The sequence below is a fragment of the Littorina saxatilis genome, linkage group LG1 (genome assembly GCF_037325665.1).
Source record: "Littorina saxatilis isolate snail1 linkage group LG1, US_GU_Lsax_2.0, whole genome shotgun sequence".
Taxonomy (NCBI): Eukaryota; Metazoa; Mollusca; class Gastropoda; order Littorinimorpha; family Littorinidae; genus Littorina; species Littorina saxatilis.
Window position 1 is genome coordinate 84,527,265 of NC_090245.1, and position 72,089 is coordinate 84,599,353.

Below are 72,089 nucleotides of genomic sequence, written 5' to 3' on the forward strand. Positions count from 1 at the left end.
ATTCCCTGGTTTCACAGATTAACCGTAACATATATACATCTAACAGAACAACAACAAAAACACCTGATGATGAGCACGTGTTTTGAGGACACATAAAAGGAAACATATTGAATTGATCAGGCAGTGATGAGCTGTATCTTCGATTATCGATTAAAACAATTCTGTGTGTTTGTTTCCCCGAATTTCTTTGGTCACCAAAAGTTAAGACAAAGGATTGATGATTATAGAGTCCCAACGTTTTGTTTTAAAGGTACTCAGGGGCGGATCAGTTCATTTTATGGGGGGGCGTTTCCAAAAGTATATTGTGAAGTTATGGGTGTGAAGGCGCGAAGCGCCGAGCCGACAGCGCGAAGCGCCTAGCTTGCTAGGGGGTTCCGGGGGCACGCTCCCCCGGACATTTTTGAAAAAAAGGATGCAAAATGGTGCAAGCTGGTGCATTCTGAGGATGATCATTACCAGTTCCAGGCAGCAGATTTTGTCACTGATTAATACCCACAAAATTGAAACTCAACCCAAAAAAACACACAAAAATATTTTTATTTTTTGGCTGGGGGGGGGTTTCCGGAAACCCCAGAAAACCCCCCCTCGTCCGCCCCTGGTACTTAAACTACTGTCTATGATGTATTTCCCCTCAACAACTCAAACATTTTCAAAAACTATTGGGAGATCGTTCCCAGGAAACGACAAATTCGCCCGTCTTGCAAAAATGTGGGTACTCTGAGTGTCTTTCATGCTTTAAACAGCACTTCCAGCTAAGTTCCTGTGTCGCGGTTTTTTACTTACCTGGCTCGGTATCTTTGTGTTGTCCTGAAAGAGAGACTGCGCAACAGCAGCGGTAACAGGTGGAACATGACACGAACCTCACAGCAATTAGTGCACACAATGAGTGCGTTCAACACTTACGGGACTCTTTGCCAGCTTTCCCGAATAGGCTGACGTTGCTGTTGCCCAGAATGAGTGCGAAACGTTCGTAGTGTTTCACCTGCCAATTAATCGGCACCCAACTGGTTTGACCGATGAGTAAGATATACACGTCTTATACGACGACGACAAACGCAACAGAAAGTTACGAACGAGCTATCCTGTCTACAAACCAACATACAAAATATATACAATTAATTAAAAATGGAAACAATACATCAATCTGACATTCATCCTTTTTTGGGGCCAATTTCTTGAAATTGTAGACATGATACATGCATGTATTTCGAATTTTGTTTTCTTACGTACATTCTGAACTTTGCAAAGGGGATATTTCCCCAGCCTAGTTTGATGAACTCAGAACTATTCACAGGGCAACATCCAACGCAAAACTTAAAAGAAGAGTAGGTACAGACGGATGTTCCCGCTTCCAGCACACTGTTCGTGAACAGGGGCTAATTATTATTACGCGTGAAAAACACATTTTGCAAAGAACAAGGCAAAGAACAAGGCAAAGCGCCCACTTTCTTTCCAGTAACACAAAAGTTCAGCCAGAAACAGTCCTGTTAACCCGTGATTTGTAAAAATGTAAAAACATTTCACAAATCACGTCGAACCTAAAACCGCGATTTGTAAAAATGTAAAAATGTAAAAATATCGCATTCCACAAAGTAATGCATGCCTTTTATTATTATTAATTTTTCTTGTTTGGAGCCTCTACGCTGAGTGGTGGGGGTGGTTTTAGATCCACATCCGATTTTGGTGCAATCCCATTTTGCCGCCGTCCCATTTTTTGCCCCATCCCATTTTCGCGACATTTCACAAGCCAAGCGTCATTTTTCTAACATGTCATAACAATAGCGCGACATCCCATTTTGACACCATATCCCATTTGGCCGCCATGCCGTTTCACCGCCATTCCATTTCGCCCCCATCCCATTGTCGCGACATTTCACAAGCCAAGCGTCATTTTACTACCGTGTCATAACAATAGCGCGACATCCCATTTTGACATCATCCCATTGGCCGCCATCCCATTTTTACATTTAGTCAAGTTTTGACTAAATGTTTTAACATAGAGGGGGAATCGAGACTAGGGTCGTGGTGTATGTGTGTGTGTGTGTGTGTGTGTGTCTGTCGTCTGTCTGTCTGTCTGTGCGTGTGTGTGTGTGTGTAGAGCGATTCAGAGTAAACTACTGGACCGATCTTTATGAAATTTTATATGAGAGTTCCTGGGTATGATATCCCCAGATATTTTTTATTTTTTTCGATAATGTCTTTTATGACGTCATATCCGTATCATTTTTGTAAAAGTTGAGGCGTTTTCAATGATTTCTCTTGTTTACGTTTCAAGTGTAGACTTTTTTTTCCGTTAACGAGCCGTAGTGGTGTACTGTGGTACCATTTTGTTTTTAATGTAATCAGTTTTTAGTTATAGCTAGCAAATATTATACTTTTATCTTGCCGGATGAGAGCATGCGTCCTTCACTTTGGACGTAAATCGAAAGATCAACACCCCGACTGTCTTTCATATACGACATATACAAATTGTGATGTATTTAACTGAATACGTTCCTTAGCTGACATTACCGTATATCCGTCTGCAAAATTAATTCAGTAAAAACTTTCCGCTCTGTAGACAAAGCAGATCCGCTGTGTTGGTTTAAGCCTACATAGAGGGCCCCAAAGGGGGGGGGGGGGGGGGTAGCATCACGATCACGGGAAGGGAAACTTTAGCTTTCACGATCACAGTTACCTTGATTTTTGTTTTCACGATCACAAACACCTTGACGAATAGAGGATCATAGAGTGATACAGCTGTGAAAAATGTACGTTGAAAATAACATGCTTTGCAATAATGCCCATCACGATCACGAAAACAAATGACGATCACGATCACGAGACTTGATTTTTGTGTCATCACGGATCACGGGCAAAGTCCCATCACGATCACAGAAATGGAAATTTCGGCAATCACGGTCACAGAAAGGTCAAAAAACGCCAATCACGATCACGATTTTAAACCCTTTGGGGCCCTCTACATAATGAGTTGTGTGACTGACTGACTTTTATAGTTTTGGGACCAAGTAAGTGGCTTAAAAGCATTTGGACGACCATATTGATAATAAACTGAAGAGCGGATCTGATTATTTGACTCGAACAAGCAGAATTTGACTGTCTTTTAGACTCGCCTGCATTTGATTCGTCAAAGTATCGAGAAACGATGACGATGTTGAGATGACAAAAGATTATTTATTATTTGCTGTTGCTTTTCGGGTCCAGCGGACCATAATAGGCCAAATCAGGACCCCATGATGACAAAAGATGAGTGATGCATGCAGAGATATCTATAGACTAGTCTACATGCAGGCTCTGATGCGTGTGTGTGTTCATGTTTTCCAAGCCCTGCGACTTTCGCGGCCGTGAGCTCAAGTCAGTTCAGTCTGCGACGTGTGCATGTGTGCCCACTGGACGGTTTTCGGACACCGAAGAGAGTCTGCACAAAGGTTTACTCGGAGAAATTCAATCTCGTACCCGGGTTCGAATCCAAGCCGATCATGAGCGAGACCGGACTGGTTTTAAAGCTAATTACGTGCTACATATAGCCAGATAAGGAAGGTACCGTTAATTAAACCGTGGCAGTAAGTGTACGCGTATGGAGCGAACGGGCAGTTAATGGGCCGTGAAATCGGTTGGCATACGCTTCACGCTACACCTGTACTGAACCCTGAATACTGGTACAACTGACCACTCTCGACCCCCCCCCCCCCCCCCTATCACCGCACTACGGTTGTCGCTAACGCCATTTAGTCTGGATTTGGTCTATCCCTATGCATTATGTATTGGAAGAGGAGTACAGACGCCAAAGTTAGTGTTTTGCCGCTGTGTAGGCCTACTCGTCGGCATTATACTTGTCTCGTCTAAATATCGGCCCCTATTGCTACGCTGAAAACACAATAGCTGTTAATGTTCTTTAAATTTTGGACAATGTTACAAAAAGTGTTCAGTATCTTCCGGGCGTATATATATACTCCACACGTGCATTCTAAATTATCTTGTTGCTCTATGCGGAACTTCCGGGCAGACTGGGCTTATCATTCTGCGCGAGAAAGTGACCAACTAAGACAGTGAGAGCCAGCCGCGGATCGGCCCTCGGATGAAATCTCGTCACGATTTCATCTTTCGCCTGTGTACAGTATTTCCCCCTCGAAATATACTCAAGATTGAAATGTTGTTTCCTGGTAAAATTAAGAAGTGAAATTATTTATGGACGAAAAGCATGTCAGTTTCTTGCATGTGAAGAAAATTGGTGGTGAAATTTAATAGATTTCACCCCCAAAATCGATTTTTTCGAAAACGTGTACCGAGTAGTTACGTCCCTTGAGTAAGAAGGGAAACATTTGAGGATGAATCAAATTTCAAGTTAAATAAAACAAAATTGGTTGGACAAATTTGACCCCATGAATGTAACTGAGGTACACAAGGTCGCTTTTCAGTACTATTGAAGGGTGTTTTTTTGTTCAGTGTTGAGTTTATACTAGATCAACGAGGCCAAGAAGCGAAATATCAACACGGCGAAAGACGAAAACGTCACACCGGCAACCCCGCGGCTGACTCCCACCCGATTGGTAACTTTCTCGTGTACCTCAGACCTGATGTCGGTCAGTTTTGGAAGGTCAGAAGATGGTGTATGAAATGCGTGTAATCTTGAATACCTCGTGCAGGTTCAGGCCTGGGGAGATGTATCAAGTCCGGACTGAACTGGTTTTGTGTGTGTGTTTTTGAGAGAGAGAGAGAGAGAGAGAGGGAGAGAGAGAGAGAGGGTGGAGAGAGAGAGAGAGAGAGAGAGAGAGAGAGAGAGACTCAGAGAGAGAGAGAGAGAGCAGAGAGAGAGAGAGACTCAGAGAGAGAGAGAGAGAGAGAGAGAGAGAGAGACTAGACAGACAGACAGACATATCGACTCACGTTTTAGTCTCTTCTGATCTTGTTCGGGGCGTCTTCCCGTGCGCTCCCACCAACATGTTCGAATGACAATGTATGCTGAGACAGCAACAAAGTCTCTTGATGAACTAACACCCACCAGAATAATATATGCCCCCCCCCCCCCCCCCCCCTGACCTCGTACAGAAGCCGCCGTCTGAAGTCGAGGTGACCACTGACTATTACAGGTCACTGATAGACTGACATTTATGTGTGGACGTAAACCAAACTGTAATTGATTTATGACCTGTCTGGACATTAAGATTGGCGATGTCGAGTAAATTGGTCCAATTTTATCTGACGCGCGTTCATCTTGATCAGATAAGGTTCAAACATTGGCTCTCTGGGGTAGGGTCTCTGTTATGGTACATGTAATATAGGTCCCTGATGTAAATGACTCTTGAGTCTAACTAGATAAGATACAGAGAATACTACATGCCTTGCTATGTGATAACAGGTTTACACGAGTTTTATTTTACTTGTTGAGTTATACGAAAAGATTCTGCGTTACAATTAATGCTACCGCGCAGAAAGACTGTCTTCTATGAGTTGCCGTCCCTTCATTGTTTGTGTACGTGCAGCTGTTACTCGGCCGCTGACTCAAAGATGGCGCTAGCCTTCTTGCCGCAATTAAAACGACACCTATGGACTGCTTTTTGTTTCCAATATCGGGGAGAAGCCTTGAAGCGCATCCACCCACTTTGATTTAATTAACTACCATACTTGTGGTGCGTCGGTTTTTGAGCAAATCATGCGTGCCGTGTGCGTTTAGGTTAAGGTACATGCAGTGGATTCCTCACATTCTTCAGATTTGTCTAATTCAGCAGACCCCCTCCCCCCCCCCCCCTCCCTCCCTAAACGGTCAGACCAAAAGTATGCCTTTAATACTGAAGTGCGTGCGATTGGCCAATGCCATGCTGTTACTGGGGACGTTCAGTCAATCTGAATTCTATTCCACCCTCACTGATAAAATTAACAATGAATTACTAGATGGACCCCACACTGTCGGAACTTGAAGAAGAAACTTAACCTACATGTGGGCATATATTGTGAAAGAGAGGTCGCGCGATCCCTTTTGGCTGGATTGTATAATCCAAAGTCATAAATTTACAATTTTGGCAAACAGTTCGAGCCAGCGAAGAACATGCAACGAACACTGAATACGGCGTCAGCGTTTTCGCCCCTTACTTTCATGCAGTTCAAGTTATCTTCGAGATTTAAAGCATGTCTGGTTGCCAGATAAGATGATTCCAACAGACCGGCTCAGGTGCCTTTCTGTTCCAGAACTGTAGTCAGCGATCGATATAAACTTATCGGCAGAATGAGTGATTGCATTCGATATTGTAAAATTGTATAAGGATAAGGATAAGGATAAGGATAAGGTTTTATATAGTCCATGAGGGTAACCTCACAGAAATTCGGGCTGCTTTCTCCCTGGGGAAAGCGAGCTGCCATACAGTATACGGCGCTACCCATTTTTTTTCTGCATGCGTGTATTCATGTTTCTAAGCCCTGAGACTTAATGCCGTGTGAGATGGATATTTTTACACTTTATTCCAAGTCACACGGGTATTTGGTGGACATTTTTATCTATGCCTATAATGTGTTGTACTTTAATGTATAAGGGAAAATATTGAATTAAAGGTTATAACATTCTTGTTAATTCATGAGCAGTCGTTTTTGTATTCATGTATCCATATGCGCGTGTGCGTGCGTACGTGTGTGTGTGTGTGTATGTGTGTCCATGCCACTGTGCGCGTGTGTGAAAAACGTGAGTAGCCATTTTACCACTTTCTACGGCTTCAATGCTTCCATGACTTATGTTTTTGTTTTTTTTTAACACATGACGGGTAGGCTACAGGCCGCAGCATGCACACCACACCTGCCGTTCAGCACCACGCATTTTTATGGACGACAGGTGTGCACGCGGAATGGGAAAAAAATCGCAGAACCAGTAGTACAGAGGAATGCCGAGACTAAACGTTATCGGTGGGGGCTGGCCCGTATCGACCGTCACGCACGTGCATGAATTCTTAGTCCGTGATCTAGCGGGTCCAAATAGGCGAATTGGTAACGGTATGTCATATATAACCTTATACACTGTATAAATACCTTTATTGGGGAACTCGACAGGCGTCTGGTCGAGTCTTTGCCAGTGCCTTTTCTTTCAAGCTTGAAGACTGATGGAGATCAAGGTGTGCATCTTCACTGGAGCCGTTTTCGTGATGACGGGTTTGCCATCCTCCCTGATGCAGCTGATATACTGAGTCGCCTTCGACTCAGCTTCCATCCAGGCATTGTATGGACGGCAGTGTCCAGCGGAAGACAAACCAGTTACTTGGATGTGAGTTTGCGCATTACTGAGGTTTGCAACACTTGAAACTGACGTCTTCTCGAAGAACGCCAACAGTTATTTGCCACCACCCTCCTACCACTACCCTCCATCAGTCTTCAAGGGTCTTGCATGCGGAGTTCGGACTCGCATCCGCGCTATCTGCTCAGAGGGACAACATTCTCCGAAAGAACAATAGGGTATGTAAAGTACCTCACTATGTCAGGATGGAAATGGACAAAAGCGTTAGCAGGGGTCAAAGAAGGTGTGTGTGTGTGTGTGTGTGTGTGTGTTTCTCTCTCAATTGCAGTCACCCAAAATAACTAAGGAATACAGCTGCCTCTGATAGGTCATTAACTTTATTACTTTAACTTTATTATTTTACACATGACATACGAATACTATAATGAATCATGTATGCTTATCACAAGCAAACAACACACACACAGACACAGACACACACACAGACACACTCACACACACACACACACACACACTCGTGTACACACACACACACACACACACACACACACACACACACACACACACACACACACACACACACACACACACACACACACACACACAGCGTCATAAGCAACACTTCAAAATACAGTAGGTCTCTGAACTAAGATCGGGCAAAAGGTACAGCAAGGTCTCAGCAGACAGCACCGCCCAACTGCTGCTGGCGTTCCTCACAGAAAACATTCTTCTCTTTTCTATCCAGAAAGCTATCTTCCAAGAGGATCTCGCGCTGGTTTTGGTGTTGGGGGTTTGTAGGTCATGGCCAGGTAGCTCTCCAAGAGAAAGATGGTGCTGTCGAGCTGCTGCTGGCTTGCCTCAAGACTGAAAACAAACAACCAACAGTCAACACACACCTATAGCTGCACACTGCTACCTGCTTTAAAGGGTATAAATGTAACTCACTTCAAACTGCTACCTGCTTTAAGTGTATAAATGTAACTCACTTCAAACTGCTACCTGCTTTCAGTGTATAAATGTAACTCACTTCAAACTGCTACCTGCTTTAAAGTGTATAAATGTAACTCAGAAGAACGAAGCAGCTGCCATTTAACTAATGTGACAGATTCATAAACCGATCTGTGCACACCAAAGAAATATTGACTTCACATTGTCTTCTTTCTTTGCCGGTACGTGTGCATGTTTGACATTAAACGTTTTCTACTCCAACTATGTTGACCAAGTTTTTTTTAGCCGAGACCAGCTGTGCTGCAGCAGGTCTCTCAGAATTGTAGTAACTGTGTAGAAACTGTGTATCAACACGCTGGAATGCAGGCGTTAGATGGACGTTACAGAAAACGACTGAAGCTAAAAGTCTGATCGGATATATCCGTACCTGGTCAGCTAGAGCCATATGAGTGGGTAAGGATATATTCGTACCTGGGAGACAATGAGTTAAAGCATGCACAATTTCCTACATTTCACCTGCTACCACAAAGCTACACCATTTTCAAAATGATAAATAGTACAATGCTAGCTGTGTGCAAGCAATTGACAAAACCAAGACAATGAAATCAACACCTTTTTCATCACAGTGTCTGGAGCGGTGGGGAGAGGGGCAGAGGGGGGAGTTGGGGCAGGGGTGGGGCATGCGGAGACAGGGGGCAGAAGGTAGGGCAGAAAAAGAGAGATAGAAAGAAATAGGGCCGAGAGAGAGAGAGAGAGAGAGAGAGAGAGAGAGAGAGAGAGAGAGAGAGAGAGAGAGAGAGAGAGAGAGAGAGAGAGAGAGAGAGAGAGAGAGAGAGAGAGAGAGAGAGAGAGAGAGAGAGAGAGAGAGAGAGAGAGAGAGAGAGAGAGAGAGAGAGGCAAGAGAGACGGAAAGAAGAGAGAGAGAGAAAGAGAGCGAGAGAGAGAGAGAGAGAGAAAAGAGAGAGAGAGAGACAGACAGAAAGAGAGCGAGAGAGAGAAAGAGAGAGAGAGAAAGAGAGAGAGAGAGAGAGAGAGAGAGAGAGAGAAAGAAAGAGAGAAAGAGAGGGAGAGGGACAGAGAGAGAAAGAGAGAGAAAGAGAGGGACAGAGGGAGACTGGTTGCGATCAACAGAGAGAAAAAATAAGACAGAAAGAGAGAGTTGGGAGGACAGAGACCAAGAAACACTAAATGCCATCGACAGAGCGAGGAAGATAGAGACAGACTGGCAGAGCAAGGGAAACAGACAAGATGGACAGACTGAAAGAGAAAACACACAAGCAGAAAACATGACCTGGACTGATCTTTCGACTTACTGGTGTATGAATTTAGAAGCCTTCTCTAGCTGCTCATACTCGTGGTGAGTGATCATGGATTTGATGGCATCCACTTCCCGTTCCCATTCCTCCTTCATCTCATCCGTGATTCCCTCTCCATGCTCCGCTAAAAGGTCGGAATGCTGCTTCTGCAGGGAGGCAATCACCACGTTCTTCCTGTTCTCCTTGTCCCGCAGTCGTCTGCCCATGTCACAGCAGTGTGTTAGAGCTTGTCCAAGCGTGTATTAACTTTATGTTTATGGAAGTTTGAAAATGCTGTGAGATTGCTGAATGTTATTTATTTACACAAACACACATGTGCACAGGCTTGTGTCATATCTCACACTCACATGCACGCACGCACATACGCACACACACACACACACACACACACACACACACACACACACACACACAAAGGCGCAATTTATGGAACTGATTGATATAATCAGTATAAGTATTTTGATATACATATTATGTATCTTACTTCTTATTCTGTGTTTAGGGATGCAACTCCCACAAACATTCAAGAGTTTTTAGAGTTGTTGAATCATTCTCTCTTACAATTGTCTACTTACTTGTTCTCTGATACCACCAGCCGCTGCTTTATCACAACATTCTTCATGGCCTGTAAAAAAGGATGCCAAGTTTTTATTTGATTTATCCAAATAATACAATCTACCACAAGAGACGAGTCCATCTTTCAGAGAGAGAAAAAGACAAATCCCTCAACAGTTTGGAACAGGCAGACAAAGAACAAATGGCCAGGGAGACTTAATCTTTGCAATAAGCACACACACATTTCCTATCTTTCAAGAACACAAGAGAAAAGAAATTAACAAAGTACATCTAATAAAATTGCAACCCGTAACTCAAGATACAATCCAAAATTACCTGTATTCAAAAATTAAAATATCTTTTACCGTTTTGTTTCATTACAAGCAGATATGGAGGTATCACTCTTGTTCCATTATTTTTTCCTTTCATTTAAGAGAGTTAAGTCTAGTTTGATTACCAAAAAAAGTAAAATCAAATTAAGGAATAAATACATCAAAGCAGAATTGGTTGCCACTTCCTTTCTGACAGGAACATGAACTAAATGTTATCAATTACACTTACACAACAGAACCAAGAGAATGAAAGAGATTCTCTGCAGAAACTATCCCACTCATTAGCATAATCATGAAGACATGAGTTACTCTGTACCCTCTGCTGTGTGTGCCAGGAGAATGGTTCCGAGTACACTCTCATCCAAGGACCCTCTAGGTATGTTTAAGTCAACATAAAAATAGACAAAAGGGGGATCTTTCTTTCTTTCTTTCTTTGGTGTTTAACGTCGTTTTCAACCGTTCAAGGTTATATCGCGATGGAGAAAGGGGGGGGGGGGGGGGGGAGGGGGGGGGGGGGGGGATGGGATAGAGCCACTTGTTAATTGTTTCTTGTTCACAAAAGCACTAATCAAAAAATTGCTCCAGGGGTTTGCAACGTAGTACAATATATGACCTTACTGGGAGAATGCAAGTTTCCAGTACAAAGGACTTAACATTTCTTACATACTGCTTGACTAAAATCTGTACAAACATTGACTATATTCTATACAAGAAACACTTAACAAGGGTAAAAGGAGAAACAGAATCCATTAGTCGCCTCTTACGACATGCTGGGGAGCATCGGGTAAATTCTTTCTTGTCCCAACCAATATGGGACTCACCCTAACCCGCGGGGGGTACAAAAGGGGGATAGGTGTCCTCAACTGCGAAGTGTCTTCTCATCCGAGTGACTCCACATCACAGGTACCACTACCAGTGTACTTCAAAACAAGACTAACCCATTATTATCCTGAAAGCAGTGTTTTACCTTGTAGCTTCGATCCAGCACTACTCGTGCCACTTTCTGCAAGTCTACGTTGAAGAGGTAGAAGGTTCTTGATGGGGCGTGGTCAGGTGTTTTGGCAAGCTCCTGTCAACATACAAAGATAAAAGCACGATACTGAACACAATCCAACATGTGGTTGCGTACATTCATGTATGTGTGTGTGCTGTTTTTGTGTATCAAAGTAGGTTGACATTTTCTCTTAAGAAGCCAAAAGGGATAATAAAAAAATTAAAACTGTAGAAAATCAAAACTGAAAGACAGGTTAAAGACTAACCTTTTTCAAACATGATTATTATTATAAATGTAAGAACATCAACTGACACTATCTGTCTTAAAAAAAGAAGTCATGTGTTCCCATTCAAGAGAATAGCGTTTGATTAATTCATTGTTTGTTTTTGTGTTTGGTTATTTTTAGGTTCGTTGTTTTGGTGTGTGTATGTGTGTGTATGTGTGAATGTGTGTAGTGTGTGTGTGTGTGTGTGTGTGTGTGTGTGTGTGTGTGTGTGTGTGTGTGTGTGTGTGTATGCGTACGTGCATGCCTGTGTTTGTGTGTGTGTGAAGTCTGTCCATCAGTACGTGTGTGACTTACAGTGACGTGAACAAAGTGTTCTCTGAACATCTTGTATAGCAAATCCTTGGCCTCTTTGGCTGGCATTAACACACACTTCTCTATCTGCAATACAACAAAATCTTCTTAATTTTGAGCTCATTAACACACATTTCCCAATCGACATTACAACAACCATCTTCTTTATTTTGAGTTCATAAACACACATGTGCATGTATATTTAGAAGACTCAATATACAAACATTTATTAATAACTAGATGAATACCCGCTTCGCTGGGTACGGCTTCGCCGGGAAGAAGTCGAGCCGAATATCCGGCTGCGCCGGGGACCCGGCTTTGCTGGGTGTACGCCGGCTTTGCCGGCGCACCGCGCGAAGGAAAGGAGATAAACACGCAAAACACTGGAGAAGATAAGGAAGAGTAATACCCGGCTTCGCCGGGACAGTGACCTTCTAAAAATAGTATAACGGGAATATGGATTGAGCGTTGTCGACAGTGACCTTCTAAAAATAGAAACAGGAATATGGATTGACGCCACACGAAGGAAGGGAGATAAACGCAAAACACTGGAGAAGATAAGGAAGAGTTAGTGGGAATGGATCTGGGAAGATGAACAGAAAAACTAAAATCGGTTCAGCGCTGCGCGCTGAGAGCACGTGTTGAAATATCTCATCGACCAGGTTGTGCCCGGGGTGTACCTGAATATGGCCACCAAATTTGAAACAGATCCATCGAGAACCTTGGGCGTGCATCGCGAACACACAGACACACACACACACACACAGACACAAGTCGTATATATATATAGATGTGCAAAAATACTTGCAAGCATGCACACTCACTTGCTCACAAACACATGCACACTCACAAACACAAAAGCCAATGCATGTACTCACGCTCACACACACAAACAAACACAGCAGTCAAAAGCAATCCCATACGACTATTCACACATTAGCGCACACTTTCTCTCTCTCTTTTGAACCAAAAAGACATTGTCTGCACATACCGTTGTTTGTTCGACTTGTCTCTTCATCAGTATCACCCTGAAAATCCTCAGCGACTTGGATCCAAATCTTTAAAAAAAAAGAACAGCACACAAATTACTTGTTTTCAATTGAGGCAAATTAATTCAACAAATGTACGGATCACGAACAGCTCGTGCCCTTCCAAACAATAGTTCTATTTTCTTCCTGTTTTTATTCCATTGACATCTAAGATACATACACCAAGCCACCTCCTCTCCCCACCCCTACTCAAACACACCCAATCACACAACACATGAATACACACATAAGACAAGCATTCAGCACAGATGCACCTTCAAACCTAAAAATAACCAGACACAACAACAATGAATTAATCAAATGTACACACACACACACATACACACACACACACACACACACACAACATAACAAACCTAAAAATAACCACACAACAAGAACAACAACAATGAATTCATCAAATGTACAAATATTCAACACACACACACAGACCAAAACAACAAACCTAAAAATAACCAGACACAACAAAAAACAATAATTTAATCAAATGTACAAATAAACAGAACTCACCTCTCCTCTACAACAGATTCAATGTGAGCTGTACACAGAGTTTGCAATGCTTGGAAAATACCTTAATTGTAGTTAAGGATGTAGATCTTTAGTGTTTGAACTGAATCTGTGAAGCGATGCAATCTAGTACATACCACTAGATGAAATTCATAACTGCATGCAAGGTCTGTATTAATACATGTAACTAATATATATATATAATTGTAGACAAGTTGTGTTTTTTTACATAAAATGTGAGATTACATTTAAAGGCACAATCCTTTTATCAAAAACAATTGAGCACAGTATCTCAGATCTGCCCTGTCCTTTACATGGGAAAAAGCACTCCCTCCACTTTGACACATACCCACAAGGAACAGCCTGGATGCTTTCTGTGCTTAGCTTGTTGCCCAGCCGACCACGAAGGGCCATATCAGGGCGGTGCTGCTTTGACATATAACGTGCGCCACACACAAGACAGAAGTCGCAGCACAGGCTTCGTGTCTCACCCAGTCACATTATTCTGCCACCGGACAAACCAGTCCTAGCACTAACCCCATTATGCCAGACGCCAGGCGGAGCAGCCAGTAGATTGCCAATTTTAAAGTCTTAGGTATGACCCGGCCGGGGTTTGAACCCACGACCTCCCGATCACGGGGCGGACGCCTTACCACTAGGCCACCGTGCCGGTCTGCACAAAGGTGGAATTTGTTGATGAAGCAATTTCTTATCTCAACTATGGTGACAATCTACAAAATTAATTCATACAAAAATTCCCCCCTGGCAGAGAAAACTGTAAAAATGTTGAATTTTAGTATGTGTTCGAACGAAGGGATGGTCTCATTCCATGTAACGTAATCGACGCTGTTAACCTGAGGCACGCAGAAGCAAAGGATACTGACTGCATACATGCCACCGCCACTGTCAGCAGATTTTGAAACAAACTCTGGCTGCAACACAAGAAATAATACTCCTCACTTTTCCAACTACGCTGTCTCAACAGCGCTTATAGCAGATATTTGTATCAAACAAACATCATTTAGAAATGATTTTAACACAAATTAATATTCAAAGCAAATTTTACAGACAAACGCGTTCTCCTCATTCACACACACAAGACATTCAAGACATCAAGAACCATCCATACATTCTTCGTTACACCCAAAAAGCAGAGGTAAAATTTCTTTCTTTATTTGGTGTTTAACGTCGTTTTCAACCGTTCAAGGTTATATCACGACGAGGAAAGGGGGGGGGGGGGGGGAGATGGGATAGAGCCACTTGTTAATTGTTTCTTGTTCACAAAAGCACTAATCAAAAAATTGCTCCAGGGGCTTGCAACGTAGTACAATATATTACCTTACTGGGAGAATGCAAGTTTCCAGTACAAAGGACTTAACATTTCTTACATACTGCTTGACTAAAATCTTTACAAACATTGACTATATTCTACACAATAAATACTTAACAAGGGTAAAAGGAGAAACAGAATCCGTTAGTCGCCTTTTACGACATGCTGGGGAGCATCGGGTAAATTCTTCCCCCTAACCCGCGGGGGGATATATATATACCATATTTTGCTGTTGACATTTGTCATACTTCAGCGATAATGAATGCAACAGCAACATACAGATGTTTAAAATGTCAGATCAATACAAGAGGTGTTGCAAAACATTGTGCATGTAGTAAAAAATTTTGGCAGTGTAACACTTGAGTAAATCTTACTGAAAACTTTTTTCTGATAACACATGAACTCCACACATCTTAACAAAATAATGTGTTTATTTCTTTGCTCACTTTTATTACCTATTGCTTAAAGGCACAGTGCAGCTCACAGCCTTCGTTTTGCGTTTTTGTTGCAGCTGAGTGCATTTACAGTTCAAAAATCTTCCTATGGTAGTAAAACAAACCCAAAACTACCCAACGACGACATCTGTGAAGCTTGACAGTTTCTTGTTCACGCGAGTGCATAAATTAACCTAGTTATTACATGGTGTTTGGTCGGAGTTCGATTCAACCATAGACCAAATGGTCTATGATTCAACTGAGTGATTCCGGCCTCCATTTTGTTTTACACAAACTCATGATGACGTCTGACATAGTTTGCTAGTGACGTGTCTTTTTGTGCATGATGTGGTGATCTACCTGATCTAAATTTAGATCCAAAAATAGGTCAAGACCAGCCGGGTCCGAGTACGAAATTAATTCGTAAAAAAATCACAGTTCCGGACTCTTTGGGTGCAAGTCAATGAAACTTGGTGGTTCTTCTAACGGATAGCTGCCTGAGGTATGACTAAAAGCCCCAGGGGCTCCGTGCACCTGGATTTGACAAGCTCAGTACCTTTAACTCTGAGCCTTTTCTGTTTTTGCAGTTTCAGGGTCAACCTTACCATAGTATCTGTTAGGATTTTCAACCACTGTTCCAATGTTTGTTTGGCCATCCCAAGGTCTCTGGGTAGCTGTGCCTGGATCTGGGTAAGAATAAAAAACAAACATAAGATGAAGCTTCCTCCGAAGATGGAGTACTGCTGCCTACATTGCAGGCAGGCTTGTACAGACGCATACTTTTTTCTGTGTCTGACGCACTGATCTGACCGTTGGCCAGTAGTCTATACCTGATAGCTTTGATAATTATGTTGGAGGTCTTCTAACTGAACAATTGTTCTGTAAAAAGGACATTTGTGCCAATACATGTTTTCTATCCAGTTCCGTTTGTTCTTCTTGTATCATTTTTTTTTTATATTATGTGTTCCTCTTTCAACAAAAACACCAATACTGTTTTGTGGAAGGAGGTGAAAAAATTAGTTAGTGGTAAATTTACTGACCCAGTGAACAAAACGTCTGCAAAACCACAATGGTTTAAGGGGGGGGGGGGTGGGGGTGGGGGGGGGGTCTTAAATCATGGAGAAAAGGGGGCTAGGTGGCAAAGGTCAGTAGGATTCAGTTTCTTTCATGGTACATGGACAATCCTCAAGCCAGTACTCATGCACTGGGGTTTCATATATCTGTACATCACCACAGGTCATACAACCTCAGAGGTTCGCATTCACTCAGCATATGTTTTTTGTGTACTGCTCATTTTTTGTACCCGTGGACAAATTTCCACACGTTGTTGTTCTTTTATGATGCTGTTGTTGGTTCTTTTAAACCTTGTCAAACAACCTGTAAGTGCATTTCCAATATTGTCAAATGAAACGCTCTGTTGTCAGTGTGTAAATTGTTTACCTCATGGTATGATATTGGCTGGGACACATATTCATTGGGGTTGGTTGTCTTCTCACAGTGCCGCAGAATGGTGCGTAGTACCTCTCCTGCTTTCTGTGACAAGAAAAAACGTTTTCTTTGCAAAAACTGCAGTTTAAAAAAAAAATAGAACTTGAAAACAAGAACAGTTTACTTTTGCAATATCAGCTTTATTTCAGAAATACCATGTCACTAAAATATGTGACAGAAGAAATCAAGATAAGAAGAACACAAAATACAACAAAACATAACAAAACAAGCCAAAGTTAAAAACAGTAGTTAAAAAGGTCGGTTTGTGAAAAGCTTTATTACAGACAAAGAAAAACATTGACAAAAGGATGTCAAAAAACAAGTCAAAGTCATTTCCTGTTAACTGATACTGACAGATAAACTGCATGGATTGTGTAATCCAAGAACAACTTTGCAAGTCTAAAAGAAAAAGTTGAGGCTAGGAAGCGAGAGGCTAACATGCAGAAACAAATAACAAACTTGACCATTGGATTTGGAACTCCACACACACACCACATGCACACACACCCTTTTACGTACAAGGCTAACGCAAGAGGGTACTTGTACATTGTACTGCTACTGAAGCCCCTATCATTTTCGTATAGAACACTCTGGAAATATCTAAGACAGAGTGTTGAGACTTATTTCATTTCATTAATTTTTTATACTTTTTTTACTTGATGATCCCATTGCAGGAAAATTGGTGTTGCTTGAATTCTTCCCAGTGGAAAGCTAACAGCAACATAAGTGGTACTACCCAGGGTTGTGTGCATGTTCAGGTACAATCTGCACATCCGGCAGAATGACAAGATCTATACAGTGGTACCTGCCATGTGTGGCCCCTCTGATGAGAGGACACCTCCCTTAAAAGGACACCTTCTGTTGTTCCCTTTTTTATTATCTCTGCCAAAGTATACCTGTCATGAAAGGCCACCTGCAATGTAGAGACACTTTTGGCTGGTCCCAAGGGTGTCCTTTCATCGCAGGTACCACTGTATGTGACTATGGTGACAGGGGGGGGGTGGACATGGGTGCCTTTACTAAGTCATCACAAATTACCCTCACCTAAACCTACCTCATTGTCTAGTCGGCTTGCAACAGCAGCAACCAGCACCTGATCGCGGAAGTGTTGAAGGAAACGCTTGTAGTTCACCTCCCAGTAGATCTCACTTGTGGCTGAATCAGCCTGCACAAAACATATATATATATACATATATATATAAATAATAATGAGGACATTTATGAGGTGAAAATCCTACCACAGATGTAAGTGCCTAATACAATACTGGCGTTTTTTTGAAAACATATATATATATATACAGTAAAACCTGTAGAATACGGTCACTGTACTTAACGGCCACTGGCACAATACGGACAGTCTTTATTGGCACGGATCGTTTCCTTCATTAAAATCACTGTACTTAGCGGACACCTCGGAATTACGGACGCGGACGCTTATTTTAGGTCCCTACTAAATTGTGTAACTGCTCAATACGGACAAAGGATGTTCGTTTAACTTCCAAACATCATTGCGATTGTCTGTCTTCTCTCTCTCGCAAGCTTGATTTGAGAGGTAAAAGAAGCTTAATCGCGATTGGTCGGCTTTGAGCTGAAACTGAAACAAGCTTATTAGCGATTGGTCAGCAACCTCATAGCCAATGAAATGCATCGAAAGTATTCGACGGAAGTCGGTACATTTGTAAACAACATCGAAGATTCTCACACACTTGCACAGCTGATTCAGTCGCGTTTTGCCGAAGTTTGAATGAATCACGATGGCTTCTAGGTTGCGGAAGGAACGAAACGCTCTCACTTTAGAGCAACGAGTGTCTGTGGTAAAAAAGCTGCAGAGCGGACAATCATGCTGATAGATGGCGCAAGAGCTGGGCTGTGGAAGGACGCAGATTTTAAAAGTCAGCATAGACAGAGAAAAAATTATGGCTTTGTGGGAATCGGGAGACGGTCGAGCAGATCAAAAGTGGATTTCGAAGAAGGCAACTGATTATGAGGAACTAAATGATGCTGTTTTCCAATGGTTTTCAACAAAGCGTGCTAATCATTTTGCCATCAATGGTCCACTGATTCAGGTAAGATTTACAATATTTTGCCAGAAAGAAAAGAACAAGCTAACCTGCACATTGCATGGACAAAATTGAAAGCTATGAACTGGTGATCAGTTGGAAGTTTCTATGGTTTCAGTGAGTAGCAAGTAAGATGACACTGAGTGTAAACTGAAGCCAAACAGACAACATTGGATAAACTTTTGGGATGAAGACTTTCGATGTGTTGCCTGTGTTACAAATGTGATTCAGTAGCTGTTAACTTGTGTTCAACCTGTGTTAAAGCTGTTGTGATAAGTTGTCTGAAGGACCAATTATTTTTACTTTAAATAATTTATATATTCTTGTTCTGCCTGTGTTAACAACATGTGATAAAGTGTTCTTTTTAAAAGTCCTTCTCTGTGGACTGGATCTGTTACAACTCAGTAATAAAATACTGTATTTCACTGTTTTTACTTGTTATTTATTTACTCTTAAACATGTACATGGTCAAGAGTACAGAATAGTGTCCAGTCTCTGTGACATGAGCATGACAAATATAATTTTGTCATAAAACAATCTTTTTTACTTAAATTGGAGCATATAGTTATCTTGATACTTCCTACCAAAAGAAATTTCAAATGGGCTATTTACTGAGTAGTATTTGAAGAAAATGTATTTGGTTTGCATGTAACGGTAACACCGTGACCCTTTCAATCAACATCAACTTAAAACAAATCCAGTTTAATTCCAGGTCTTTATTTAACTTTAACAGCCTGCTACAAGTGTACTTTCAATGATTAAATCATAACAACAGTGTTCTAGTCTGATACAGTATTGAAAACTGCATGTAACTGTTGCATGTACGTAACTTTACACAAAGCAGAACATTTGACTCACAATGTTAAAAAAGTAACATATTTAAGTAAAATAAACAAACAAAAAGTCTTCAAATATGTTAAGCCTTATCTTTATATTTAATTGTAAGAAGAAAAAGTTCATTTTTCCAATTTCTGAATTATGTTATAATGCACCATGCATTTACAACATCAGGCGTTCCTAATTTCAAGGTAAAATGACTAAGTAAATGTACTGTATTAAAGGCTCCTACATTGTCAAGGTATGAAATACTTCAGTAAAAGTATTAATTAAGGTTAAAGTATCCCAACAATTGTTTTGCTCATTTTAATGTATAAAATAGAAAACCTAGCAATACATGCATGTAACATAACACTGTGACCTATCCTTTTTCTTACCCATTTTTCACCAGGAAAAGAAATCCGTCCAGAATTAAATGTTCTACAAGTAAATACATAGATATAAACATATTTCACATCCAAAAATGTGAGTCCAAGTGATAAAGGGAAAGAATAAATAACAAGAAAAGACGTATGCAAGTAACTTTACACCAACTAGTGCTATTTGAAGGTGAAATAATTGTTATACAGCCTCTTAATCACTTAAATCGTACTAGTAATTGAAGAAAACATTCTCTTAATATTGAATGACCTATTGAGTGCTTAAGACAGTGAAATAATTGAATTTAAGTGGATTCAGAGCCAGTTTTAGGCAACAAACAAAATATCCCGAATAAGGGAAAGGCAAACATATCCATTCAACTTTTGTTATTACTTCAGCTACACCTTAGTAATCAAAAGAGAAATACTCAAACAAAACAGCAAATGTTAGACAAAACATTGGGCAACAACCAAAAATGTCCTACCAACCAAACTTTGCTACCAACCAGCCTTTCCTATCTTTCAGATTGTAACTAGACAACAGCACAACATGAACTCAAAAACAAACATGAAGCTGCTAACCACAGATGTGGCACTGACAGATGGAATAGAAGAGCCTCTGCATACATGAAAATCAATGACAGTTTTGAAATATTAACAAAACAGCGTTCCACCCACTCGTATTATTTTTTATTGGTTTTTTTTATTATGGAGGGAATGCATCTAGGCTGGTTGACCTCATGCTAAACAAATACATGACAACAGTACAGCTTCAGAAATCTTAGTGCATGGGAACAAAGGGCCACACATAGAAGTCTGTTTGCTTTCACGCTGTTTCTTCAGGAAATGTACTTCTGCACCATCACCAATGAGGGCTTGAATCTGCAACACAAAATAACAAGAAATTCCGAGGTGATATTCAAAGCGTACCAGTTCCACATAACTAATCTCATGAAAATCATCAATTTGATTGAATTAAACATAAATTACCATGCATGTTAATATATTCGTGTACATTTAAACAAAAACTAGTAGTAGTATCATCGGTACTGAAACAAACAAACAAAATAAATCCCCAGTGCCTCAATTCTCACAATTTCTTCCTGAATGTATTGAAGTCCTTGTACTCTTACCCCTGGAAATGCAGGTCACAGTATTGTCAGCTGAGTCCACACCACTCTGTTCTGCAAACTTCACTGGATGTTGTCTCAGTTGATAGTGTCCAGGGAAGGAAGAAAATTTAAAAAAAATTAAATGCTGGACCGATGAAACAAACTTTTTTGTGTCCTGAAATAGCATTCCTAATGCTGTTGATCATGTGTGTGTTATGTTACATTGTGATTCAAACACATACTGTTAAAACTCATCCTAATACATAATTATTCACTCTTAGTCTGAAAACACTCACCTTCTTTGTGAATTTTTGTTTTTACCGAGTAAAGTTACATTCAAGCAATAGATTAAGTGGGTTTTTGTTTGTTTGTTGACCTGCATTAAACCATATCTTGGTTGTTAAGCAGCCTTAAAAAAAAGCATCCACAGAAAAGAAAGAAAAGATAATAAACTATGTTGACGGCAATTTTTACTCATACATGTAACTTAACACCGAATAATCCCTTAGTCTATGATTATGTTTGTGTTATGTGACATTCAAACACATGTTTAAAAAAAATGCTTGTACTAAATGATCCACTCTTTGAACATTATAGTGTGCAATTAGTGTGCACAAAAATGTGAAATTCTTCAAGATACGTTTGAAAGTAACTTTACACAAAACCTATGGTGTCATGTTACATGCAAACACCTTTAATCTATTTTGAAGCATTAAACAGTTTGAAAAGCAAAATTGTTGACTGTTTCCATCCAGTCACCTTTCAAAGTGGGATTGAACCAGTCAATGAAATCCTGAGTTCATCTTAGCAATGCCATTTGAAAATGTCAGTATGACTGCAGGTACATAACATGCATTTGTCGTGTTAAGTTACTTGCATGCACGTTTTTACTGCATGTAACATAATGCACAATTATAATTCAAATGTTACCATGAAGCAAACAATTCATTTGTATTAAAAAGCTCCTATTCAATAGATTTTGCTATACCAAACTTGTGTGATGAAAAATACATGAGTGTAACTTAACACCACTCTTTATGGAGTAAAGTTACATACAAACACATATATCACTAAAACATCCCTTGTGCAGGCGAAAACACAAACTGAAGTTAAAGATCGCCATTCAAAACGCATCATCTTGAAAAATCAGACAGGTACTTGCAGATTCAGTTTCCATCAACAAGGTGATAGTTAGCATGTAACTTAATTTACACGGGCATGTTGTCACTGTGATTGCGTTAGGTTACGTACGAACAGAACATTCAAACTTGGGTTTAAGATCGTACCAGGGCCATCCACATTCATCGAGAATGCAAATGTTCAGATTATTGCATATTTGTTTTCCTTTAAAATTTCCCCGATCTAAAATGAATGCAGCACTTGCTTGTACGTAACGTTAACGATATGTACTTTTGTGTTAAGTTACAATCACGCGTCAAGATGGTAAAAAAATGGAAAGTCGTAACAATTTTTTTTAATCCTTCGAGATCTCACAACACTACGTCCAAAATTGGTCTTCTCGCTAAAAAACATGTAAAAATCATTCTCCTAAAGCAAACATATTCACGCATGTAACATTAAAAACAGTAACACCAAAAGTAAGCATGGTCACTCACAAACATGTGCTCATAACAAATCAACAAACATTTTCCACAATTCCAAATGCGACTAAGATAACCCCTGCTAACACTGTTTTCACGTTCATGCCGTTGTTCATAAAAATGATAATGTATTTTGGTCACTTTACTTGCATTTCATGTCTTTCACTGACAAAACTGCATGAACGTAACCATAAACAGCAAAACTTACCTCATGCTTTTTCGCCACAATGATCCATCAATGCTTCGACCAAAACAGCATGTGACCAGCTCTTTTGTAAACAATATTCAAAATGGCCGCCGCTTACGCAAAATCTCGTTCACGTCCTAGTGAGGGATCGTTTTTTGTTGCATGCGCGTAACATAACATTTACGCGGTTTTCAATTATTTTTCCCTTGGACTGCTATGTAGAGTGGAATCAAGAAACCGCTTAAAGTCCTATGCCGAAATGAAGGCAGCAACAGAAGCTTTAAAAGCATGCTGTTTCCCACCTACGCGAGACTTCCAACTCGTTGTTAAAATGAAGACGAACTCGGTACGAAAAACTAACGCGACGGTTACGCGCAAGCAGCCGTCCTTTGAACGCAATTATACACATCGCCGGTCATTCGTTCGTCCTGACAGTAAACCTGCATTGAACTGTTTTGTCTTTCATAACATGATATGATTGATTCAGTTTCAAATTGTCTCTGGTAAAGCGAACATGCAGCTTCAAAGTGTAGTGTGTGAATTGTGTCACGTTTCGCGTTTCGCCGACAACCGACTTTTTCGAACTAATCCACAGATATATAACTCAACAGACACAGATTTGAACACAAGAACTGAAGAAGACATGCATATATTGAAATCAACTTATTTTGAACAGATTAGAACAGGTTTGATTGAGGTGCATGTAGAATGGTTGCCTTTACAAGGCTAGTTTTGTGACCAACTCGTGATACAGGCACTCGACGCTCTGTTGTACTCTTGACCACATACAATATAGCACTTTCCTTTTCGCAACCACATTTGCTTGAACCTGTAAAATAAGGACACCTGCAGAATAAGGACACTTTTCACTCGTCCCAAGGGTGTCCGTATTTGACAGGTTATACTGTATATATACAAACACACAATTCAGATTTTGTAAGCAAGACAACTTCAAGTCTATCACACAAACCCCTGAGGCATATTTGCCGATAGTCAACTCAATTCAAAGTGAGGCCATGCTGCTGCCCGGGTTAGATAATCAGATTATGATATTAGATCGTGACGAAGAGATTTTCATAAAAGCTAATTGTTATGAACAATTACGAAAGCGCATTTAATAACATTCTGGGATTTAAGTTGTCTGAGTAAGGAGATGAACAATCTGTTTATGTCATATAAATTTCAAAGAAAATTTGATTTTTGTTTTAAATAGGTTTGGTCACAATCTTAAGTTCTTATGAAAGCTTGCTTACCGCTGCTGCATGGTCAACTTCCCCTTCGACCTTTAACTTCTTGGAAGGAGGTTCTCCTTCTTGCTTCACTCTCTCGGTCCCTGCACATAATTTATATTTATAACAGTGGTGTTCACAGACTCACAGGACAATAGGTCAGTTGGGTTTGAATTAAAACTGTGTATAGGTCCAAATGCCCTAGTTTTGTCCGTTCTGTGGGAAAGTTCATGGTAAGAGAACTTCCATTCTTTCCATACCATCCCGAAGAAGGCAGTTACATGCCGAAATATTGATTTAAACTTACCTAACCTGGTTACTGGTGTGTTTTCTTTTTATTTAAAGGTAAGAGAACCTCTCACATGTCAAAACTATAGGAAGTTTGACTGGCCAGCAGTCAGAACAATGTCTCCGATCAAAATATTTGCATCAGTGACCAAAGACTCATGAGAATAAGGCTGTAACATGTGTTTTCAAACACTGGAACAGCTTGTTAACAAAGAAAATGGATTCTATCACTATGTGTGTACATGATTGTTTTTTTTGTTTTTTTTAACACTGAAGAACAAGTTGGGATGAAAACTACAACAGTTAAAAGCATCTATTTTAACACTCTCCTGATTGGGCATGTGCAATGTCGCTTGGTTCAAAAGTCATCTGGGACAATGACAAAAGTATCTTGTCTGTCTTACATTTCTAATAAGGGTATAAGCGATTCTCTGACCTTGACATAACGTGAATTAACAATTTCTATCTAGATGTACATATCTATAACCACACTTAAAGGCACAGTATGCCTCCCGTAAACCATCACAGATACTGTCAGGCTTTTACACACAGTACAAACACCCTTCGATTTGAACGCTCACCAAACGGGAACATCCTAGGTGCCCTACATAAAGAGCGAGCAATTTTCAAAGAATTAATTTTTCGGATTGTCTCCATCACAATCGGACCGTGGTGCGTTTTGGCGCTAGACCTAACTTTTAAAATCTAAATAATAAATTGACAGCTTGTTACACAAACATTCTTAAATCATAAAAGAATTCTTTTTTCATCAAGACAAGATCAGTACAATTCGAAGTTTTGAAAGTTTGAAAAAAGAAAAGCCCGGAAGCAGGGTCACACAAGGTCGTGGTTCTCATAGCACTAGCAGACGACGGTTTATGCCTCTCGCCAGTTCCTCTGAACAGTCAAAAGCCATCGCAAGAGTTCTTGTAAACCACAGCCGTTTGTTTCGTGCATAGTCAGAGGTACATAATAACGTGCTATTGCAGATAAGCTCACAGCCAGCCGCATTCAAATTACAAACTGACGACTGCATTGTGAAAGAGGGAAACTGGATCACACGGGTTCACGATGGCTCAGGGGTAAGATAAACCACGCAAAAATAAATTCTTTGAAAATTACTCGCTCTTTACGGAGGGCACGTAGGATGCTCTCAAGCGGTGAGTGTTTAAATGAAAGGGTGTTTGAACTGTGTGTAAAAGCCTGACAGTATCTGTGATGGTTTACGGGAGGCTTACTGTGCCTTTAATATAAGCTTAGCTTGTTGTGTGGTCACAAATGTTTATATCGCATATGGCACAAATGACATTCCCATATTTCTTGTGAATCTATTTCTTGTTCATATTTTCAACACTATGTTTAAAAGTCCTTGTCAAATGGAATGAGATAGCACAAGTTGTTTTTTGTGTCAGGGGAAAAAAAATCCTCTTCTACTTCTAGTGTCATGTCCTTGAAGAAGCAATTATTGTAACCCACACAAGAGACAGTTTCTGGCTTTATCTGCAGGAAGAAGGCTAGTAAGTGCAACTATGAAAGCACAGACCACACAATCAGTAACGCTTAGTCAACTGAGAAGCAGGACTTATTTTGGCGTATGGCTGCCTAAATGGCGGGGTAAAACCCCACTCGTGCATGAGTGTACATGGGAGTTTCAGCACATGAAAAAAGAAGAAGAAGAAGAAGAAGAAGAAACTGAGTTTCAAATCCCCTGAAATCGGACTCAACAACTAAAAAATTATGCCTATCACCTGAGAGTGAGAGTAATCATGCCTGAATAAACTTCCATCCATACATGAGGGGATGGCAAGGCACACTCACCTGATTCTTTGGGTGGCATAACAAACACGAGCTCCTCCGAAGGTGCCTCAAGGGACACAGCTCTGCCCCTAGCATCTTTGATTGGGACGCTGCAACGTTTGAGGAAATGGGTTTTCACAAGTTTCTCAAACCTTTCCTCCAGTAGGCTGGGGGCTACCTCGCTGTCACCTGCAATCAAAACAAAAACAAAGAGTTACACACTATCACACATTTTTGTATAAGAAATATGGAAAAGGATAGGAGAGATGAACACAAACATCCAAATTTAATTTTAAATCATGTCTTTTGAGTTTATTTTCTGCATTGCATATAAACAAAAAAACGTAGTAAAACTGGTACAGAAATTGTTACCGGTACACACTCAACCTTAATTCTTCTACTTATTGCTACACACACACAGTCACAATCTCACATACAGAATGCCAGACGTACCCTGTGCCCGAAGACACTCATTTAGCCGTTGCGTCTCTGTCTTGATAAGAGACTTCATGGTTGCACGACCCTCAAACAGCAGTTTCTCAACCATGAATTTGGCAGGGTCACCGTACAGCAACTCCGCACATCGCATTATTCTGTCAAATGAAAATAAACTATTTATATTTATTTGATTTTGAGTGACAATCTCATTATACACCAATCTTTAATGAAGCTTTAACTGTTTGTCAATTGTTTACTTTCAATTAATTGCAGAAAAAAAGGTTACACCATTTAAAATGTTAATTTTCAAAGTTACACTTACAGTTAGTCTATTGCACTCTTGACCAACTCCTCAAAAAGATAAGAGATAAATTATTTCATCGACTTGCAGTTTTGATCATGTCAAATGTTAATGCATCAATAGGCGGTAGTTGACATTTAGCCCATATGTACTTGAGTTGGGCATTAATCTGTTCTGGTAATGGGATATATATAAAACATTAAATTCAACATCAAAGCTTGGAAATAACCCATAATAAGTCTATACTTACTTTGGAAACTGTAAACGATACACTATCTTATTTACATCAACCTTGTAGTCTATGAAGCCATGTTTGTTTTGCTCAAACTCTGCAATCCCATGTTGTACCAGAATAAGGACAGCTCTTTTAACCTGCAATTACAAAAGCTCTAAGTATATTGTGTAATTTTAGTAACAATGCACAGAATTCATATGACCATGAACCCAATTCTGACTCCTTCAAAACACACATGATGTTAATTTTATCATCTAATGTAAGTTCTTCAGGGGGGGGGGGGGGGGGGGGAGTGCTGGTTTTGTGGAAAAGTCTGATACCTCAATCTTAAGTTACAGGCATTATTTTGGAATGTATTGCATTTGTTATTTCTGGCCTCAACATATTGCTTGAACTTATAAAAGAGTTCATTTTAAGAAAAGTTGGTAATGTTGAACTTTAGCGTGTTAAATTCAGAGCTCATAATTTAGAGGCATTTAAGCCTCCAAATTTGCAGAACCTGCACTTGTAGGCATAACAAGTCATTTTAGATGCCTTTGAAATCACAGAATGAACTGTAAAATGCATTTTGTTTACATGCGTCAAAGAAGGAATTATCTGTGTAAGCCGACAGGCAAGTGATGTCCCTTGGTTGACAACGTAGGCATTTTCGCCGATCAAACAACCAAATTAATTAATAATGCTTAAAAAGTTTGGAGCTCAATCCATAGATTAATAGACCTTTTCTGCATGCAGCTCTCGAGAGATTCGCTTTGAACGTCGCGAGAACTTCGAACCTCGGCTTTTGCTGTGAGATCGCTGTACCACATACTTTGCTATGCTTTGAAGTTCACGAGAGCTTACGAGATCTTGAAATACCGATAGGGTCTACTTTAGTCATTTTTACGACAAAGGTTCTTTGGCTTGATAAAACTAAAAGTTGATTACAGGAACTTCTATCAAAAATAAGTCAATAATGCCACTGGATTCTGAGCCAACAGTTCAACATTACCGAAAAGTTTTTCACTTTCAGTTTACAAGAGACTCCACTGTCCAGCCTCAGATACTTGATTTTAACAGAGATCTGTATACGTAGTGAGTCTGTATGCGTGTAGCAAGCTTGCTACACTATCTCTGATTTTACCTTTGCTTGTGGTATGCCGGTCGAAAGGGCGACCTGCCTCACGGTGGCGCAGCCACTCAGTACTATACATTCTCCAATTTTTGCCACAATTTCACCATGAAAATCTCTCAGAATAAGCAACGCGAGGTCTGTTTTGGACATTATCACAGCCTTCGGCAAGCGTGATGAAAGCCACAGGAAAGAGTTTGGAGAGTGACGTTCCCCTGATCGTCTATTGACCATAAACGTTACATAGAAACCTACTTCGAGTTGTTTGTGTAATGTTATTGTTTGCCTTGACTAAATGACATAAATCAACAACAAAACTGAAAGTCTGAGCGCATCCACATTCTGAGTTTTTTCGAGTTCAAAGGGTGACATCAGGCAGAAATTCTAAATTGTTTTTGATTCGCAGTGAAAAGACTTCTACATTACAAAATGGCGGTAACAACAATAACTTGACAGTGTCTGCGTTTTGTATGGACGGGTACTACAAATTATACAATCAGTATCGCAAGGAAGGTATAAACATGTCGTTCTTTGGTGAGCTGTGAGTTTTATGGTGTGTGCCTTTCAGGGAAAGCGGGACAGACAGACAGAATGAACGATAATTTGTTTTAGTTTGAAGTATAATCTAGTAACTAGTACTAGTAGTAGTTGTACAGTCATTTCCGGTTAATGGGCCATCCGGATAATCGACCAATTCCGGATAATTGGCCAATTTTCCCTGGGACCGAATCTTTTCTTCATAGTTCATAGTTAGAATGTTCGGTTAATCGGCCACCACGAACACTTTGCACATCGGCTAAACGGCCACCTCACACTTTTCACGTTTTTGTGAGTGGTTCCATGATCATTACTCACATGACAGCACAAAGGTCTGCCAGTGAGTTACTGAGTTTACACACTGTGATCGAAACAACTGACAGTCAAACACTGACTTGCTTGTGCCGAAAGCCTCTTTGCACAAACCATGGCGACGAAAAGGAAAGACTACAGCGTCTTGGAAAAACTTGAATTCTTGGACAAAGTGAAAGGATATCCGCCTAACACATCAAAATTGCAACTGAGGTCAGGCACAATACTGAGCAAAAAGTACAAAATGAATGGTAGCCACTTTCTGGATTTTTTTTTGCAAAGAACTGTTTTCTTCTGGTTGTTAATGTTGTTGTATTGTGATTAAAGAGAGAATAAAGAATTAATATCATTTTACAGATTATTTTTTCTGTTGATGGTTATTTTGTTTTTGATTATTTTCCATTGAAAATACAACTTAAAATGGCCACTGAAACCTGACAAAAATGAGTGATCTTGTTTGAGAAAGCACAATGGTAAGTGAAGCAGTTTGTAGTGTCATGTTTGTATTTATTTTGGTCAAACTAAGTGTATTTAACAATTAGATATGCTCATTTTTTTTCTTTACCGTATAATGTGTCGTTAGCGTGGACGAAAAAATTGCATTCTGTAAGTAATGCTTCGTGTCTCACTTCACACGCTGATCGAAGTCCATACCATCATCATATCTTTCACATGCAACTTGATATTTCCACTGATAATTGGAAGTTACTGAATAAAATGACACAATCTAGCACAAATAAAAGCAATCAGAAGACCTAGGGTTGTGAAAGAATGTGTGAAAGGCAATATCCGACGTTTTGCGTCACTGCGTTACTTACGTTTTTGCACTTCCAAAATCTAACGCGAAGTCGACACAGGCACACGAACGAATGTCAATCGACTCAATGCACTGCGGAAATTTCCACAGATTACGAATAAATGGCCTTCACCTTTACCACAATGCATTGAGAGGAGGTATTTTGACCTGGAAGTTGTTCGTGTCTTTGGCGTTTCGCGCAAACTTACGACATCTCAAGAGTTTTTCAGACAGACGAACTTCAAGAATCATCGATCCCTAATTGATTTTGCTGAGTTACCCAACAGGCAACTACTTTTGTTCCTGTTTTATCCAAAATCACCAGCATTTGTTTAAATTGATGCTGAACTTAGTGGATTTCGTTCGTCATTCTCGCCACTCTACCGACATTTCTTGGTGTCTTTCAATACGAACGTCAGGAAAATTTAACCTTTTCTTGCACCAAAGTTGATATTTTTGTGATTGACTTAAAGTTTCTTCGAGTTTGTATAAAGAAAGCTCTGAAGGGGAAATTTTAGTTACATTTTCCTGCATTTTAATAGTGTGGCTTGTTTTAGATTACGTTCATATTTCTGACACCATTTTCGTTTCGTGTCACTCGAACCAACGCAATCAGCAATTCAGTTCATTGTGGTAGATGGCAGATACAATGTAAATCAAAACATGTTTACGTATGTTATCTTCTACAGAAAAAAAACAAGCGAATAAGAAAAATAATCAGTTGTGAAACGATGATAATTGATGATGTTGGTAATGTTGGACACAACAATTCAGGTGTCAAAAATAACTTACGTAATAATTTTCAGACTTTGCCTGTAACTGTGAATATTTGCCATTGTTGAATAGTCAAGTATGATTTGATCATTTCAAACTGTATCAGGAACCTCTTACACACCAGACTAGATTTCAAGAGTACTAGAATTCAAGCATAACAGACTTCACAATTTTGGTGTCTTCATAACTTACGCTTGGTGTCTTCATAACTTACGCTACATCTGATTCACTTGCCATATTATTTTCAGGCCTTCACTTTTGTTTTCAGTTGTGTTGCATGGTCTACCAGAAAGGTGATCAATTAAATCAGCAGCATTACAATGCTGCCTAATCTTGTTCTTGTAAAAAAGTGATGGACTTGCCAAATGATGTAAGTAATGGTGTCTTCACAACAACTATTTCTTGCTCAATTGATTTACAGAAAATGTAGGTGCTGTCTGGCTGGATTTTATGGATAAAATGTAACTCAAACACTAGACAAAATCAAAGATTCCAAAAGTTTTAACTTGATAGAAATATCTTGCAGTTGGTGTCCACCAAGTACTTACATCATTGTCCATGCATACCTATGATTGACGATCAATAAAGGAAAGAGACATGAAGGCAATTATGTTTTGACTTTTATTTCCGGTAAAGCTGTGTTTTAGCTCCCATTACAATCATAGACTTTTCCATCTGAGCATTTTTTATTTTTGATGCTCATGTCAGCATTTCGTTGCTCAGTATTGTGCCTGTCCTCAGCTTGCAAATCAGTTAGGGGTCCAAAGAAAAACCCTTTGTCGATGGATTAACGACGAGGATCATCTCAGGAGTGAAGCTGTAGGTGGACGCTTGTCTGTCTCAAAGAAAAGGAAAAGAGGAGGAAAAGACAATGACGTGGACGAGGCATTGGTTGATTGGTTCAATATGCTTCGTGAGAAAAAACAAGTTGTAAGCGGACCAATGCTGAAAGTGAAGGCTGAACAGTTTGGAGAGCAGTTTGGCAAAAAGTTTACAGCTACGGAAGGATGGTTATCTCGCTGGAAAATCCGTCACAGCATCAAGTTCAAAAAAGCCTATGGTGAAAAAAAAGGTGGATTCATTCGTCCTGGCCAACCCCCTCTCGTGGACTGTGATACAGAAGACCCCGAGGATTTTTCATTGCCAGAAGAAATCGTCAACGGGGAGGTCTTCAACGATATAGATGACAACATCGTCTCTGTGGAAGGCGAGTTGACTGAGGAAGACATCGTGGAACGCATCTGTGGAAAAAAAACAAGACTAGAAGAAACAGAAACAAAAACAGAAACAGAGGAATCTGATGAAGAACCAGATCAACCACCCATCACATCAGTGGCTGCAAAAAATGCGCTTGAAGTTCTGAGCGTCTATGCCCTGGAAAATGCCTTCGGGGAAGAAGAACTGCATTGCCTGGACGTTGTCTGTGCTGCAGTGAGGAAACGTGCCAGTGCCAAACAGAAGCAGACGACACTGGACACATTCTTTGGAGACATGTAGAGCACGTATGCCAATACACGAAACTTCCGCTTTCCGCTACCATAAGTAACTTCCAACATCCAACATTTTTGTTCTGAGGAACTTCCCGATGCGATGTTCGGATAATCGGCCACTTCGGATAATCGGCCATAATTCAGTCAGTCCCAAAAGTGGCCGATTAACCGGAGTCGACTGTATTACTAATACTATTAGTAAAACCCCTATGTCACGTGTTTTTGCGCTTTATTCTAGACTTTGCTGGAGGACAATTTACATAAAAATAACTTTCATGGCAGCCTGTCTATCCCCAAATTGCTCTCCTTAGATGCTCACACCCCGTTTGTCTGAAATCTATTGATCCCCGTGAGTAACTGACATTCCTCCTGCCTCAGGTAGGCAGTGCCAGAATCCGCCTGGTGGTGTACTTAGCGCTCTTTGTTTTCTGCTACTGTGCTAGTGCTAACCTCTTCCAAGGGGGTACTATTTGTACTATTTGTAAGCCTGTAAATTGTAATCAACTCTGTCATGCTGCCGTTCCAAAGTTATTATTTTAAAGAGAGATAGTGGTACTACTACAGGGGCGCACATCCACGTCGGACATCGGACATACACGGATATTTTTTCCAAATGTTCTGTACATTTTTCATGCAAGAGGACATGTCCTATTGTTTTTGTCACAAAGTGGTCATTGTCCGATTATGCTTTCATTTGATCCGGACATTGTCAGTACTTTCCAGTTTACGTTTGATTTGCTATTTTATCGATGTTTTGCGAAGCGATGTGTCTCTCCATGCAGACGAAACGTGAGGAGACTTTATGTGCTTTTCATAGAGAAGAACTTCCAAGGGTCGCAACTCTGAATGCTCCAACTCCGTCCAAGCCGGTTGACAGTTGCCTCCCTTCACGGTTTTTTCTCCGAAAAAGCAACATGCCGCTGAAACGAAAATTGGTGCCAGAAAAAGGCCAGATGAAACCGTCGCTCTAGAAAGTGAAACTTCGGCTCCAAAGAAAGACGTTACCCCCTCCCCCACCCCCGCGCGTGGCTTCGTTTGTATTTGTTCTGTTACCTTTGTGACAAGAAACTAGTCAAGTTTAATTAAATACATTTGTACGTTTTGTTGCGAAAAAAAAATCCTATTGATTTATTTTTGTTCAGGACAAATGTCCTATCAGTATCACTTTTGCATTGTCCAGGACATTTGTCCTCTACCACCTTTCATGGATGTGAACCCCTGCTACTACTAGAACTACTACCAGTGCACAGACATTTCCTCTTTTACTAGTTTCTCTTTCCAGTTGAGGTTTAAGTCTGCTGTTGCTAGTTTTTTTCTCACTTTGTGCGACTGAGTTTCTGTAGAAGAAGGCACTGAAATTATTGGTAGTGGTACTACCTTTGGTACTACACAGTACACTTGTGTTCCTTTGTGTGCAATCGGTGATGCTAGTCTGTTTGGATTTATGATTTTTGGTCTTCTTGATTGTGCACTCATGCTGTTATAGAAACTGAACATTCATTACTGAGATGCATTCAGACTGTGTGAATTCACTGTATAGACTGTGTGGAGGAAGGTCTAAAAGTAAAAGAATAGTTAAAGATCAGAACAAAAACAGTATTCTGTGCACAAAATATGCCAGTGAAATTTCATTGCTTAACAGTATCAACATACTGAAAGACCAAGAGGGGAAACACTCAAACACTGTCTGTAGTCTATGTGAGAAACGACTGCTTTCTTTGAAAATATTCAAGCAGCCTGTCACTGGAAGTGGAACACTAAAACATCTTTTGGAGGATGTTGAGAAAACAGCTGATTTGTGGGTGGAGTTTGATCCTTGTGTGTGTGTTAATGAGTGTAAACCGTGCAGTCACTTTAAGAGCCAGTCAAAAGGTGGGAGGCCTAGCAAAAAAAGACTTGGAGCGCCAAAACGAAAACCAGAATTTCAGCTTCATAGTGGCGACCATATAGCTGCCAACCCTCCCAGATTTACCGGGAATCTCCCTAATTTTACAACTTCTCCCTGCTCATATTCAAGACTAAACGGTCCCCCTGGACCCCCTGGCTCCTGGATTTTGACTTCAGAAGGTTGGCAGCTATGCCGTACACTGATTTCGCTTTTAGTTTTAGTCTTGATACGACAAGTACATGCCTTACTGCAATACCTGTAGAGATACGGAGAACAGAAGAAACAAAATCAGTCAGCATCGGGCATGCATCACTGTTGCCATCCCACAAAAGAATTCTGAGACCGCCACACCAGTTAGAAGCACCATTAAACAAGGTAGAATTAAGAGGCCCATCTTGAACAGTTTAGTCATGATAAAATTAGCAGAATCAGCTGATAAAGTCACTGTACGATGCAAGACAAGGGGACAACCAATAATACTCACAAGAATTCCCAAAGCCTGACAACCAACAAAGGATGCATGTATACCCCCCCCCCCCCCCCTCCTCAAAAAGAAGAGAGCACAATGTCTCAAAAACATAAGAATGAATGTTTCAAGGGGCACTGAAGAGGATGCGTTAAAATAGCACAGTTCTGAGTTCAGGACAGCTACCAAAGCTAGAACAAAAATCATTCTGGCAGAAGCAAAATGTGGAGAGGTGAATGTGATGGCACTATACAAGGTGCAGCCATCAGAACAAGACCAGGGCTGTCACTAACCAAATTTATATAGAGTACATAAACGCTTTTTTTAAACAGCTTGGCGTCACATTCGCAAGCGAAGCAAAGGAAAGGAGAGCTCACAAAGTCACATCGACGCCCAGTGTGGTGAATTTGAGGTGCAGTTAAGAACCCTCGAGTTCAAGAGTGAAATGGAGAAAACAAAGGAACTTGAACCTGCAGGCTGCACCCATGGCTTATATATAATGATGTGCCAGCTTTTGTCTCAAAGTTTCTTGATGAGTACCATAACCGTGGTCGTCTAACATGGCACAATGACACCATCCCAGAAGACGAGGTGTGGATAAAAGTAGGTGGTGACCGTAGTGACCAGTGGTTCTTTCAAGGTGATGGCTGCAGGTGGTGAATCTTGCAAAAGGCCAACTCCAAACACAACACCTGTGTCATTGCAACATTGGCAGAGTGTAATAAGGACAGCCCGGAAAATTTCTGAAGATTGTTGGGCCCATTCTGTGATCAACTCACAACAACTATCCATGCTTCAAACCATGGAATGGCAGGTAAAACAGCTGAGACTGTTTATTTTTGGTGACTATGACTATGTGTTTCTGATGAAATTTTGTGGATTGTCAGGTGCTCAGGAAATACACAACACAGCTTCAAAATCATGAACCGCCAGAGAATAATGTAGGGAATATCTGTCAAAGATCACTTATTTCCATCAAATGTGACTTTACAAAGTTCAGTGACACAGGGAAGAAAGTTTCAAACAACAATTCACACTAGGCTGCACAACATTTATCTGCACCAAATTCAGAGACTTGAACTGTCTGTATTTAACCATCAATTCAGCAGATTTCAACTGCCAGTTGCAGAAGACAGCATTGATGACATACAAAGGTCCATTCGACTTTGCATGTCTTTTTTCTGCGTCAACTTCCCCAACATATGTGTGATCCTCAAACGACACCTTCATCAGAACATGGGGTGTGAGGCTGGCACTCTTTATGGAACAAGGCGGTGAGGTCCGACTCAAGACACGCTACAGTCATTGTGTTGAAGAGAAAAGCTTGCATTCGGCTCTGAAAAAAACACAACAAAGACTAAGACTATTACATACAACAGAATACAATTAGTACTTGTTGCGCCACAATTTCACAAAATATTTCAGCTTCATTTGCATGGAAAAAAAGAAGGTATAACTTAATAGACTTCTCGCACACGAACTACAAGCAGAGAGTATGTGAATGTGATATTTTTCAAGAGTTTGAACCGATTCGTTCCTCTTTTATTTAAACAGTGTTAGGAATTATGAAACTGTGTACTTGAATTTCTTGTTGGACTTGATATCACCTTTATTAACTGGGTGTTTGGATACTTGTGAGCTGTATTTGAATTACATTTCTCTACTGTTTGAAGAATGGACTCGAGCAAGTGAAAGGTAAAACTGATTGACATGTCAGCTTGCAGTATTGTAGCTAAATAGACATACTAACAGAGAAGATAACACCGTGTACAACGTTTGAACTTTATAAAAAACATACTGCATGTTTTTATAAATAGATTTTTATTATGCCTCTAATTGGCTCTGTGATTTCTCTGTTGACCATTGACTGCTTTAACGCATGCTGTGAATAACACTGCTGTGGAATCACAAGCCAATACTGGTATCAAAAGAAAGAAAATTTTATTCTCTTTAAAGAAAACATCACCATACATTATTTGTAGTGTTGGTCCTTTTGCCTCAGTTTTTGTTCGAACACAAACACCTAATTTTTACTTTAATGCCGCCATATGTGGGCTTAGTAATGCAAGGTCTATACAAAATACAAAATGTAGCACTAAAGCTAAGTTGGCTACATGCACAGTTAGCAGTGAGCTATTCTCCAGAGTGGGGGAAGGGGAGCCCTGCTCTCTCTGTCCCATAAGCAGCAGTGGGGTCAGCTTGCAGGGTGAATGGGGAAGGAGCACTGCCCTTTTCTCTCAGGCAGGCCCTGCTGACATATGATTAATTACTCTGAGGGGGTCCTCCCTGTAACTAAAGAGGATAAAAGGAACTGAACATGTGTTTTAAGCCAATTTAGGAGACCCAACCACCATAACCACAGCAACAGTTAGTGAGTTACCTCCAAAACTTCAAGTTTATAATTAAAAATGATGTATTCACTACGATTACATGTTATATCATTATCAATTATCACTTTTTTGTCTTCTTCAGGAAGTTTTCACATTCATTTCAAGTCTTCAAACCTTGTGGGGACCTGTGGCAGTGTGGGCCAGGAATCACATTTACAAACTCAAAAGACAGCATCATGTCGGTGAACTATGCGGAAGGCTTGTCATCCTATGACCACAAAGGGAAGTGTGGCCAGCCAGAGACCTTCGACCCTCCTGACGTGGTGGAGACCAAGGTGGACCAACTGTTCCAGATGGTGCACACCAGCTCCTATGTCGTCTTCCACACCGGGGCAGGAATCAGTACCGCTGCTGGCATTCCGGATTTCAGGGGACCTAAAGGTAATGTGACTGTGAACACAGGCTGCACGATTTCCCCAAAGGAATTAAAATATACAGTAGAATTTGTCTATAACGACAACTCAAGGGACCGCCCAAAAGTGGTTGTTATTGACAGGTGATCGTTAGGAACAGTGTCCTTGTTCAGGCAAACGTGCAAGCGAGAGAGAAGGAGTTTTGACAAATGAAAGTCAAAATAAAAAAGTTAAGGAGGCTCTTTTAGAAAAAAAGAAAATTATCTACTGCAAATGACTTGCATGCAAATTATATGAGAATCGGAAATCATAACAAAGTCATCTTGAACAAGAGAAATAGAAATATATATATATATATTATGCAAACACACCCATACTCCCTAACTCACAAAATGATAATGATAAAAAAGGATGATAAAAACAATAATGAATACATTATAAGATGTTTGATGGGTTGTTGACAGACCAGCTTTTTTGTCGGTCCGAGGGGGAGCATATCGTCTTTTGTTTCATATTTATTGGCCAAGGCTTCGGCCTTGGTCAATAAATATGAAACAAAAGTTGATATGCCCCCCCGAGGACCGACAAAAAAGCGGGTCTGTCAACAAACCACCAAATATCGTTTTTGTCATCATTTTGGTAGTGAGAAAATAAGTGCACAATCAACCCAGGGAGCCATGCTTTGAAACACGGGTTCCGTGCTGATAACCACACGAGTCCCGGTTTGATAACCACTGGCAATCAAAGATGGCGTGTGAAAGCAACTTTCTGTGTTTTTGAGTTCATTAAATGTTTGGATGAATATGTCAGGTTTGAGGATGCACCAGACCTGGGAACCCATACGATTTCGCCGTATTTTGTACGCATGATTGTCTAGAATACGATCAGTACGTTCAGTGGGAACAAAATACGAAGAGAAAAATACCAAGGCTAGTTTTCTTAACAAGCGCATCCCGAGGCCGATCCAGTATTTTGACACATGATTAGTTGTTGTCAGTAAACATTGAAAGACGAATTTGTTTATGTATTTGTAAACTTTATTAACGGTGCGACGGACGTGTGTGAAGCATGTTTGAATCATGGGTGTTCACAAATGCGGTGTGATCGAGTACGCTCATTGTTTCTGAAAATACTCCAAGTTTGTCTAAGTATACTCTAGTCCAAGTGCAAAACAGGGGTTCCCAGGTCTGATGTACAGTTCTGTAGGTTCATCTCGGTATTCCACCCCCTCGGCTTTCTGTTGTAAATATTAAGCTGAGTGATCGAATGTGGAAGCTATGTTTGGTCAAAGGTTACATAAGATTTGCCTCGTGCCGCAGTGAAGGAAAGAATCGCGATCTTGTTTCCGACTCAGTACCTCTTTGTTTTTGACTCACATGCGAAGCAAAAGTGAGTCTATGTACTCACCCGAGTCGTCCGTCCGTCCGTCCGGACGTCCGGACGTCCGTCCGTCCGTCCGTCCGTCCGGAAAACTTTAACGTTGGATATTTCTTGGACACTATTCAGTCTATCAGTACCAAATTTGGCAAGATGGTGTATGATGACAAGGGCCCAAAAAACATACATAGCATCTTGACCTTGCTTCAAGGTCAAGGTCGCAGGGGCCATAAATGTTGCCTAAAAAACAGCTATTTTTCACATTTTTCCCATTTTCTCTGAAGTTTTTGAGATTCAATACCTCACCTATATATGATATATAGGGCAAAGTAAGCCCCATCTTTTGATACCAGTTTGGTTTACCTTGCTTCAAGGTCAAGGTCACAGGAGCTCTTCAAAGTTGGATTGTATACATATTTTGAAGTGACCTTGACCCTGAACTATGGAAGATAACTGTTTCAAACTTAAAAATTATGTGGGGCACATGTTATGCTTTCATCATGAGACACATTTGGTCACATATGATCAAGGTCAAGGTCACTTTGACCCTTATGAAAAGTGACCAAAATAAGGTAGTGAACCACTAAAAGTGACCATATCTCATGGTAGAAAGAGCCAATAAGCACCATTGTACTTCCTATGTCTTGAATTAACAGCTTTGTGTTGCATGACCTTGGATGACCTTGACCTTGGGTCAAGGTCACATGTATTTTGGTAGGAAAAATGTGTAAAGCATGTGAGTCGTATGGGCTTTGCCCTTCTTGTTCATTAGACCTGTCATTCTGCTTGCTCGGCTTTGTTAGATGTTTGTACATTGTATATCTTGTTGCTATTTTCTTTGCTTTTATTATTGTTTCTTATTTGTGCTTCGTTTATCGATACAATGTCTTGTGCACGGGTCAAAATGTGTGTGTCAGGGGTCGTTTTACTTGAACTTGACGTTCGTGTTTCTCCGAACGTCTGTGTATCGAAACACAGATACACGCACTCCATGACTCTGTAAGAAGACAAAACATATCGCTAGGTTTCATTTGTTTTTGATAAATGTATGACCTTTCATGAAGTAGTTTTGTTTTTTGTTTACTTTTGCCAGTTTGCCAGTTCGTTTTTGGAACTTTGCAAAGCAGTGTCTTGTTGTCTGTTTAGGTCTGGGGAAACACCAATGAAAAGAGCCGAAGAATCCCTGGGGAACATGAGATTTATTTCCCAGGTGCTTGTGAATGAAAACTCGTGAAAATGATGACAATGTTTGATATCATAGGTGTGTGGACTTTGGAGCAGCGCGGAGAGAAGCCCCAGGTGAACATCACCTTTGAAAGTGCTCGCCCGACCTTGACCCACATGGCATTGGTGGCCTTGCACAAAGCAGGTGAGTGGTGACAACACCACAAGTGTCAGCGGACAATGACTGTTGACACCTTTGCTGAAAAGGACAGGTGCTCCATGTACAAGGACAATGGTACCCAGGGCACCCACCCTCCCACCGACTATGTGGGATTTCTTTTAAGAGCACACCAAAAAGGTCATTTACAAAACGGATGCATGCACAGCCTGGCGGTGACCTTACAATTCACTTTCTACTGCTGTATACATGTAATATAATATTGAATTTGAAGTCACCGAGACAAACTCTATTTTCGAAATTCTTTGTCACTTCGTTGGAATACATACAAAAGAAGCGACAGAAATGTTATGTTATTTCACTATTCATGATATGACGTCTTTAAGAACTTTGTTTGGCTTTTAATCTCAGAGATTTCACTTCCAAAGAGAGGGTCAAAAAGAGACGTCTTCGTATTTTTTTTCCCATCAATATCGTATGTCTTTAAAAGAGAGGGAGTCTTTAACCTTTGCCGTGCTTCCTGGGTTCACCTGTACCCAGAGACACACTAAAATCATTGTAACTCTGGAACCATTAAAGGTATCGTTTTGAAATTTTAAGTATCTCTCACACACCTAATTTGCTCTCTGTCTGCAAATTTTTAGTGTGTACATGACAAAACATCAGAATTAATTGATTATGATAATTTACATAAACACTACCGATGGCGCGGGTTCACACATACCCATACTTTTAAAGAGTAGTAGTGATTGTAACTATCCCTCTGCCGACGGCGCGGGTTCTGCTACACCCATAATTACCAAAGCGGCGGAACAGTGTCTGTCTGCCTGTTTGTCTCCAAGAGACTGTCTGTCTCTCTGTTTGTCTGTCCGTATCTCTCTGTCTGTATGTCTGTTGTCAGTTGCTCTGTCTGTCTGTCTGTCTGTCTGTCTATCCGTCTATCCGTCTATCTGACTGTCTGTCTATCTGACTGTCTGTCTCTGTCTCTCTCTGTCTGTCTCTCTCTCTGTCTGTCTCTCTCTCTGTCTCTCTCTCTGTCTCTCTCTGTCTCTCTCTCTTAGTCTCTCTCTCTGTCTCTCTCTCTTAGTCTCTCTCTCTGTCTCTCTTTCTTAGTCTCTCTCTCTCTCTCTTTCTTAGTCTCTCTCTCTCTTTCTTAGTCTCTCTCTCTTAGTCTCTCTCTCTCTCTTTCTTAGTCTCTCGCTCTCTCTCTCTTTCTTAGCCAGTCTCTCTCTCTCTTTCTTAGTCTCTCTCTCTCTCTTTCTTAGTCTCTCTCTCTCTCTCTTTCTTAGTCTCTCTCTCTCTCTCTTAGTCTCTCTCTCTCTCTTTCTTAGTCTCTCTCTTAGTCTCTCTCTCTTTCTTAGTCTCTCTTTCTCTCTCTCTTTCTTAGTCTCTCTCTCTCTCTTTCTTAGTCTCTCTCTCTCTCTTTTTTAGTCTCTCTCTCTCTCTTTCTTAGTCTCTCTCTTTCTTAGTCTCTCTCTCTCTCTCTAGCTCTTTCTTAGTCTCTCTCTCTCTCTCTTTCTTAGACTCTCTCTCTCTTTCTTAGTCTCTCTCTCTTTCTTTCTTAGTCTCTCTCTCTCTCTTTCTTAGTCTCTCTCTCTCTCTTTCTTAGTCTCTCTCTCTTTCTTAGTCTCTCTCTCTCTCTCTCTTTCTTAGTCTCTCTCTCTCTCTCTTTCTTAGTCTTCCTCTCTCTCTTTATTAGTCTCTCTCTCTCTCTTTCTTAGTCTCTCACTCTCTTTTTTAGACTCTCTCTCTCTCTTTCTTAGTCTCTCTCTCTTTCTTTGTCTCTCTCTCTCTTTCTTAGTCTCTCTCTATCTTTCTTAGTCTCTCTCTCTCTCTCTTTCTTAGTCTCTCTCTCTCTCTCTCTCTCTCTCTCTTTCTTAGTCTCTCAGTCTCTCCCTCCCCCTCTCCCTCCCCCTCTCCCTCCCCTGCAAGAGGTCGGTGAAGGGAGAAACTCGATGCAACCACTGAAGTAGCGCTGTGGGTTTCCCTGAACCCACCCCGTCGTTAGAGAAATAAACGGTAAAAACCCTCTTTCAAATGTATGGGTTCAGACAAACCCGCATCGTCGTTAGAGGAATAAACGGTAAAAACCCTCTTTCAAATGTATGGGTTCAGACAAACCCGCATCGTCGGGAGTGTGTAGTCAAAAGCGGCATCCGGCAAAGGTTAAATGGACCCTTTCCCTGACTGCCATTGCCAGGGTAGTGTGTGCATCATTTGTTAGGGAATTATGTTTCTTTCCATGTTTTTCTGGTTGTTGAGTTCCTTTTTACTTACATGGGCAGGTATTGTGCAGTATGTGGTCACTCAGAATGTTGATGGTCTCCATCTTCGGTCAGGATTTCCCCGTGATCGGCTGTCAGAGCTCCACGGCAACATGTTTATGGAAAAGTGTAACAAGTGCAACACACAGGTAGGGATGTTCGAGATTTTGTTTTAGGTTTGTTTGATTGATGGTTTTGATTGATTGGTGGGTTGATTTGTTCTTCGTTCAAAGGTGATTCATTCATGATTTGTTTTCTTTTGTTGTAGTTATTACTGTTTGTTCAGTTCTTGATTTAATTCTTTCAATCATGACTATGACTGTCCATGGAACATACACTTCATGTTGTCAGGTCTGTCAGTTAGATAATGGGCCTGCTGAGAATGGTAGTGAGGCTTTGTTGGTGATTTTCTGGTTTGAATTTTAGTTTTACACAATAATTATTATCAGATTGTGGTTTGTAAATTCAGTTTACCTTGTCCTTTGCTCTTGTTCTTTTCTTTGTTTCCCGTTGTTCTTGTTTGGAATGTCTGAAACATTTGATGTTTTCCACGTGTTTGTTTCTAATTACCTTTTTGCTGATTGAATTTTTGAAACGGTTGCTTGATCTGTGCCTTTTTTTGCAGTACATACGGAGTAAGTGTGTCCCAACGATGGGAGAGAAAGCCACTGGGAATGCCTGCAGTCAGACCAAAGCAAGAGGTTTTTGCAGGTAATTGGAAGGATTTGTTTTCTGATGCATGTTCATTTGTTTCTTCCTGATTCAGTGATTGTGTCACTAGCTGACAAGAAGTCTGTCCAGTGCAATGTTTTGTTGTTGTTTTCTTGTTTTGTTTTTGGAGCTGTGAGCACAGTGGTACATGTACCCTCCATTTGAGACCATACACAATCTGATCTTTGCAGGAGCTAGAAATACTATGTTTGTTTGATGAAGACAGCACATGCACACAAAAATGTGAATGGTCTTGCATGCTTGAAAATTCTTGCAATGACGGCCAAACTCACATGAAGCCTGCATGGTGTACGTCTCCTGAGGTTTTCCTGACAGTGAAGGACAGCTCGTTCTTCTCAAAAGTAGTGCATGCTCTATACCTTGAAAAAGGAGATTACAGCTATTCATTCAAGTCTACAAATGAAGCCGTTTCAAACCACAAATAATTCACATACATCACATGTAATTGCAAAAGCGTCATCAGCAATGTCAGCCACATTGTGCTGGTGCAAATGATTGGACATGCTGGAAGTATGTGATAGCATTTACCAGCCTAAACTGAGGGAGTTTGTATTGTGTATTAGTTCTTGAAATCACATTTGGATTATTCTTGACATCCCATGGCATGGCAGAAAGTACAATTTCTTACTTCAAATTCCTTAGTAAGGCCTAACAGTAGTAACAGAGAGAGGGAGAGAGTGAGTGATCTCTCATTCACATTACATTATCTTTTGTTCTGTTGTGCAATACTTTCAGGGGTTTACTGCATGACACAGTGCTAGACTGGGAAGCTTCACTACCTGAGCAGGACCTGGAGCGTGCCGAGGAGTTTAGCAGGTGAGAAAGCATTTTTTGTTTTGCACCTGCTTCTTACAACAATCATGAAGTGATTTCTTTTTTTTTTTTACTTAATCACTTTCTAACAAGGGGAACATTGGCATTTTTCAAACGAGGTCATTTTGATATACAATACTGATACGTTCCTGTCATCTTGACTTTGACGAATCAACATCCTAAGCTAAGTGGCCTCCCTTTCAATATTATCTGTCTGTTGTATGCGCATCTTGTTCATCCACTTGAAAGGTCAGGAGATCAAGATCCTTGTGAATATTCGTTCCATTAACTTACCTGTCTTGTTTTTAACCCTTCACGTGGCAGGATCAGTTCTGGTCTAAGTTGTGCAATGTATTCCATTTATCAGGCAAGCCGATCTGAGCGTGTGCCTTGGAACCACCCTGCAGATTGTTCCCAGCGGCAACATCCCCCTGCTGACCAAACGCAACAACGGGAAGCTGGTGATCGTCAACCTGCAGCCGACCAAGCACGACAAGAAGTGTCACCTCAAGATCAGCACATACGTTGACGTCATCATGGAGAAGCTATGCCAGCGACTGGGGATAGCCATCCCAGGGTTTACACAGCCAGTGGTCAACTTGAGGTCTTTGGTCACAAAGGGTGTCAAATGGAAAGCCTACCCTTTGACATCTGTCGTCGATGAAGATCTCTTGCCAGTGAAAGAGGAGGGTGAGGTTGTGAAAAAGAAAAAGAAGGGTCATGAGAGGCTAGACAAGTCAGAAAATGCACCTGAGCGTGAGACAGTCAAGGCAGAGCCAGAGAAAAAAGAGAACAGTGGCAGCAACCAAGGAAACATAATCAGGACTGGCTCCAAAGAACCGTCGGGGAAAGCTTGTGAAACAGAGGCAGCAGACACCCTGGTGGATGACTCAAAGGCTGAGCAGACAGCATCAGTCGTCCAGGCAGCAAAGCACTCAAAAGGAGAAATAAAAGCAGGTGTGACTGACTGCCTCGAAAAGCATGAAGACAGTCAAATAACCGCTGGTGCTACAGAGTCAAAATTCGCTACACATATTGTCACTCACCTTCATTCTACAGCTTCCACGGGTGTGAAAATAAAGGACAAAAATTGTGAAGCCTCAGAAAAACAAATTGGGGTATCGCTAGAACAGCAGCAAAAGCAGTCTGTAAAGAAAGGACTATCTGAAACAGGAACCTCAGACATATGGGACTGCCAACCAGATGCAAAAAAACTGAAGCGGACACAGTCTGCCGTGGAAAAATAAGTTCTGAAACACATGCACACAAGCATAAAAACTGAAGACATAATGTTTTATTTTGCCAGTGATTTTTATTTTCAATCAAAGTAATCTGTAAACGAGATGAACCAAGGGAGATCACACTATAGTACCCAATATTGACGGACTGTGTGATGATATCTTCTGCTATGGTCTGTTGAGACAGTGTCACACAGTCAGTCAATGTTAGATATATTGCTAAGTCTCTGGACATTTTGTATTTACTGTAAAGAAATTACATAAGTATTTGTCTCAGTTTTGGCTGTTCCATATCCCTCCCTCTGATTATTATATCTTTTTGTTGACTCTTTTCTTCTACTTTTCAGTATTTCAAAATGTCTTTTCTTTTAAAAAAGTCTTTAGTCACTTGCTCAACTAAATTATGGGATAATTACATTTTCATATATATATTTGTTTGTTTTTAAATTTAGGTGTTTTTGTTTTTGAAGTGGGGAAGCAATAAAGAGGTCGTCGATATCAAAACTGATATCGACGGAAATGTCGTCGATATCACTTTTGCACTGAGCTCAGTTTTGCCCAATTGACCAATGGAAATCCACGTAACATATGAAATAGCAATATTCTGTTTTATAAGTGCCTCACACGAACTGCTCATATCAATTTTGGCCAACTGAACCCTCACAGAGAAAATACCTCTCACACTGCTACCAAACACAACCGTGAGAATATTTGTGAGGTTTGTTTCTGGTGCGTTTCAGGGTCATGTCACACCTATCTCCAGAAATAAGCGTCCTACAAGACCAGCGCCCTTCCATTATTTAGCTTTCAGAACATAGCGACCTACTTGAATACACACACACACACACACACACTTGGACACAATGTCCTGAATTGTAGGGGAGAGTGAGTTCTCAGGGGATAGAAGTTGGTTCTATAGAGAAAAAAGTTACATTTCGGGGGGGTTATTTCCCTTATACAGAGAATATCACTCGGGCAGAATTCTGTCTGTGTGTGTTTTTGGTGTTATGCAACAACACAAAGTAATGCCTCTCTCTCTCTCTCTCTCTCTCTCTCTCTCTCTCTCTCTCTCTCTCTCTTTCAAAAAAGCTCCAAGTGTTGATAACACATTTCTACCATATGTTGACAAAACCGAGCAAGTCTTCTGAAAAAATCGACTTTTTCTGTTGGAGTAAATTTCTCAACAGTGACGATTATATTGATTAAACTACAGAGATGACAAAATAAATTACATTAATTTATGTTTACAAACCGAGTTTCATAATAATTTGATACATGTATATGGTTTTGGTTTTGCCGGTTGGGAATTTTGTGGGAATTACAGATCTACTAAATAAAATAGGCAGATCAAAGCAAGTGGACTTGATTGGTTTTGTCACAATATTTGGGGGGAAAAAAGTGATGTTAAAAGAAATGGCAAAACAGTGCAGAATGCTGACTTTGGACTTATATCTGTAGGAATGAACACAAGATGGAATTTTGTGTGAAAATATTTGAAACTGTCTTTTTATGAATGAAGAGAGAGAGAGACAGATACAAACACACGCCCGCACGACGCACGCATGCATGTACACAGGTTAGCAACCACATGCGCGCGAGGCTCGCACATACACACATACACACACGCACGCACGATCTCATACTTTTCCTGAAAAAAAGATAGAGACAGAGAGAGGTGGGTGGGGGCAGGAGAATTGTTTGGAGAAGAAAAAATGTTGTAGGTCGAATCTTTACTTAGCTTGAAAGAAAACGTCATAAGTTCACGTCATAATCTTTCACCTTTTAAAATGACGTCATTGTCCTGTCAACTGACAAGAGTTTTGAAACTATAGCATTCTGGTTGGTTGTAACGTCATAATGGTTGCGATTGGCGGACGGACTTTCTTGGTTTTACAAGCAAACTGGTATATTTTTTGACAAGGTGAAAGTGTCGGCATAATACACGAGGATTGGGAACCCCCTGGACTTGCTTGCTTTTGCCATGTACCATTCATGTACTTATAAAGTTTTTTTACTTTCTTGTTCATATCTCCTTATCTAAGCATTTTACAAAGTAAAAATGTACACACAAGCTGCACCTTGATTTCTACTCTTTTTTTTTAGTACGAAAAATCTCATTTTTTGATTTAAAAAAAAAGGTCTTACTCGGTTTTGTCAGCACATGGCAGATATGCTCGTGCATGTATGTTCAGTGATTTTCCACAACTGTACAGATATAATGCTTAGTATTCATGTAAAGCCTTTAATATTTATATGGTATGTTTTTTTTTCTCCTGATTTTTATCTTTTTCTTGGGAATGTCCATTTAAATATGTGATTAGAGTAGTCTTTCTTGTTCGTATCAATATGTGAGTTGATGACTGTCCCTCTCTGAGCGAGGACTCGTTAAAAAAAAGCTTGATTGTAATGCTTATGCCACAACCCTCGTAAAATAAAATGTGATCAGATTTGATTTTCTCTCTCTCTCTCTCTCTCTCTCTCTCTCTCTCTCTCTCTCTCTCTCTCTCTCTCTCTCTCTCTCTCTCTCTCTCTCTCTCTGTAAGTGTGGGTTTGTGTGTGTGTGTGTTCAAGGACAGATTGTAAGAAAAGGCCTAGCCTTAAATCTTTGTCCTTGTTAAATAAAGTTCAGTTCGTCTCTCTCTCTCTCTCTCTAGCTCTCTAGCTCTCTCTCTCTCTCTCTCTCTCTCTCTCTCTCTCCAGAGATAGCTCTCTCTCTCTCTCTCTCTCTCTCTCTCTCTCTCTCTCTCTCTAGCTCTCTAGCTCTCTCTCTCTGGCCCTTCTCCCAGCTGCCCCCCGACTCACACTCCATTCCTAACCTCTTTTCTTCCTCTGCCCCAATAAATGTATCCTTCGGGAACACTATAATGCTATATCGGAGCACTTTCACCCCTACCACTTTGGACTTTCCATTATTCTCTCAATTTCCACTATTTGAGTCCAGCGCCAACGACCGTCGAAAGAGAGCTTGGTGACAGCAAGAACGGCAACCTCGCCGAGCAAAGACTTGATTTATTGTAACGTCTTACCTCCCCTCGCCGCGGCGGGAAATGGGCGGGGTGGATTTATTGGTGCGTAATGGAACAAAGGGCGACAACTGTGTAATTGATTCTACTGATTTATTCTGTCAGCGTCGCTTTAAGTGACAATGGCCCTAGCACTATTGGACTGAAGTATATACTGCGTTTAAGAGTTTGCTGGGTGAATTGAACAGGTAGCTAACTTGCGCATCCCTGTCTCAGTGCCGCAATGTCGACGGATTTACGATTGATTAGTGTGTGTGTTTACGCAGTTGTTCACTGACCCGCATCCATGGCCTCTTCAGAGATCATTTTATGACGTTGGCACCCATATCTGGTCAGTCTGTGCAAAACTGAAACACACGTGTAGGACTTCAAGTTTTAGCGTGTCACAGCACGGTGTGTGTGTGCACGGTGTGTGTCAGTGTCCGAGTGGGGGGGGGGGGGGGGGGGGGGGCGGGTGTGAAGACTGCGCGAGTGTGTGTTTGGCTGTACGTCTGATCTCAATAAGGCACCCAAAAAAATACGATTCTAGATATATATGCATCAAATATGTTTTACCGCTTGTAGAAAAGAAATAGCAGAACTTGAGAAGAAAAAAACACACACACAAAACCAAATCAGTCCTTCCCTTTTCTGAAATGATAGCAAAGATCCGGCAAATAAAAACTGATCAGACTGAAATGAAACAACAAGTTAATGCTCACATGATGACGGTTTGTTTTAGTTTAACTCATCGTATTTTATCATTCATCCTACCCAATTCTCGGTGCAAAACTACAAACCTTGACACACGGGGGATAACCGGTCAAAGGCCGAACAGAAGCCGAAGGCCGCTCATGACACGTGTGAAGGCAAGTTTTGTCTGTTTTCTAGGTATTGTTTGATTTATGTCGGGATTTAAGGTAAGCTACTGATTCAGCGATGACTAAATTTGTTTCTCGATGCATAAAAAGTCAGGGAGCGATTGATATTTGCCCGTAAATAGCCTTCAAAGCTGAAAATGTCCGCGATCGAGCACCGGAAATGGCTGTTCGATGGGTTTTGCAAGTAGAAATGTGCTTTATTTCACCAAATCAGCTCGTATTTGGTGTGGATACGGGATTCTAGAGGACGAAGGAGTCATAAGAGGTGCAAAGAAGTGCTATTTGGGAGTAGAATAAATCTTCCGAGACAGTAGACAAGAGCAGGTCATATTTGAGAGATGCGCGTAGGCCGATTGTCTTTCCGACAAGCGAATGATACAGCAGATTAATCATTCGTTTTGACCAGAAACCTAGTCTCTAGTTTTTATGAATGAGTTTTTTAATTAAAACAATCACGAGAACTCTCTCGCTTAGCCTAATGGCTGTTCGATGGGTTTCGCAAGTAGAAATGTGCTTTATTTCACCAAATCAGCTCGTATTTGACATCGGTTTGGTATATATGTGGGCGTCTCTGATACTGAGCACAGACCAAAAATTGATAGGTGTACAACTTTGGGGATGTGTTTGGACACATTGCTGCAAATATGACAGAACCAAATGTTATTCATTTGCCTTCTGAGGCATTTTACTAATAAAATGAACGCTCAATATTACAAAAATCTGTTCTTGTGAATTTATAATATATTTTTGTAATCCGATGAGCGAGTCAAAATGGCGACGAAATGTGTGACATCGGTCAACACGCAACTTTGAAGTGCTCGTTTTTTAAAATTACACAGTTTTCAAATGCGATACAGGTGTTGAAAATACCACAAAGGATGAAAGTTAAATGATGCTAAGCAAAGTTGATAAATGACAAGGCATTTCGCCTAAACAGGCACGGTAAAAAGTCGGTCGCGTACATCCATTTTTCAAGAAAATATGAGAGTAGAATCATCTAAGGCCAGCAAAGCACATACACTAACATATTCAATAACAAATGGTCTCAAGAACTCACATTTTCACTGGCTTCTTTGTGCTGTGAATAGCAAGTCGAATCACACTATGGATGTCTCTTATGAAATCATTATGTTGCCATACCCCAAAGATTCAAGAGACATTTGACTTTGGAAAAAACACTCCTGAGAACACACCACAAGCATGTTACTCTCTAAACAGTGAATTTTGAATGACAAAATCGATTTAAAATTCAGTAAAATCAATTAAAAAAATATATAATCGAAATGCTGCAAGGCTTGTTTGAATTTTGTTCAAAACTCAAAATAGATGTACACACCAAATGGCTACTGGTTTTGACAAGCAAATTCAATGCAATTTATTCTTCAAAATGACGAAATGGAACGCTGAACGTCATTACAATACGTAATTTCGTCATGACGTCATCCGTACATATTTCTGTTCGGCCGTACACTGTTATTCAGCCGGTACACTCAGGTATTTGGCCTGTGAACCTGTACCAGGCTTGATCCTGTTGGAGTAGGCTATAAATATCAGTCTGCTTAACCTCAACGTCTGATGACCACAATCGGTGCAGAAATGAGATATAACGGGTTTTAACTGACAAAAGTTTGTTTTTCTTCTTAAAAGGTGTATATCTAAATTCAGTCAGGGTTTGTGGTCCTATCAAACAAACATCGTCAAAATCAAAGAAAAATATCAAACCTTAACTGTTTTTAACGGACAAAAGTTTACTTTTCTTCATCAAAAGTTTGAATTGAAATTTAGTTAGGGACAACAGATCTACCTACAAAATTTCACTAAGATCGGTGAAAAAATGGGGTTTAACGGTTTTTCAAACTGCCAAAACTTTGGTTTTTGTCTTGAAAAGTATGTTATGATATTCAGTTAGAAACAACAGACCTACTAACCAAATTTCACAAAAATCGGCTTAAAAATGAGATTTAACGGACTTTTAACTGCCAAAAATATTGCTTTTTTCTCTTGAAAAGTATGTGTTTCAGTTTAATTAAGAACAACGGACTACTATGCCAATTTTTGTGACAATCCAACTTTAAATTACAAAATGTCACACTCTCCGTGCCAAGATTGAAGACGCCCACATATATATTTTCTAATCCTACCGCGAATAGTGGGGCTCCTATGTTGCAAAATCATTCAAATCATGCAACAAACACCAAATTAAGCAAATATGAAGAGTTTTATGTGCTTAACAAAACCTGATACAGAGCCATCGCGAAAAATAAAAAAATGGGTAGTTTTTAAACAATTTTTCAAAATGGCCGCCAGTGTAAACGGTTGGGTATGTTAGGCATATTTCACTTCATGTGATTAACAGCAAATTTGGCGTAAATGGACATTTGCTTTTGCTTAACAAAACCTGATACAGAGCCACCGTGAAAAAATTAAGAAATCAGTAGTTTTTTTACAATTTTCAAAATGGCCGCCAATAAAAGGGTATTTAGGCATTTTTGATGCTACAAGACATTCTCTTGCAATAGAAACTAACAGAAACACATTTTTAAACAAAACAATACATGTATTGTTGGTGCAGAGAATGATTGGACGGTGTGGGTGGCAGGGTTGAAGAATTTGTGGATTACCTAAACTGTGCAAAAATAAATATATTGCACCAATTTTCATACCAAAACGAAAACATTCATTCCTGTGCTGTTATATTCAATGTATGCTATTGAGGGCACTCAACTTGGCTAACTGGAACACTTTTAAGATAAAAGGTGGCCTTTACATGGGTTATTTGACCGCCGCCCAAATAAGGGTACCCCCAAAATAAAACTGATAAAAATGTAATGTATCAACTCAAAAGTCGACTAAAATTCATAATCGCTGTATTTCGAAAACGTTGTTTGTTCTCATGTGTTTACACAACTAGCACATTCCGGCAAGTGTCTATACTCAAAAGAAACTTTGGCAGTACTTGAAACAACCATCTGTCATATATACATGCGAAGTCAAAAATATGTGGGATGTAAGTCAACAAACCTGTGGCAGTTTTTAAAATATCATTTCGTGAAGATTTGAAAGTGTACTCAAACGGTTGAACTACGCCTCGTGCGTAGACACACATTCCTGAAAGTTTCAACGCAACCCACTTGGTCATTGCTAAAATACATGGATTTTAGTTGACTTGGGTATCCCTTAAATTTGACACATAAACATCTCATCCGTGAGATCGACACATACATCAGTAGGTACAATGGCACAACACTAGAAATATGCAAGATGGCGAAATAAAACAACCTGTTCTGGATGGATAATCAAGTTGACTTTCTCTTCGTATAGTTGTGCCTCAGGAATTGTCGTCGGCTTTTTAAAAGGTACCCGAAGTTTTTGTCACATCTCTTTGTCACGTCAAGGGTATCCTTATTTTGACGGCGTAAATGATGATGTTAAAAAAAAAATGTGCCAGATAGCGAAGATGCGAGCCTTTAATGGCATCTATAGACAGTTTGAATAAAATGACACAGGAATAAAAGTTTGAGTTGGGGTATGAAAATGGGTGCAATAATATTTTTGCACAGTTTAGATGCCGACAGTTTTCACAGGCATGCAAGCACATTTGCAGAGAGCTGTGCTCTGCAGTCCTTCTTAGCAGCATTTGCAGCGTTTTGTTGTACAGCTCTTCTTGCAGGCACACCTCATGAGTTCTCGGCACACGCTGGATACCTCTTGAAAGCTCGTCCAGAATGACTCCCACTTTCCAGCCTTGAACTGTCAGCCCACAGAGTTTGGAAGTGTAATAGGTAGATGGCTCTTCTCAATCTCATGTCCTGCACCAGCACCTCACTTGTAAGGGGATTATGGTCAATTTGGCAGCTCTTTTTACTGAAGAGGTACCGTCTAGCACTGTTTACACCCAGTACGTTGCTGGTTTTGTCCTACAAATGTACACCAAAAAGCTCTTGTGCTGCCCTGTCAGTGGTACTCAGCTTACAAAGAGGAGCAGACAACCTGAAGAAAGTTTGAGTGACGTCTTCAAATACTTTCCATACTTCCCAAGCCTTCTGATTCCCCAATACCATTGAAGAACGACATAGTGTCACAGCATGTAAGGCTATGCAAAATGGGCAGACAGGGTGACTTCTCTTGGCCAATGGCTTTGGCAATGTGGCGATACACTTCACGAGCAGAAAAAAACGCAACACAGCTGGAATGAGAAGCAGACTGTCCGGCCTCCTCTACATCCATGGTGCAGGAAATCAGCCTGGGGTACCCTTCACACAAAAGATGAAAAGTGACATTTTTATTTGAATGTATTTGAATAATGTTTACTATCTCAGAGAGTCGGTCAAAGCCGGGTTAGCAAGTCTTCACACAACAGACCAAAATGAAAGAAAATTGTATTTCATGAATTCGTATAATTCTTACTGTTTCAGGTTAAAAAACAAACAAACACAGTTTCCAGTGACCCAACTGATTCTGGAATCTTTCTGACCGCTACATTTATTCGCTTCAAACAGTCGCTAACAGAATGTTGACCATAGTGAGGGTTCGTACGTTAAACCCATCAAATTCACAGAGGTCGCTTACAAATGATGTGCAAACATGTTCCAATTAATACAAATAAAAAAATCTTACTGTTAAGATGTATTAGGTAACAAACCTTGATACAGTAGTACTAGTGAAATCGGCTCCCTTCTGTGGCACCGGAATAAATGCAGAACGCTTGTTCCCAGGAACCGGCATGTGGTGTAACTCTTGTATATATCATGTAAAAATAAAATTCACACCAATGCACGGTCAACTTAAAATAAGCAAAAGGATGAGAAACAAGCAACAAACCAAAATTGTAAAACCCAAAGAGCGGTACCTCTTCATTTTTCAAAACCACTTATCTCATTTGATTAGCATACACTGTATGCTTTTGTCTGTTACCTACCGTCTTTGAAAGTTTGATCACAACACTGTAAAGACATGGGGAGTGGAGTGTTTTTATCTCCAGCTGGTCATCCTACTATCTGGCCTACCCTCACTCAGTTTTTGACTCTACCCCTCCCCACCTTATGGAAGTCCTTAACGTAGGCAGGACTAATCATTTATCATACCATGAACAATCTCTTTCTCCTCGCCTTTTATTCAAAGTTCGTTTAATCTGTTTAAAATCACCAGCGTGGCAATCATGATTTCCTTACTTGTAATCAACAGATAGATCTAGATCTATCAGCATCACAATCCAGCTGATGAGCTATTGCAAGATTAAACAAAGTCTCTGCATTTCAGCGCTTCACCCGATGAATAACAGACCCCAGGGGAGAATTAAACAGTAAAATGATGTGACATTGGTGAATGGATGAGTATTCTTGAAAACTTACCTTCAGAAACGTTGTTTTCGCTCAAATCAAAACACGCAATGTTGTGGAGGCCGCCATCTTGAATTTTCATGCTGCGGATATATAAAATTCTAAAAACGATCAAATTAAATACCAGAACACAAAAATACCCATAAGAGTATTTATGTCATGCATGTGTTATCAGCAGACAACTTCTGGTGCATGGTAAACCATTGAATTTTACATTTGCTGAGTTGGGAATATTTACTGCTGAGCGCTTTTGGTACGAATTTCGTCTGCTGTAAATGCAGCCTTTTATTCCCTATCAAAAACAAAAACAAAAGATTTCTGAAGTGGCTCTGTATCTGAAATCCCTTAAATAATTATAAGGAACAATATCACAAAGTATGATGTTTGTTGCAAGATGTGAATGATTTATGAGTGCGTCTGCAACATACGAGCCCCACTAGAACTGGATAGCAGACGCGGCACGACTGTTGCACCACACTTTGAAGTAATCCCACACTTTGAAGTAAATTACTTCAAAGTGTGGGGATGTGCCCCACACTTTGAAGTAAACCCATTTTTTACTTCAAAGTGTGGGGGGATCTTCCCACACTTTGAAGTAAACTCAGTTTTTACTTCAAAGTGTGGGGGGATCTTCCCACACTTTGAAGTAACTTACTTCAAAGCGTGGGACTTTTGCATCGCCTGTTTGAGCCTGATGATTTTGTCAAAAAAAATGGCAAAGTCTTTTGGATGAGTGAACAGAAAAAGTGAGCGAGCCAAGAAACATAATGATGTTTGTTATCAGGCTTTAAGCAATGTCCCATTGTTGAGTGTGACGAAAACTCGTGGTGACGATTTTAAAACATGTTGGGTCACGCATGGTCCAATCTTACATGGTCCAATCTTACATGGTCCAACCTTACATGGTCCGACCTTACATGGTCCAATCTTACATGGTCCAATCTTACATGGTCCAACCTTACATGGTCCAACCTTACATGGTCCAATCTTACATGGTCCAATCTTACATGGTCCAACCTTGCATGGTCCAACCTTGCATGGTCCAACCTTACATGGTCCAACCTTACATGGTCCAACCTTACATGGTCCAATATAACATGGTCCAACCTTACATGTCCAACATTACATGGTCCAACCTTACATGGTCCAACCTTACATGGTCCAATCTTACATGGTCCAACCTTACATGGTCCAATCTTACATGGTCCAATCTTACATGGTCCAATCTTACATGGTCCAACCTTACATGGTCCAATCTTACATGGTCCAACCTTACATGGTCCAATCTTACATGGTCCAATCTTACATGGTCCAATATTACATGGTCCAACCTTACATGGTCCAACCTTACATGATCCAATCTTACATGGTCCAATCTTGCATGGTCCAATCTTACATGGTCCAATCTTAAATGGTCCAATAATATATATATGGACCATGTAAGGTTGGACCATGTAAGGTTGGACCATGTAAGGTTGGACCATGTAAGGTTGGACCATGTAAGATTGGACCATGCGTGACCCAACATGTTTTAAAATCGTCACCACGAGTTTTCGTCACACTCAACAATGGGACATTGCTTAAAGCCTGATAACAAACATCACTATGTTTCTTGGCTCGCTCACTTTTTCTGTTCACTCATCCAAAAGACATTGCCTTTTTTTTTTACAAAATCATCAGGCTCAAACAGGCGATGCAAAAGTCCCACGCTTTGAAGTAAGTTACTTCAAAGTGTGGGAAGATCCCCCCACAATTTGAAGTAAAAACTGAGTTTACTTCAAAGTGTGGAAAGATCCCCCCACACTTTGAAGTAAAAAATGGGTTTACTTCAAAGTGTGGGGCACATCCCCACACTTTGAAGTAATTTACTTCAAAGTGTGGGATTACTTCAAAGTGTGGTGCTATCCAGTTCGCGGTAGGATTAGAAAATATATATATATACCAAACCGATGTCAAATACGAGCTGATTTGGTGAAATAAAGCACATTTCTACTTGCGAAACCCATCGAACAGCCATTAGGCTAAGCGAGAGAGTTCTCGTGATTGTTTTAATTAAAAAACTCATTCATAAAAACTAGAGACTAGGTTTCTGGTCAAAACGAATGATTAATCTGCTGTATCATTCGCTTGTCGGAAAGACAATCGGCCTACGTGCATCTCTCAAATATGACCTGCTCTTGTCTACTGTCTCGGAAGATTTATTCTACTCCCAAATAGCACTTCTTTGCACATCTTATGACTCCTTCGTCCTCTAGAATCCCGTACCCACACCAAATACGAGCTGATTTGGTGAAATAAAGCACATTTCTACTTGCAAAACCCATCGAACAGCCATTTCCGGTGCTCGATCGCGGACATTTTCAGCTTTGAAGGCTTTTTACGGGCAAATATCAATCGCTCCCTGACTTTTTATGCATCGAGAAACAAATTTAGTCATCGCTGAATCAGTAGCTTACCTTAAATCCCGACATAAATCAAACAATACCTAGAAAACAGACAAAACTTGCCTTCACACGTGTCATGAGCGGCCTTCGGCTTCTGTTCGGCCTTTGACAGGTTATCCCCCGTGTGACACGAATGTTCTGTCGCTACAATAAGCACACGGCGGGACGCACACACAATCTTCACATTCTATCACGTTTTGCGGCTAATGATGATATTTTCAGAGAATAAGCCTCACGTGAAAATCCTCAACCGATACCATGCCAATGTCAACCCTGTTGCATATTCATAACACTCGAGGCTAAGCTCGCAATATATATAAATATACCACGCTCAAACTTTTATATAATGCGTCGCCGCTCTAGCTGGATTTCTAGGCTACGGAATCTTGTCACCTCATCTTGTTCCCGTAGATTTCGCGAAGACGCCGCAGGGAGGAATTTGGCTTTTGTACAAAAAATGAAAAACATGGTGATTATTTTGCGTGACAGACTGCTCGGCCAGCTTTAGAATGTCCAAAATGTCCACGAAGCTGGGCATGATGGCCTATCATTTACATCATTTGTTGGAACGGGAGTCGAAGGTCCGGAGTAAGATCAATTGATGTTCGTTTGTTCAGGACGCTTGGAATGAGAACTCATTGGTTTCGCATGAAGGTTTGTGTGTACGACAAACAGCGCGTACGTTTTCAGAAACATTGTAAACATGATTGATTTGCCATGTCGGTGAACCGCAATGCCGGGACGCAGATTCAGTCACGTGTATTTGAGATAGAATGGCAGAATCTGTCTCTATTAGAACCACGTGTTTGTATCGTAGGTTGTTAAATATGGTCTATAAAAACAAAAAAATGTGTTACCGTTTTTAGAAAGAGTGTGTGTGTGTGTGTGTGTGTGTGTGTGTGTGTGTGTGTGTGTGTGTGTGTGTGTGTGTGTGTGTGTGTGTGTGTGTGTGTGTGTGTGTTATACAATTACAATTGTATCTAATTTTATCGTCATTATTTGTCAGCTGGCATTCAAACAAAGACAATACAATTTACTCCGCCCTAACGTCGGAAAATGTCTAGCAGAAAGCAAGGCGCGCATTTTGTATCACCTTTACAACACACACACACACACACACACACACACGCGTGAGCTAAGAGAGAGAGTTAGTGTGTGTACGTGTGTGTGTGTGTTTTTCCACGACCGCGTGTCGCCTACTGCCAAGCTACATTTCAGCTTAATCGGTGTAAATCCCTGAGATTGGAGTGCGGACAGAGACACAAACAATCAATCAACCGATAAATTAACCAAAGAAACACAAACAAACGAACACACAAACAAACAAAAAGAGCGAAATGTATAAATCATGGAGGAGGGTGTGTGCGGAGGGGTTGGGGGGGGGGGGGGGGGGTAAAAGAAGTTTACGCTCATCGAGTCCGTCCAATTTCAAGCTTGGCTGCTCGCGCGGCAGTCTTCTATCATGTTGGCAAATTTGGCGCTTCCGGAAGGAGGGATGCGCAAACTTTCATACGACTTAATGAGACCCGGGGTCTCTGGATGCATGTTGCATTTTGATAAACTGAAGGTTGAATGGTAGGGAAAAAATTAGGCGGGGACGGAGGTAGGGGTTATGTGGGGTGAGAGAGTATCGAGAGAGAGAGAGAGAGAGAGAGAGAGAGAGAGAGAGAGAGAGAGAGAGAGAGAGAGAGGGACTCAGACTCAGACTCAGACTCAGACTCAGAACTTTATTACACAAGGATAAAGGTTTTAGGCAAAGCCTATTCTTCCAACCTGTCCTTTATACAACACATAAAGACAGACGCACATAAAAATATAAATTCAATCATATAAAATACAGAAATACATTGTATGGAAGAAAGAGAGAGAGAGAGAGAGAGAGGGAGAGAGAGAGAGAGAGAGAGAGAGAGAGAGAGAGAGAGAGAGAGAGAGATTCTCTGTATCTCACGGTGTTGGTGTATGTGTGTGTGTGTGTGCGTGCGTGCGTGCTTGCGTGTGTATGTGTCAGTGTGCGTGCGTGCGTACGTATGTGGGCATTTTGATAAACTGAAGGTTGAATGGTTGGGAAAAATGAGGCGGGGACGGAGGTAGGGGTTATGTGGGGAGAGAGAGTACCGCAGACAGACAGAATGATTCTCTGTATATCTCACGGCAGTGGTGTGTGTGAGCGTGCGTGCGTGCGTGCGTGCGTGCTTGCATGTGTGTGGGGGCGTGTTAGTGTGCGTACGTGTGTGTGTGTGTATGTATGTGTGTGCGTGCGTGTGTGTGTTTTTGTGGTGTGTGTATGTGTTCGTGTGTGTGTCAGTGTGTGAGACGTTGAGAGACAGACAGAGACCGATAGAGAGACCGAGAGAGAGCGCTCAAATGTTTTAAAACCTGAAGGCCCTCAAAGCGGCTAGAGGAAATCATTTGGTTGTTTTCTTTTAAGTGTCCAGGAGCAGTTTACTAAAGACATGGCTCCCCCTCTCACTAACCCGTAGATTCCATGACCTTCGACCAAAGTCATTGACTATTTTTATGTGTGAAATGTGTCATTTTGATGTCCGAGGAGTTTTTAAATCAGTGTTAGTACAGTGCCCTGCGACTGCTATTTGGCGATTAATATAGCACTCTATAAGCGGAACGTTTTATTATCATTATTATTACAAAACAGTTCAAATATTGTGTATCGAGTGTCGAAATCGCTCTGTACTGAGTAACAGTGGCTCCAGAACTTGCTGGCCTTTCCTTCCATTGCTTGATACCGGACATAGTCTTTACCACGCTTTGCCGTGACCAACATGGTGCTGAATTCGCCTCCGACGGTTGGATTGCAAAGATTTTCACAAACGCAGAGTTGAAAAGGGTGAAAAAGTCGACATCGGCTGTCGCCGTTCGGTAGTCGTCTTCTAGTTGTCGCCTTCCGGTTATATTCCTGAGTACTGCACATAGTTGAAATAATATCTTTTGATTTATGTCAATTATAGTCGGTTCATAAGTAGAAAATGTTAAGGGAGCAGGAGCATACAGAATTCGACCCTGTTCCCCCCCCCCCCCACCCACCCCCCTTTGTGATTTCATTTAATCAAGGTGTTATAGTTCAGAAGGTGATTGCGTTGACGTTTATTGGAGAATGGAGTGTCGTGCTCGTGCACGCATGCAGCAAGAACAACACTGAGATGACTTTTCAGCCTTGTTATAAATCATATTAATGGTATACCAAAGTTATCACATTTGGAGGAATTCGTGTGCGGAAAGCATCTTGCTTCCTTATGTTCCTGATGCCAATTAGTGTTTTTACTGTTACGTAGTAGCTGCACAATCACCTAAAGTGATTTTGAGAACGTCAGACAAGCAAACGGCACTTCGTTGAATGCAGAACTTGCGCAATGGGTTCCAGACTTCAAAAGGTAAATACTTCACTGAGTGAAGGTCTTTTTCTACAAGTGCAGCGAATCTGTTAAAGGTCATTGACAAAAATACACTCGTTTTAACTGTATTTTTTCTAACCATGATTAGTGAATCAGCCAAGGAACAACATGCACCTCACACACACTCAAGCCAAAAACAAAAATCCAACAAAAATTGAAATCAGAACACTTTTACGGCATGGCAGCGTAATGGAAGCACCACAAGTGCTCTGTTTAACATCCGTGAGTATGAATTCTCCTCAATGAACGCCACTCGCAGAGAAGCCAACATGACTGCAGGGGGGGGGGGGACCGGTGTCCTTCTCACAAAAATGGCAGAATTCAATCTACATGTTAAGAAGGACTCACTTAAAAATGGAAACAGCGAGGCGACTTGATTTGGCCGTAGCTCTAAGAATCGAAGCGCCCATTTGTCTGAAGAGAGACGGAGCCGTGTTCGCGGTAATGAAGTTTCTGAGCGGGTTTGGTCTGAAGGATATTGGCAATGAAGAATATAGAAAGCATAACTTGTGGTTGATTGACACGCCCACACTCACGCCCACGCCATACAACCACGTTCCAGTATAACAATACATGTACGTCTTTAACTTTCTCAGCCACAGCTTAGTACCTACTCTGCCACGAACCCTAGACAATATCGAAAACCGGGCCAACACAATCAGTGACAATAACAAGTCACTGAGAGAGAGTAAGATGCCCCGGCTATTTTTGGCGAAGTTCTTCTCGCCGACAAAATGACGATGTAATGCCTGACTGTGTGAATGAGCCCGAGAAGTCAGAAGGAAATCAGACAGCTTGGAATCTTCCATTCCTCTGGCTCCAAGCACTGATTCTCTCATTTCTGCGACTGGCACTGTCCAGGGAGGAGTCAGTGTCTTCGTTAGATCGTCGCCGGACGAGGACCCTGCTAGAAAATGCCGGCAGGGACGGTAATTCTCATTAGTCTCACATTTGCCTCCCTTGCTTCTCACGTGACCCACGTTTTTACGCGACTTCGAACCGGGCTTTATGGCGAACAAGTGTCCGTAATGAGGGATCAACTCTTGCTGATTCCTTGGGATAAGGAAGTGTTTGGGACGAAAAAGATCTCTCTCTCTCTCTCTCTCTCTCTCTCTCTCTCTCTCTCTCTCTCTCTCTCTCTCTCTCTCTCTCTCCCTCTCTCTGTTTCTCTCTCTCTCTCAGAGTCTCTGTCTCTCTCTCCCCCCCTCTCTCTCTCACGCTCTCTCAGTCTCTCTCTGTCTCCCTCTCTCCCCCTCTCTCTCTCTCTCCCCCCCTCTCTCTCTCTCTTTCTCTCTCAGAGTCTCTGTCTCCGTCTCAGTCTCTCTCTCACTCAGAGTCTCTGTCTCTCTCAGTCTCTGTCTGTCTCTCTTCCCCCCTCTCTCCCCCTCGCTCTCTCTCTCTCTCAGAGTCTATGTCTCTCTCTCTCTCTCTCTCTCTCTCTGTGTCTGTCTGTCTGTCTCTCTCTCTCTCTGTCTCTCTCTCTTTCTCTGTCTCTCTCTCTCTTTCTCTGTCTCTCTTTGTCTCTCTCTCTCTCTCTCTTTCTCTGTCTCTCTCTGTCTGTCTCTCTCTCTCTCTCTCTCTCTCTCTCTCTCTCTCTCTCTCTCTCTCTCTCTCTCTCTCTCTCTCTCTCTCTCTCTCTCTCTCTCTCTCTCTCTCTGGCTTTCAACTCTAAACTTGGTGCATCAACGATAGTAAATCGAACTGTTTTCTTGGGCCTTTTGTTCCCCATGTTCACAATGTAGAGAAGCTGTGTCTTACAACGCGTTGACATCGACAACGCAAAAGTTTCATTCCACACAGACTATTGCTTCTGCATCGACCACAGGGCAACACCTGTGGACTATTGACCTCTCGTCAAGGCTGGAAATTAGCTTCTCCCTTTTCCATTCTGCCTTCACGTTCACGTCCACAAGACAGATGAAGGCAAATGAGACCTGATCCCGATATTCAATCGCTGTCGAGCGTCCAATCAGTGTGCAAGACGTCCAGAGACTTTCAGCGGCACCAGAGGGCTCGGACGAAATTGCTTGGGATTGCAAGATTAGTATACGAACCTACTCCTGCCTTCCAAACAAGGGTTGCCATTTCTTGGGATTACCAGATAAAAAGGCTGGAATGTCTTGGAATTTCAAAAGGAAAGGGCTGGAATCTTTTCTTTATTTTCATATATATCTAGACGAAATAGAATTTCTTCACATTTGAAAGGGGCTGCAGATATTTCAAGACCAAGAATCTGCAATATTTTGACATTTTAAGCCGAATGGCTGCAATTTCTTTAAATAGCGAGATGAAAAGCGTGTTGCAATTTCTTCATATTTTTCATAAGACATAAGACATGAGATAAGACATAAGATCATTTATTGTCCATACAATTAATACAATGGATGGAAAAGTGTAGTTCATCTGCTCTTAAAACAACCAAACAACATATGACAACAACCTTAAATACAAAAGTAAGAACAATAAAACATACGAAGAACACCCAAAGTACTCCAGACAGGCACATCCGCCACATCCATACTGCACACACACCACACACACACACACACACATACACACACACACACACACACACACACACATACATACACACACACACACACACACGCGCGCGCGCGCGCGCGAGCACGCACACACACAAACACACCCACACACACACACAGACACTCGCACGCACACTCTCGCGCACATGAGTTGCTGGTAAGAGATAGTAACCAATGGGATTGTAAGATTGGGGCGAAAGGGATGGCTATCTTACATTCAACTACTCCCACACTGGAAAAACATCGGTAAGCAAATGGGATCGCATACACTCATTAACTTCCAACCTGGAACGAAAATGTAAACTCCGTCACTTGTATCTGGTCAGTACACAAGCTATTTTGTTTTATCTTGCACATAGCATCTTTGTTAGATGAGCAAGAGGGTTTGCTGATGAACAGAAGTGAAGTTCCCAAAGGCCCCAGGTCCCAGCCTACAGCAGCTGATCTTGATCGAAGACATCTGGCCAATTTCAGACCGTTGGGGGGATTTGAGTCATTCTACTTGGGTCTAGGCATGGTCATTTTCAGCAGGCAAGTGGTACCAGCGATGTTAGAGCAAAGCGATTTATTTGAGTTACGAGAGCAGTTCTGCAAGATATCTACGAGTTTTCTCTGGTTTATATCATCTGTTTAAAGCGTATAGTGTTTGCTATAACATAACAAAGTAAGAAGAGCAGAAGCGCAAGAAAAAACAAGCAAACCACACTCACATGTGGACATAGGCACACACATACACACACACACACACACACACACACACACACACACACACATACATACACACACGAACTGACTAACGCACACACAGTACAGGCTCACTCACACACACACACACACACGCACACGCACACACACGAACAGGTTAACGCACATACACACACACACACACACATTCAAGTTCACACCACACACACACATTCACACACAAACACACACACACACACACACACACACACACACACACACACACACACACACACTCATAGTGAATAAAGTCAACTTTGGCAAAAGTGCGGCCGCTTCGCTTGTTGAAAGAAACATTTCGGTGATCTAAAAAAAAATAAAAGAAAGTTTCAGGAAGTTACAACCAATAATACACCATCTCAATAAACACGGAAACTACGACACAAGAAGAACCCAATACTCTATTGAGGATATGATGATACAATAAAAAGCCACCGTCACCGTCAATATAAACCAGAGGCAGCAAGCAGTCGTATAGCCTGAGCACGGAGTCTCCGCTCACCAAATAATGTAATTTGGGGACCCTGGTTAAAGTAACAGTTGATCTCAATGGTTCAATCATCATGTCCAGCCTACAGCCATGATGGAAAAGCCCGAAGCCACCTGGCTTATATCACGCCTCTTGGAGACTGTTCCCACATCGATCGCTGGGACTTTAAACTTTTACTATGCAGGACTACTTTGAGCCAGCCACAGCCGAATGCAGGCTCACCCGTCTGCCCATCTAAATCTTCACTCGAAAGAGATTTTCTTCGGCCTCAGCCACAGCAAGTAGCAACTTAGTCCGGCCGTCCAAATCCTTGCACGATAGAAACCCTTTCCTTCGCCCCTGTCACAAGCAAAAACAAGTAGCGTGAATCGATATAAAAACATTTAATAAAGCTGTCGGCATCAAAGTAACAGATTGACACACAAAAACAGTCATCGCCGAGACTATATTAAGATAGTCTCGACTAACCACACCGAAAGACCGAGACGGGTCACGCTCGTCTCGGCGTAGCGCGCGAACGCAGTACTTACTTAACCTATTTTCTGAAATTCTGAGCAAATTTTTTAGAGTAAACATGACATTATGTTTATATATTTGAATTCAGGAGAAACTGAGGAATACGATGCAATCATTTTTAAATGAGTTAGTGAAAATTCGATTTTAATTACAACTTTAATGAGCAAACTAAATAACTAATTTCTACGCTGCCGAGCTGAAATTCAATCCCATATTCCGGACTTCGTCGAAGATTGCTTGACCAAAATGTCAACCAATTTACATAATTATAGACTGACACACACACACACACACACACACACACACACAAAGATCTGTTTCAGTCTCAGCCAGTCCACAAAACCTCCACGCCAAAGAGCTGTTTCAGTCTCGGTTGGCCCACTAATCTTTCATTGCAAATGTAGTCTCGACCATCCCAAGCAATTCAAACAGCAGTTGTGAATCTCGACCTAATCTTGACGAAGCGGTTTTACAGTACTTGTCCTTCCAGGGCTGTAGTTCTTCAAGGGAGATTGTCCACAGAAACGCTGGAAGCGGTCTGGGGGTATTTCTTTTCACCGAACGACCTTGGTACACGTGATATATTGTCTTGCGTGGGGTTAGTACTATTACTACTATTCCCCGCGGATGGTGCTCTCGCACGGAATCCATTCTGATCGTGATTGAACATCACGGGGTAGTTTGCAAATACTGGATCAGGTTTCTGTTCTGAATTTAAACGGGGTAGAACCTGAGACATTTTGCCAACACGATCATTATTCGATTTTTTTGGAGGGTTGAAAAAGAAAGGAAACACTTTCACGACGGTGATTGTAAATAGAATGTTGGGTTAAAAAAAAACATTCACACAAATATATTGTCAAACAAACGAACACAATACAGCAAGGAAGAAATCCTACAAGGCACGACAGAGAACGTTTTCTTGGGGAAAAAAAGAAAGGATAGAGAAAAGAAATAAATAAAAAATAGAAATAAAAAATGGAGAGAGAGAGAGAGAGAGAGAGAGAGAGAGAGAGAGAGAGAGAGAGAGAGAGAGAGAGAGAGAGAGAGAGAGAGAAGAACCACACCAGAAGGAAACATGGAATGCGGATACACAGGATAGGAATGTGTCCTTTCGCAGATCCAGGAATCAGCAGGAACCACTTATGGGCGGTGCTCAAACATGGCGACACCCACGGAATTCTGGGAATCAATACGGCTGCACTTGTTTCCAAAACCAAGGGGATGCGGACGATATCCCAGCTCTCAAAATCTTTGCTTTTTGTTTGTGGAGAGTACTCGGCCAAAGCTCTGCGACCACATCGCAAAGCACCCCTCACGCTTTTGAGTCATTTCCCAAAGAACACTTGCGGGGCTACGACAAGGAACACTTGGCTGTTCGCGAAACCAGTCAAAATAGGCGTTGCTCCTGCTGCGTGGGTCTATAACCAAAGCTATGTGGAAGTGTGATAGTTTATTTTGAGTTCTACAATGTTTGTGTGTCTTTTCGGCATACCTCTTTCGGAGGTGTTCCATTGATATTGCTCTCATGGCCATTCCTCTCGTTGCTGGCATTTTTTCTGTTTTCAGAACGGGTTCAAAGGTTGTTTAACTCTCTGAATGTCTTGAAGGCATCTGTTTAGGAGCTGGGAATAAAAGATCAACCACATATGTGACCCTCCACCACGAAATGAGTCGCATGTCACCTTTGCATGATTTTCATATTTGTACATTTTCCTGAAGAGTTTTTTATGCTCTATCCAGTGGTGAAAACCGTTTTAGAAAAGAGCGAAAACTGTTTGAGTTATAAGCCTGTGACTAAGGTAACCCTCACACTGTTACCAAACACTCCCCGGACTTATATTAAAGCCTAGCGCAGAACCGCGCGAGGTGACATGCGACTCATTTCGTGGTGGAGGGTCACATATGATAAAGAGTGAAGACGCACAAGAAGAAAACAACAGTACCACAAACGACTAGAAAAGGCGCTTTGCGACTACAGTTTTTAAACTATCGATGCTTCGAAATGTGTATCAGAGCAGATAAGGCAAAAAAAAAAAAAATAGGTCTGTTTACGGTAACCCGACCGACCCTAGTTTTTTCGCGCGACCCCAGACTTTTTTTTGGCATTTGGGGAAAAAAAAAAAAAAAAAAAAAAAAATCTTGTTTTTTTGGCAAAATAACGTAAAAATATGGTTTTTTGGGGAAAAAAAAAAAAAAAAAAAAAAATTCCCGACCTACCGACCCTATTTTTTTGGCCTATGTTACCGTAAACAGACCTATTTTTTTTTTGGCCTAAGTATATCGGTACATATTTGCAAACACAAAAATATTCAAAAACAGCACCAAGAACCCTAAGGTATACTGGAACATTACTTTAATCACAGACAAAAAAATAGACAATTGTTAAACGTTCCAAAAAACTAACTTTTCTTGTCACATGTATTTGGATTCTTAATTTTGGAACTTTATCAGTCTATTTTTTTCGGATTTAAACAAAAATATAAATGACAACATATCCTTCGCGCAGAATGTTTGTAAAGTTGCGTGGAAATCTCTCAAAGGCAGGGTAACTTTGGAGAAGACTTATCTTTTTCTGAACGTCCTTGGCCTTGGAGTTTCATCTTCTTGCTTTTACAATCGATCAGAGCTTGGAGTTGTAAAGGCAAGGCAGTTTGGGTCGGAGGGCGTAGTCAGCGAAACATACGTAGAGCGACTTCCCAACACACATATATATTTGAAACCAACAAGCTGAAAGCACTCTTGAAAAAAAGAAAAACAAGTTACAAAAATGCAGGCAAATTTGAAACAAACATGCTTGAAGCAGTGTTTAAAAAAAATATCAACAAGGTTCAAACATTCAATCAATTGTGAAACAAAACTGCTTGAAGCACTCTTGACAAAGAAATAGAAGAGAAAGCATCACACAAATGCAAGCATACGTAAAACAAATAACCTTGAAGCATTTTTAGAAAATAGATATGAAAAACGTTACCCAAAAAGGGTGAAACAGAGTCTCGTATGGCGTCCCGGCTGACGGAAGCCTGCCGATCAGGTAATCTTCTTGCAAAGAGAACCCAACCCCTTCATCAAACCCCAACAAGTAGTATCGTTCTGGACTTGAGGTCTTCAGACGCCCCGATAGAGATGCAGCACAAGGACTTATGATAATCAAGTTCGACACAATCGTACAGACAGGAGACAATTTAAAACATTACAAGAAAATCCACGAGAGACTCGCATGTGGTTGCCAAAATCGATTCCTAAGTATAATTATATTATGTAATAAACATACGAATAATTGAATAAAAAAACGTTTCAAACCGGTAGCTCAGTTGGTAGAGCACTGGACTTGTGATCGAAAGGTCGCAGGTTCGAATTCGGGCCGGGACGGACACGGGTCAACTTTATGTGCAGACCCAGAGACGGAAGCCATGTCCCACCCCCGTGTCATCACAATGGCACGTAAAAGACCTTGGTCATTCTGCCATAAGTGCAGGTGGCTGAATACACCTAAACACGCAGACACCTGGGTAGCGCGACTCCGTTGCTGCTAGCTTTCCACTGGGAGGAAGCGACCCGAATTTCCCAGCGATGGGACAATAAAGTAATGAAAATGAAATAAAATGAAAATGAAAAATGAAAATGAAAAAAATGAAAAATGAAAATGAAAATGAAAATTGTCATTCCAATAGAAAACCGACCACATTGGAACGCCAAACAATGACTGAAACTTGAGGGGGGAAGTCTGCAGCTGATGATCATGATTGTTTTATTTTGCAGTGTCGTTTCCAGCTATAAATCATCATGGGTTCATCATCTTAGGTTGCGTTTTTTCCAGAAAAGGAGAAGAAAAAAAGATTCAGTACGCTGTGAAAGTAAAAGAAATAGGATCGATAAAAGGAGACATTTTGTGTCATTCCTGAAACCTCGTCAATGAAACGGATCAAATATGGCTCCGCAGAGGGAGATACGCAACCTGGTTACAGAAGGTAATAATAGCCTTGATTAGGTTACGAATACTCAAGTAATCAAGAGAAAAAATATGCTTCTGACTAAGTTTTGTCCACCTGGTATTTTTTTTTACATTTTAAAAGAATTCTTACTTAAACGAAAACAAAGTAAGTTTATGCAGCATTTTAGATGGCCTTAGCATCAGGCCTTGGAGAGACTGTGGCATTTTACAGTAAGTAAGTCAACAGTCAAAAAAGCAATTTTTGTTTGTTTGTTTGTTTGTTTGTTTGTTGTTGTTTTTTGCTTAGACTTTGTTTCGTTTAATTGGTCTTTGTGTGTGTGTGGTCTGTGTGTGTGTGTGTGTGTGTGTGGGTGTGTGTGTGTGTGTGTGTGTGTATGTGTGTGTGTGTGTGTGTGTGTATTTGTTATTACCGGTATGGACAAAGACAGAAGCCAGTTTTGTAATATAAATCATATAGCCCAATACAGACGAACAATTTAGCCTGTCAAGAGTGAAAAGCAGCTGTAAACGCAACTACTCCCGGCAACCCTCATTCCTTCGTCAACATCATGTTGGTCTTGAGCCTCAAGGTGAGGGAGACAGGTGTAAGCTAAGCTCAAAGCTGACCCTTAAACAGCAAGAAGCACATAACTAGGGTACAAAAAGATAGCACGTTTGCAAGACCAAGCCCGCAGTGCTTTACGACAGAAATGTGGAACACCCTCATTCTTTGAAATCACCACATTTTACTGAAGGGCGACAAGAACGAAGGTTGAGATTGCTTGGCTTGAAGAACTTGACAATACAGTCTGGCCACCAAGAACTGCGTGGACCAACGAGAGTAGTCATTGACTGTTTTACACCTGACCAGAGCTCAGGTACACGAGAAGATACCAACCAGATGGGAACGAGCTGCGGGGTCAGATTGGTTAGAATCACAAACAATTCTCCATTTCAACCAATCCAGCCCCGCGGCTGGCTCCCACTGGGTTGGTCACTTTCGCGTGCATCTCAACCCTGCTCAGTGAAAATAAATGGCGTTGGCGGACAACTCTGTTCACGAAATGTGTGCACTTTTCACTGAGATGCATGACGTCAAAAAAGGAACCGCCCAGCGTTATATTTTAAGACACAAGACGTCTAGAGCCACCTGGACGTGGTCCCCAAAAGGTGTAACTATTTAGCCAGGCGTGATGAGAAAACAGAGGGCGAGCGATCGCCACAAACACTCGTGTACAGGGAAACCACAGACCAGCCCGATTCCTTAAATACTGCGATTCATTCTTCGAAAGGCACTGCACGTGTGGTCGATCACTGACCCAGGAAAAACAGGTACACAACTTGCTGTGTAGGAACATAAAGCCTAGGGCAAGCCATTGATTTTAACACACCATGCCCCGAACAAATGTCGACGAACGCAATCTCAGACCGAAACCTGTGCAGCTCATTTACAGAAAGACGTGGGATACTGGATCGAAGCTGGAGGGACTACGTAACTTGGTGTGGAAGGAAAACAAAGGCAGGCAGGCCACAGTGGTAAATATCATTGCACAGGACAACCGTAGGCCGACCACCACCATGCTCGCCTGTTGTTCATTCCTGGAGAGTCTGACAGCGCCTGAAGGAGATGCTTCTCTTTGCGCTGGTCATCGATCCTCTGTTGCCCCGTTCTTCTCCCCCCTTGAGGTTCCTCCTTGCATCCCCAGGCGTGTCCTCCCGGCGCCCCTCCCGGTGGCGGCTCAATTCCCCCCTCGCGCCAGGTCAATCCCCCGTGCTTCACGTGTGTTGGAGTTCGATACCTTCCTTCCACACTCCTTCGATCCAGTAAGGCGGAAGGGATTAAACCCAGGCGAGACACAAAAGAGGCAATGATATATATCTTCGCTGGAACATGCATGCTCCTTCCCAGAACTTTCAGTACTGAAGTTCCCCTTTCTTTGTTGTAGAGCGAAGCACAAGGGAAGTACTTTTTTCTTTGGGTAGATCTCTATATAGATACAAAAGAGGTAGTGATTTTCTTTGGTGTACCGTCTTCGCTGGAACATGCTCATCTCCATATCTGTAAAAGTGTGGATGTTCTTCTATTGTGGAGTACCTCTTTCTTTTTGTGTATATTCTTATCTTTTTTGTGAGGGGGGGGGGTCGAAGCACAAAGGAAGGGGGTTTGCTGTGGGTACAGATTGATACGACAAGAGGCTGTGGTACTGTCTTCGGTGGAAAATGCTCCTCCCCAGATTTCTGGCGTTTTCTTTTGTAGGGCGAGGCACAAGAAAAAGGGGTGGTGCTGTGAGAAGATCGTTTTATGTAGATACAAAAGAGGTTGTGATTTTCTTCGGTGGGGCAAAGCTCAAGGGAAGGGGTGTGTGCTGTGGTTAAATCTCTACACTGATAACAAGGTCGCTCATTTGGTAGAGCTCTAGACTTGTGATCCTAAGGTCACGGGTTTGAATCCAGGAAGGGACGGACACGGGTCAACTTTATGTGCAAGCGCAGAGACGGTATATATTATATATATCTCGATAAAAATAAAAAAGTGATATACGCGTTATGGTCTTTGGTGGAACGTGTTCCATCTCCAGAACGTTCGGTGCTCACGCACAAGGCAAGGGGGGTTTGCTGTGGATGAATCACTGTACAAAAAGAAGCAGTCGTACAGTCTTCGAATTCAACAACGGCTCAGCAAAACTTCAAACCAACAGTGGTGCCAACAAGTTCCTTCAATGACGAATCACAGAAGGGAGAAGAGAGCGAGGCTTCGCTAAGTTCACACCTCGCCCCGAGCACTGGCGCGATAATCACGGGTCGTAGACAAGAAGTTGCGAGAGCAAGGGGGAAGCATCGAGGCAGTAAAGGGAGGTAACAAGGGGTGATGTGCGCAATAAGGGACAGGAGATGGACGAGAGAGGGTGGGCAAATGAGCGTCTGGGTGTGAGCGCGTGGCTGGCAGGACAGGGTCATTAACAGGTTGGGGTACCGTGTTAAACCACGTCCCTGAACATTGTGGGTCTGCTTCATGTCCTGTGTTGGCCTGCCTGAAGCCTGTCATTAATTGGGCGAGGTCCACTTCGCGAAGCTAGCTGCACGAAGCTTCTTTATCATGATCATCATGATCGTCATCGTAGTCGTCGTCGTCGTCGTCATCATCATCGTCATCGTCATCGTTGTCGTCATCATCGTCGTTACCGTCATCGTCATCATCATCTGATCACTCTGATAATCAGCATTAGCATCTCAAAGAGAGTTCTTTGCTTTAGTAGGAACATGTTTTCTTCGCAATGTCTTATTTTACGTTCATGGTGAACACAAATTGTTACAAACCAACACGAGAACCGAACAGACTAACTGCGTGTAGTTAAACTTCTCTATAAAACTCAGACCAAACAAAGGATAATTGGTTATTATTGTTTATTGTCTCTTCAGCATTAAAATGCTATTCGAGACCACCAAACAAAGGAAAGACAAAACAGATGAACAAAGAAGAGATAAAAAGTAGAAAGACTGGGAAGCAGACAACAACAACGACAACAACAACAACAACAACAACAACGACAACAACAACAACAACAACCAACAAACAACAGCAAAGACAAGAGCACTTTACTCGCAAGAATTTTTTCTTTCAGACTTCTCCTCCCAGCGCAATAGGCTACAACCCATTACTCCTTCCCTACCGAGTCATTGGAATCGTCGCAAATCTGACATTATGTCGTGTC

The 72,089-nt window shown here is 41.2% G+C and overlaps 2 protein-coding genes and 1 long non-coding RNA gene across 5 annotated transcripts; 1 reads left to right on the forward strand and 2 right to left on the reverse strand.

Moving 5' to 3' along the window:
- Positions 1 to 7,752: 7,752 nt before the first annotated feature.
- Positions 7,753 to 28,495, reverse strand: LOC138982089 (DNA-directed RNA polymerase III subunit RPC3-like). The gene is made up of 16 exons (XM_070355316.1): positions 28,314 to 28,495; positions 27,206 to 27,327; positions 26,670 to 26,809; positions 26,238 to 26,405; positions 24,156 to 24,235; positions 17,801 to 17,911; positions 16,699 to 16,791; positions 15,864 to 15,944; positions 14,375 to 14,426; positions 13,498 to 13,558; positions 12,930 to 12,996; positions 11,942 to 12,025; positions 11,335 to 11,436; positions 10,056 to 10,105; positions 9,478 to 9,678; positions 7,753 to 8,080 (listed from the first exon to the last, which is right to left on the reverse strand). The coding sequence occupies exons 1-16, from the start codon at positions 28,452 to 28,454 to the stop codon at positions 7,966 to 7,968; spliced, it is 1,668 nt and encodes a 555-aa protein (XP_070211417.1). The 5' UTR covers positions 28,455 to 28,495; the 3' UTR covers positions 7,753 to 7,965.
- LOC138982125 (uncharacterized) lies at positions 19,508 to 23,166 on the reverse strand. The gene is made up of 2 exons (XR_011460791.1): positions 21,136 to 23,166; positions 19,508 to 20,884 (listed from the first exon to the last, which is right to left on the reverse strand). It is a non-coding gene; the product is annotated as an uncharacterized lncRNA (long non-coding RNA).
- A 226-nt stretch (positions 28,496 to 28,721) lies between the features above and the next one.
- Positions 28,722 to 47,525, forward strand: LOC138982047 (NAD-dependent protein deacylase sirtuin-6-like). 3 transcript variants are annotated; one of them, XM_070355267.1, is made up of 7 exons: positions 28,722 to 28,835; positions 37,037 to 37,335; positions 39,946 to 40,053; positions 42,312 to 42,439; positions 42,916 to 43,001; positions 43,758 to 43,838; positions 44,203 to 47,525. In XM_070355267.1, exons 2-7 carry the CDS (start codon positions 37,131 to 37,133, stop codon positions 45,080 to 45,082), a joined length of 1,488 nt encoding a protein of 495 aa, XP_070211368.1. In that variant the 5' UTR covers positions 28,722 to 28,835; positions 37,037 to 37,130; the 3' UTR covers positions 45,083 to 47,525. The 3 variants fall into 3 exon arrangements, with proteins under 3 accessions (XP_070211368.1, XP_070211363.1, XP_070211376.1); XM_070355262.1 differs by having other exon boundaries at positions 28,722 to 28,814; XM_070355275.1 differs by lacking the exon at positions 28,722 to 28,835 and adding an exon at positions 34,668 to 36,259.
- Positions 47,526 to 72,089: the final 24,564 nt, after the last annotated feature.

Bases quoted from the DNA above. Each gene is read 5' to 3' on its own strand.
- LOC138982089 (XM_070355316.1), bottom strand. From the start codon at position 28,454: ATGTCCAAAACAGACCTCGCGTTGCTTATTCTGAGAGATTTTCATGGT. The intron at 17,912-24,155 runs GTAAGCAAGCTT...TGTTTTGTGCAG, and splicing joins AAGTTGACCATGCAGCAGCG to GCTGATTCAGCCACAAGTGA. The intron at 16,792-17,800 runs GTAGGTTTAGGT...TTCTTGTCACAG, and splicing joins CAAGCCGACTAGACAATGAG to AAAGCAGGAGAGGTACTACG.
- LOC138982047 (XM_070355267.1), top strand. From the start codon at position 37,131: ATGTCGGTGAACTATGCGGAAGGCTTGTCATCCTATGACCACAAAGGG. The intron at 40,054-42,311 runs GTGAGTGGTGAC...TTACATGGGCAG, and splicing joins GGTGGCCTTGCACAAAGCAG to GTATTGTGCAGTATGTGGTC. The intron at 42,440-42,915 runs GTAGGGATGTTC...CTTTTTTTGCAG, and splicing joins GTAACAAGTGCAACACACAG to TACATACGGAGTAAGTGTGT.